Consider the following 72,089-nt stretch of genomic DNA (forward strand, 5'->3'; position numbering starts at 1 on the left):
TGTTGGAGATACAGTCCTGCCACCTGATGCCAAGGATTCTCCGGAGGCAGCGAAGATGGAATGAATTGAGACGTCGCTCTTGGCTGACGTACGTTGTCCAGGCCTCGCTGCCGTAGAGCAAATTACTGAGGACACAGGCTTGATACACTCGGACTTTTGTGTTCCGTGTCAGTGCGCCATTTTCCCACATTCTCTTGGCCAGTCTGGACATAGCAGAGCAAGCCTTTCCCATGCGCTTGTTGAATTCTGCATCGAGAGACAGGTTACTGGTGATAGTTGAGCCTAGGTAGGTGAACTCTTGAACCACTTCCAGAGTGTGGTTGCCGATATTGATGGATGGACCATTTCTGACGTCCTGTCCCATGATGTTCGTTTTCTTGAGGCTGATGGTTAGGCCAAATTCATTGCAGGCAGCCGCAATCCTGTCTATGAGTCTCTGCAGACACTCTTCAGTGTGAGATGTCAATGCAACATCGTCAGCAAAGAGGAGATCCCTGATGAGGACTTTCTGTCCTTTGGTCTTCGCTCTTAGACGGGCAAGGTTGAACAACCTGCCGTCTGATCTTGTGTGGAGGAAAATTCCTTCTTCTGAAGACTTGAACGCATGTGAGAGCAGCAGGGAGAAGAAGATCCCAAACAGTGTAGGTGCGAGAACACAGCCCTGTTTCACACCACTCAGGATCGGAAAGGGGTCTGATGAGGCACTGCTATGCTGAATTGTGCCTTTCATATTGTCATGGAATGAGGTGATGATACTTAGTAGCTTTGGTGGGCATCCAATCTTTTCTAGTAGTCTGAAGCGACCACGTCTGCTGACGAGGTCAAAGGCTTTGGTGAGATCAATTGAAAGCAACGTAGAGGGGCATCTGTTGTTCACGGCATTTCTCCAGTAGCTGGCGAAGGGAGAACAGCATGTCAATGGTGGATCTCTTTGCTCGAAAGCCACACTGTGCCTCAGGGTAGACACACTCAGCCAGCTTCTGGAGCCTGTTTAAAACGACTCGAGTGAAGACTTTCCCCACTATGCTGAGCAGGGAGATTCCACGGTAGTTGTTGCAGTCACCGCGGTCACCCTTGTTCTTATAGAGGGTGATGATATTGGCATCGCGCATGTCCTGTGGTACTGCTCCCTCGTCCTAGCACAGGCAAAGCAGTGCTGAAAGTACAGCAGGCTTGGCACTCTTGATGATTTCAGGGGTAATGCCGTCCTTCCCAGGGGCTTTTCCGCTGGCTAGAGAATCAATGGCATCACTGAGTTCCGATTTTGTTGGATGTACGTCCAGTTCATCCATGACTAGCAGAGACTGGGCTGCATTGAGGGCGGTCTCAGTGACAACATTTTCCCTGGAGTACAGTTCTAGGTAGTGCTGCACCCAGTGGTCCATTTGCTTGCATTGGTCAGTGATTGTGTCCCCTGATTTAGATTTGACGGGGGACGATCTTCTTGATGGTTGGCCCAAAAGCTCTCTTAATGCCATCATACATTCCTCTGATATTTCCGGTGTCAGAGACCAGCTGAATATGACTGCATCGGTGTTGCCAGTAGTCATTTGCACAGCGCCTGGCTGTTCTTTGTGCAGTGCTTCTGGCAGCTTTAAGTGCTACGGATGTTAACTCGCTGGGGGCTTTCTTGTAGTTCAACAGTGCGATGCGCTTAGCGGCTATGACAGGTTCCAGCTCTTCAATGTGAGATTGAAACCAGTTTGCATAAATACAGGTCTTTTTTTGCAGTCTTGCTCCCCCCACCCTGCCCTGCATTGTCAGACAGGCCAAGATAAAGAAGGGCAATAGTAGTATTGTGGAAAGTATGAGTGATGGTTATTGCCTTGATATGTGCCCCAGTCTCAGCAGCACCACTCAAAGTGGGGATAGGATGCCATAAAGTTTTGAGCCAGAGGAAATAGCAGGACAAGACAAAGTCAGTGCTGTCAGTAATGGTACACTAATGGAACCACAAGACTAGGAAATACTATAAAATATTTAGTGTAAATGTGAGGCTTTTTCTAGAAAGTAGTTTTGGAAGCATTTTAGAGGTTACTGTAACTGCCATGCTAAAATATTAACAGATGTGTTTTCATGTCTTATCTTTGACCATATAACCCTTTCAAATAAAAGCATTTAAATTATGGTCCAGGGACCAGCCAGACATCCCTGGTGAGTGTCTTTTTTATTTGGGTGGACCCATTTTTTTCAATTGACCTGTTCCATTCACAAAGTGAGGTGGCAGTAATGGACTTTTCATTGAGCTTAAAAATATCATAGCATTATGCATATCATTAATTGACACATGTACCTATCTTTACAATTATGGAATCATAGCACGATTTCGCACAGAAGGAAGATGCTCGGCCTGTCATGTCTGTGCTAACTGTCTGCAAAAGCAACTCATCTAGTCCCACTCCCCTGCCTTTTCCCTATAGCCCTGCAAATGTTTTTGCTTTCGATAATTATCCAATTCTCTTTTGAAGGCCAGATTTCAATCTGCCTCCACCGCACTCTCAGGCAGTGCATTCCAGATCCTAAACACTCACTGAACCTGCCTCCACCACACTCTCAGACAGTGCATTCCAGATCCTAAACACTCACTGAACCTGCCTCCACCACACTCTCAGGCAGTGCATTCCAGATCCTAAACACTCACTGAACCTGCCTCCACCACACTCTCAGACAGTGCATTCCAGATCCGAAACACTCACTGAACCTGCCTCCACCACACTCTCAGACAGTGCATTCCAGATCCTAAACACTCACTGAACCTGGCTCCACCACACTCTCAGGCAGTGCATTCCAGATCCGAAACACTCACTGAACCTGCCTCCACCACACTCTCAGACAGTGCATTCCAGATCCTAAACACTCACTGAACCTGCCTCCACCACACTCTCAGGCAGTGCATTCCAGATCCGAAACACTCACTGAACCTGCCTCCACCATACTCTCAGGCAGTGCATTCCAGATCCTAAACACTCACTGAACCTGCCTCCACCACACTCTCAGACAGTGCATTCCAGATCCGAAACACTCACTGAACCTGCCTCCACCATACTCTCAGGCAGTGCATTCCAGATCCTAAACACTCACTGAACCTGCCTCCACCACACTCTCAGACAGTGCATTCCAGATCCTAAACACTCACTGAACCTGCCTCCACCACACTCTCAGACAGTGCATTCCAGATCCTAAACACTCATTGAACCTGCCTCCTCCACACTCTCAGACAGTGCATTCCAGATCCTAAACACTCATTGAACCTGCCTCCACCACACTCTCAGGCAGTGCATTCCAGATCCTAAACACTCACTGAACCTGCCTCCACCACACTCTCGGGCAGTGTATTCCAGATCCTAAACACTCATTGAACCTGCCTCCTCCACACTCTCAGACAGTGCATTCCAGATCCTAAACACTCACTGAACCTGCCTCCACCACACTCTCAGACAGTGCATTCCAGATCCTAAACACTCACTGAACCTGCCTCCACCATACTCTCAGACAGTGCATTCCAGATCCTAAACACTCACTGAACCTGCCTCCACCACACTCTCAGGCAGTGCATTCCAGATCCGAAACACTCACTGAACCTGCCTCCACCACACTCTCAGACAGTGCATTCCAGATCCTAAACACTCACTGAACCTGCCTCCACCACACTCTCAGGCAGTGCATTCCAGATCCGAAACACTCACTGAACCTGCCTCCACCATACTCTCAGGCAGTGCATTCCAGATCCTAAACACTCACTGAACCTGCCTCCACCACACTCTCAGACAGTGCATTCCAGATCCGAAACACTCAATGAACCTGCCTCCACCATACTCTCAGGCAGTGCATTCCAGATCCTAAACACTCACTGAACCTGCCTCCACCACACTCTCAGACAGTGCATTCCAGATCCTAAACACTCACTGAACCTGCCTCCACCACACTCTCAGACAGTGCATTCCAGATCCTAAACACTCATTGAACCTGCCTCCTCCACACTCTCAGGCAGTGCATTCCAGATCCTAAACACTCACTGAACCTGCCTCCACCACACTCTCAGACAGTGCATTCCAGATCCTAACCACTCGCTGCATCAAAGTTTTCCCTCATGTCTTCACTTGTTCTTTCGCCAATCACCTTAAATCGGTATCCTCTGGTTCTTGAACCTTCTATCAGTGGGAACAGTTTCTATCGACTCTGTCCAGATCCCTTATGATTTTGAACACCTCCACTTATACCATGAACAATTGTAAAATAGAAATGCCCTGACAATTGCAAAAGTATGAAAAAATATAGTAACATTCTGGGCTCTGGCCTAAAAATACCACTATATACCATCCACTGCTACTCTCTGCTTCCTGTCACTCAGCCAACTTTGTATCCATGCTGCCACTGTCCTGTTTATTCCAGGGCTTCAACTTTGCTGACAAACCTGTTGTGTGGTACTTTATCAAATGTCTTTTGAAAGCTCATCGGTACCACATCAACCACATGACCCTTATCAACCCTCTCTGTTACCTTATTAAAAGACTCAATCAAATTGCCCTTAATAAATCGTTGCTGTCTCCCCTTAATTAATCTACATTTGTCCAAGTGACTATTAATTTTGTGCCGGAAGGTCATTTCTAAAAGCTTTCCCACCATCAAGATTAAACTAACTGGCATGGAGTTGCTGGGTTTATCCTTACATCCTTTTTTGAACAAGGGTGTAACACTTCCAATTCTCTGGTTCTCTGGCACCACCTTTGTATCTAAGGACGATTATGGCCAATGCCTGCGCAATTTCCCCCTTTACTTCCCTCAGTATCCTCAGAAGCATTTGATCCGGTCCTGATGACTTTTCAACTTTAAGGACAGCCAGTCTTTCTAATACCTCCTCTTAATCAATGTTTAGCCCATCCAGTGTCTCAACTGCCTCCTCTTTCATGATGAATTTGGCAGAATCTTCTTCCTTTGTAAAGACAGATGCGAAGTACTCAATTAGTACCTCAGCCATGCCCTCTGCCTCCATGTGTAAATTCACTTTTTGGTCCCTAATTGGCCCCATTCTTCCTTTTACCACTCTTTTACCTGATGTATGTTTATTGAAGACTTCTGGATTTCCTTTTATGTTAATGCCATAATCACTGACCAACGCAAACAGATGGACCGCTGGGTTGAGCACTACCTAGAACTGTACTCCAGGGAGAATGCTGTCACTGAGACTGCCCTCAATGCAGCCCAGCCTCTACCAGTCATGGATGAGCTGGACATACAGCCAACCAAATCGGAACTCAGTGATGCCATTGATTCTCTAGCCAGCGGAAAAACCCCTGGGAAGGACAGCATTACCCCTGAAATAATCAAGAGTGCCAAGCCTGCTATACTCTCAGCACTACATGAACTGCTATGCCTGTGCTGGGACGAGGGAGCAGTACCCCAGGACATGAGCGATGCCAACATCATCACCCTCTATAAAAACAAAGGTGACCGCGGTGACTGCAACAACTACCGTGGAATCTCCCTGCTCAGCATAGTGGGGAAAGTCTTTGCTCGAGTCGCTCTGAACAGGCTCCAGAAGCTGGCCGAGCGCGTCTACCCTGAGGCACAGTGTGGCTTTCGTGCAGAGAGATCGACCATTGACATGCTGTTCTCCCTTCGTCAGATACAGGAGAAATGCCGTGAACAACAGATGTCCCTCTACATTGCTTTCATTGATCTCACCAAAGCCTTTGACCTCGTCAGCAGACGTGGTCTCTTCAGACTACTAGAAAAGATCGGATGTCCACCAAAGCTACTAAGTATCATCACCTCATTCCATGACAATATGAAAGGCACAATTCAACATGGTGGCTCCTCATCAGAGCCCTTTCCTATCCTGAGTGGTGTGAAACAGGGCTGTGTTCTCGCACCCACACTTTTTGGGATTTTCTTCTCCCTGCTGCTTTCACATGCGTTCAAGTCCTCTGAAGAAGGAAGTTTCCTCCACACAAGATCAGGGGGCAGGTTGTTCAACCTTGCCCGTCTAAGAGCGAAGTCCAAAGTACGGAAAGTCCTCATCAGAGAACTCCTCTTTGCTGACGATGCTGCTTTAACATCTCACACTGAAGAGTGCCTGCAGAGTCTCATCGACAGGTTTGCGGCTGCCTGCAATGAATTTGGCCTAACCATCAGCCACAAGAAAACGAACATCATGGGGAAGGACGTCAGAAATGCTCCATCCATCAATATTGGCGACCACGCTCTGGAAGTGGTTCAAGAGTTCACCTACCTAGGCTCAACTATCACCAGTAACCTGTCTCTAGATGCAGAAATCAACAAGCGCATGGGTAAGGCTTCCACTGCTATGTCCAGACTGGCCAAGAGAGTGTGGGAAAATGGCGCACTGACACGGAACACAAAAGTCCGAATGTATCAGGCCTGTGTCCTCAGTACCTTGCTCTATGGCAGCGAGGCCTGGACAACGTATGCCAGCCAAGAGCGACGTCTCAATTCATTCCATCTTCGCTGCCTCCGGAGAATACTTGGCATCAGGTGGCAGGACTATATCTCCAACACAGAAGTCCTTGAAGCGGCCAACACCCCCAGCTTATACACACTACTGAGTCAGCGGCGCTTGAGATGGCTTGGCCATGTGAGCCGCATGGAAGATGGCAGGATCCCCAAAGACACATTGTACAGCGAGCTCGCCACTGGTATCAGACCCACCGGCCGTCCATGTCTCTGCTATAAAGACGTCTGCAAACGCGACATGAAATCGTGTGACATTGATCACAAGTCGTGGGAGTCAGTTGCTAGCATTCGCCAGAGCTGGCGGGCAGCCATAAAGACAGGGCTAAATTGTGGCGAGTCGAAGAGACTTAGTAGTTGGCAGGAAAAAAGACAGAGGCGCAAGGGGAGAGCCAACTGTGCAACAGCCCCGACAAACAAATTTCTCTGCAGCACCTGTGGAAGAGCCTGTCACTCCAGAATTGGCCTTTATAGCCACTCCAGGCGCTGCTTCACAAACCACTGACCACCTCCAGGCGCGTATCCATTGTCTCTCGAGATAAGGAGGCCCAAAGAAGAAAGAAGTCCCTTCTTATACTCTCTCTTTGTTACTTATTTCTTCTTTCACTTCTGCTCTGAACTTTCTATATTCAGCCTGGTTCTCCCTTGCATTATCAATCTGACATCTGTCATACGCACCCGTTTTCCTTTTTCTCTATGTTTTTTTCGACATCCAGGGGGCTTCAGCTTTGTTTGCTGTACCTTTCTCCCTAGTTGGAATGTACTTAAACTGTACCTGAACTAGTTCCTCTTTAAAGGCAGTCCATTGTTCAATTTGAGTTATGCCTGCCAATCTTTGTTTCTAATTTACTTGGGCCTGATCCATTCTCACCCCATTGAAATTGGCGCTCCCCCAATTAATCTGGGTCTGTATCCATTGGAGTTTAGAAGAATGAGAGGTGATCTTATTGAAACGTATGAGATCCTGAGGGGACTTGACTGGGTGGATATGGAAAGGATGTTTCCCCTTGGGCAGCTCATTTTTTCAGCTGGCGCAGACATGATGGGCTGAATGGCCTCCTTCTGTGCCGTGATTTTTCTATGGTTCTATAGTTGTGGGAGAGACTAGAACTAGGAGACACAGTTTAAAAATAAGGGGTCGTCAATTTAAGACAGAGATGAGGAGAAGTTTTGTCTCTTGGAGGCTTGAGTCTTTGCAACTCTCTTCCCCAGAGAGCGGTCGAGGCAGGGTCATTGAATATTTTTAAGGCAGAGGTAAATAACTTCTTGACTAACAAGGGAGTGAAACAAGGAAAGTGGAGTTGAGGCCACAATCAGATCAGTCGTGATCTTATTAAATGGTGGAGCAGGCACAAATGGGCCGAATAGCCTACTCCTACTCCTAATTTGTATGTTTGTATTCTGGTTTGCTCCTTGTCCTTTTCCATCGTTAACCCCCTAAATGTTCCCTTACTGACACTTGTCCCACCTCATTGCCCAGAACCAGATCCAGAAATGCCTCCTTCCTGTAATCTGTACCGGCCATTTGGTGGAGCTATTCAATTAATCCCACTCCCCGGTTCTTTCCCCATAGCCCTGAAAATGTTTTCTATTCAAGTATTTATCCAGTTCCATTTTGAAAGTTACTCTTGCCAGTATGGACTCAATGGGCCGGATGGCCTCCTTCTGTGCCACATTGAATCTGCTTCCACGCCCTTTCAGGCAGTGCATTCCAGATCACAACAACTCGCTGCATAAAAAAAGTTTCCTCATGTTGTCTCTGATAGTGCTAGTCAGAGTAGAAATGAAAGAATAGTCAGGATGAATGCGTGGCTTGAGAGATGGTGCAGGAGGGAGGGGTTCAGATTTTTGGGACACTGGGACCGGTTCTGGGGGAGGTGGGACTATTACAAATTGGATGGTCTATACCTGGGCCGGACTGGAACCAATGTCCTTGGGGGTGCTTTTGCTAATGCTGTTGGGGAGGGTTTAAACTAATGTGGCAGGGGGATGGGAACCAAATGAGGAGGTCAGTGGACAGTAAGGAGGTAGTAACTAAAGCCTGTAAGGAACCAGATAATGAAGTCAGCGTGACTAAGGGAAAGAGTCGGCAGCAGCAGATCATGAACGCAAAGGGACTGGTGGTCTGAGGTGCATTTGTTTTAATGCAAGAAGTGTAGTAGGTAAGGCAGATGAACTTAGGGCTTGGATTAGTACATGGGAGTATGATGTTATTGCTATTACTGAGACTTGGTTGAGGGAAGGGCATGATTGGCAACTAAATATCCCAGGATATCGATGCTTCCGGCGGGATAGAGAGGGAGGTAAAAGGGGTGGAGGAGTTGCATTACTGGTCAAAGAGGATATCACAGCTGTGCTGAAGGAGGGCACTATGGAGGACTCGAGCTGTGAGGCAATACGGGCAGAACTCAGAAATAGGAAGGGTGCGGTAACAATGTTGGGGCTGTACTACAGGCCTCCCAACAGCGAGCGTGAGATAGAGGTACAAATGTGTAAACAGATTATGGAAAGATGTAGGAGCAACAGGGTGGTGGTGATAGGAGATTTTAATTTTCCCAACATTGACTGGGATTCACTTAGTGTTGGAGGTCCAGATGGAGCTAAATTTGTAAGGAGCATCCAGGAGGGTTTTCTAGAGCAGTATGTAAATAGTCCAACTCGGGAAGGGGCCATACTGGACCTGGTGTTGGGAATGAGCCCGGCCAGGTGGTTGAAGTTTCAGTCGGGGACTACTTTGGGAATAGTGATCACAATTCCGTAAGTTTTAGAATACTCATGGACAAAGACGAGAGTGGTCCTAAAGGAAGAGTGCTAAATTGGGGGAAGGCCAACTATACCAAAATTCGGCAGGAGCTGGGGAATGTAGATTGGGAGCAGCTGTTTGAAGGTAAATCCACATTTGATATGTGGGAGGCTTTTAAAGAGAGGTTGATTAGCGTGCAGGAGAGACATGTTCCTGTGAAAATGAGGGATAGAAATGGCAAGATTAGGGAACCATGGATGACAGGTGAAATTGTGAGACTAACTAAGAGGAAAAAGGAAGCATACATAAGGTCTAGGCGGCTGAAGAAAGACGAAGCTTTGGAAGAATATCGGGAATGTAGGACCAATCTGAAACGAGGAATCAAGAGGGCTGAAAGGGGTCATGAAATATCTTTAGCAAACAGGGTTAAGGAAAATCCCAAAGCCTTTTATTCATATATAAGGAGCAAGAGGGTAACTAGAGAAAGGATTGGCCCACTCAAGGACAAAGGAGGAAAGTTATGCGTGGAGTCCGAGAAAATGGGTGAGATTCTAAACGAGTACTTTGCATCAGTATTCACCGAGGAGAGAGACATGACGGATGTTGCGGTTAAGGATAGATGTTTGATTACTCTAGGTCAAGTCGGCATAAGGAGGGAGGAAGTGTTGGGTATTCTAAAAGGCATTAAGGTGGACAAGTCCCCAGGTCTGGATGGGATCTATCCCAGGTTACTGAGGGAAGCGAGAGAGGAAATAGCTGGGGCCTTAACAGATATCTTTGCAGCATCATTAAACACAGGTGAGGTCCCAGAGGACTGGAGAATTGCTAATGTTGTACCCTTGTTTAAGAAGGGTAGCAGGGATAATCCAGGTAATTATAGACCGGTGAGCCTGACATCAGTGGTCGGGAAGCTGCTGGAGAAGAGACTGAGGGATAGGATCTATTCCCATTTGGAAGAAAATGGGCTTATCAGTGATAGGCAACATGGTTTTGTGCAGGGAAGGTCATGTCTTACCAATTTAATAGAATTCTTTGAGGAAGTGACGAAGTTGATTGATGAGGGAAGGGCTGTAGATATCATATACATGGACTTCAGTAAGGCGTTTGATAAGGTTCCCCATGGTAGGCTGATGGAGAAAGTGAAGTCGCATGGGGTCCAGGGTGTACTAGCTAGATGGATAAAGAACTGGCTGGGCAACAGGAGGCAGAGAGTAGCAGTGGAAGGGAGTTTCTCAAAATGGAGACGTGTGACCAGTGGTGTTCCACAGGGATCCGTGCTGGGACCACTGTTGTTTGTGATATACATAAATGATTTGGAGGAAAATATAGGTGGTCTGATTAGCAAGTTTGCAGACGACACTAAGATTGGTGGAGTAGCAGATAGTGAAGGGGACTGTCAGAGAATACAGCAGAATATAGAGAGATTGGAGAGTTGGGCAGAGAAATGGCAGATGGAGTTCAATCAGGGCAAATGCGAGGTGATGTATTTTGGAAGATCCAATTCAAGAGTGAACTATTCAGTAAATGGAAAAGTCCTGGGGAAAATTGATGTACAGAGAGATTTGGGTGTTCAGGTCTATTGTTCCCTGAAGGTGGCAACGCAGGTCAATAGAGTGGTCAAGAAGGCATACGGCATGCTTTCCTTCATCGGACGGGGTATTGAGTACAAGAGTTGGCAGGTCATGTTACAGTTGCATAAGACTTTGGTTCGGCCACATTTGGAATACTGCGTGCAGTTCTGGTCGCCACATTACCAAAAGGATGTAGATGCTTTGGAGAGGGTGCAGAGGAGGTTCACCAGGATGTTGCCTGGTATGGAGGGCGCTAGCTATGAAGAGAGGTTGAGTAGATTAGGATTATTTTCATTAGAAAGACGGAGGTTGAGGGGGGACCTGATTGAGGTGTACAAAATTCTGAGAGGTATAGACAGGGTTGATAGCAAGAAGCTTTTTCCCAGAGTGGGGGATTCAATTACTAGGGGTCACAAGTTCAAAGTGAGAGGGGAAAAGTTTAGGGGGGATATGCGTGGAAAGTTCTTTACGCAGAGGGTGGTGGGTGCCTGGAAAGCGTTGCCAGCGGAGGTGGTAGATGCGAACACGATAGCGTCTTTTAAGATGTATCTAGACAGATACATGAATGGGCAGGAAGCAAAGAGATACAGACCCTTAGAAAATAGGCGACAGGTTTAGATTTAGGATCTGGATCGGCACAGGCTTGGAGGGCCGAAGGGCCTGTTCCTGTGCTGTAATTTTCTTTGTTCTTTGTTCTTTGATTCTTGACCCTATCACCTTAAATCAGTGTCTTCTGATGACTGACCTTTCTGCCACTGGGAACAGTTTCTCTTAATTTACTCTATCAAAACCATTCGGGACCTTGAACTCCTCAATCAAATCTCCTCATAACCTTCTCTGCTCTAAGGAGAACAACCACAGCTTCCACAATCTCGCCACATAAATAAAGTTCCTCATCCTTGGTACCATTCTAACTCTCTTCTGCACTCTTTTGTAGGCTTTGAAATCCTTTCTAATGTGTGATGCCCAGAATTGAACACAGTACTCCAGCCAGTGATTTCTAAAGTTTAACTTCCTTGTTTCTGTAGTCTTTGCCTCTGTTGAAAAAGCCAAGAATTCAATATTGCTTTTTATCCCCTATCAACCTGTCCTGCCACCTTCAAAGATTTCTGTACATACAACTGCAGATCTCTCTGTTCCTGCACCTCCTTTAAAATTGTGCCATTGAGTTTATATTGCCTCTCTTCATTTTTCTTACCAAAATGTGCCAATTCACACTTCTCTGCATTAAATTTCATCTGCCATATATCTGCCCATTTCACTAGTCTATATCATCCTGAATTCTGTTACAATTCTCCTCACTGTTCAATACATTTCCATATTTTGGGTCATCTGCAGAGTTTGAAATGATGCTCTGCATACCCAATTCCAGGTCATGAATATCAAAAAAGGTGCTTGGGACTCCTTTCTGTGCCCTCGTGCCGAACTTGCATTATAGTGCAAGACTAGATTGAGGACATACACCGTACATGTTAACATATATCTTGTCCATCTCATCACTGCTAACTTGCTCCAAATAGTGCTGGTTTTCTTATTAGAACACCCTGCAGAGATCATATTGTTAAATCTGGCTGTCATTGCCAATCTAAGTGCTCTGGTGTTCTTTGGCGAGCTGCGAGAATTCTGTCAGTTTCACTGCTGTGTCTGAGCTATGATTTCAGGCCGCTCCAAATCGCTGCATTATAAGTTATTAACTGAGCAATAAAATAATTATTGACTTTTAAAATGGTAGATCACAACAGCATAAAATGATCTAACCAACTGACCTTCAATGTTTAACTGAATGGGAAGTTCTGGATTTGAATGAAACTAAAGATCACAAAGAAAGAAAGATTTGTGTTATTATAGCTCCTTTTATGACATTAGGACAACCCAAAGTACTTAACAGCCAAAAAAGTACTTTTGAAGTGCAGTCACTGTTGTAATGTGGGAAACATAGCAGCCAATTTGCACACAGCAAACTCCCTCAAGCAGCAATGTGATAATGAGCAGATAATCTATTTTAGGTGTCAGTTGAGGGATATATGTCAGCCAGGACACCAAGAACAACAAACCATGGCTTACAAGGGAAATTAGAGACAGCATTAGATCCAAGGAAGAGGCATATAAATCTGCCAGAAAAAACAACAGACCTGAGGATTGGGAGCAGTTTAGAATTCAGCAAAGGAGGACCAAGGGATTGATTAAGACGGGGAAAATAGAGTACGAGAGCAAGCTTGCGGGGAACATAAAAACTGACTGTAAAAGTTTCTATAGATATGTGAAGAGAAAAAGATTGGTGAAAACAAATGTAGGTCCCTTACAGTCAGAAACAGGGGAATTTATTATGGGGAATAAAGAAATGGCTGACCAACTAAATGCATACTTTGTTCTGTCTTCACAAAGGAGGACACAAATATCATACCAGAAATGTTGGGAAACATAGGGTTTAGTGAGAGAGAGGAACTGAAGGAAATCAGTATTAGTAGAGAAATGGTGTTGGGGAAATTGATGGGATTGAAGGCCGATAAATCCCCAGGGCCTGATGGTATGCATCCCAGAGTACTTAAGGAAGTGGCCCTAGAAATAGTGGATGCATTGATGGTCATCTCCCAAGATTCTATAGACTCTGGAACAGTTCCTACAACTTGGAGGGTAGCTAATGTAACCCCACTATTTAAAAAGGGAGGGAGAGAGAAAACAGGGAATTATAGACCAGTCAGCCTGATGTCGGTAGTAGGGAAAATTCTAGAGTCCATTATCAAAGATTTTATAGCAGAGCACTTGGAGAACAGTGGTAGAATCGGACAGAGTCAGCAGGGATTTACGAAAGGGAAATCATGCTTGACAAATCTACTAGAATTCTTCAAGGATGTAACTAGTAGAGTTGATGAGGGGGAGCCAGTGGATGTGGTTTATTTGGACTTCCAGAAGGCTTTCGACAGAGTCCCACATAAGACATTAGTGTGTAAAATTAAAGCGCATGGGATTGGGGGTAGTGTATTGCGATGGATAGAAAAATGGTTGGCAGACAGGAAACAAAGAGTAGGGATAAATGGGTCTTTTTCCGAATGGCAGGCAGTGACTAGTGGGGTACCGCACGGATCGGTGCTAGGACCCCAGCTATTCACAATATACATTCATGATTTCGATGAGGGAACTAAATGTAATATCTCCAAATTTGCAGATAACACAAAACTGGGTAGGAGGGTGAGTTGTGAGGAGGATGCAGAGAGGCTTCAGGGTGATTTGGACAAGTTGAGTGAGTGGGCAAATGCATGGCAGATGCAGTATAATGTGGATAAATGTGAGGTTATCCACTTTGGTAGCAAAAACAGGAAGGCAGATTATTATCTGAACGGCTATAAACTGAGAGAGGGGAATATGCAGCAAGACCTGGGTGTTCTCCTCCCAGTCGCTGAAGGTAAGCATGCAAGTGCAACAGGCGGTAAAAAAGGCAAATGGTATGTTGGCCTTCATAGCGAGAGGATTCGAGTACAGAAGCAGGGATGTCTTGCTGCAATTATACAGGGCCTTGGTGAGGCCACACCTGGAACATTGTGTGCAGTTTTGGTCTCCTTATCTGAGGAAGGATGTTCTTGCTATCGAGGGAGTGCAGCGAAGGTTTACCAGACTGATTCCTGGGATGGCGGGACTGACATATGAGGAAAGATTGAGTCAGTTAGGATTACATTCACTGGAGTTCAGAAGAGTGAGGGGGAATCTCATAGAAACCTATAAAATTCTAACAGGACTTGACAGGGTAGATGCAGGAAGGATGTTCCCGATGGTGGGGGAGTTCAGAACCAGGGGTCATAGTCTAAGGATACGGGGTAAACCTTTCAGGACTGAGATGAGGAGAAATATCTTCACCCAGATTGTGGTGAGCCTGTGGAATTTGCTACCACAGAAAGCAGTTGAGGCCAAAACATTGTATGTTTTCAAGAAGGAGTTATATATAGCTGTTGGGTCTAAAGGGATCAAAGGGTATGGGGCGAAAGTGGGAACAGGTTACTGAGTTGATCAGCCATGATCATAATGAATGGTGCAGCAGGCTTGAAGGGCCGAATGGCCTACTCCTGCTCCTATTTTCTATGTTTCTCTGTTTCTAACTCCCCTACTCTTCTTTGAATAGTGTCTTAGGATGTTTTCCATCCACATAACTGGGCAGATGGGGCCTTAGTTTAATGTCTCACCTGAAAGATAGCATATCTGGCAGTGCAACACTCCCTCAGTGCTCCTCCTCTAACAGTGCAGTGCTCCCTCAGTATTCCTCCTTCGAGAGTACAATACTGCCCCATGACAGTACAGCACTCCCTCATTACTGACCCTCCGACAATGCAACAATCCCTTGCTGCTGACTCTCTGACAGTGCAGCACTCCCTCAGTATGGCCCCTCCAACAATGCAGTAGTCCCGCAGTACTGTCCCTCCGACAGTGCAGCACTCTCTCATTACTGACCCTCTGACAGTAAAGCACTCCCTCAGTAAGGCCTCTCCTACAGTGCAGCGCTCCCTCAGTGCTGACCCTCCGAAAATGCACCACTCCCTCAGTATGGCCCCTCCAACAGTGCAGTGTAGTGTTTGATTGATCTGGGTTTGATTGTATTAATTTGTCCACTTATCTGTGTTCACTGTGTTTGATTGTTCAAGCCTATTTGAAACTGAAACTAAAAGAGGTAGAGACTGTTCTGAGTGGGAGGGCAAACAAAGCAAGAGAATACACAATGTATGGGAGGATATTGAGAGGGGTAGAGGAAATGTGAGACCTTGGAGTGCATGTCCACAGGTCCCTGAAGTAGCTGGATAGATAAAGTGGTGAAGAAGGCATATGGAATGCTTTCCTTTATTAGCCGAGGTATAGAATACAAAAGCAGGGATGTAATGCTGGAACTGTATAAAATGCTGATTAGGCCGCAGCTGGAGTATTGTGTGCAGTTCTGGTCACCACATTACAGAAAGGACATAATTGCTCTGGAGAGAGTACAGAGGAGATTTACAAAAATGTTGCCAGGGCTTGAAAATTGCACCCATAAGGAAAGATTAGATAGGCTCGGGTTGTTTTCCTTAGAACAGAGGAGGCTGAGGAGTGACTTAATTGAGGTGTACAAAATTATGAGGGGTCTAGATAGAGTAGACAAGAAGGACCTGGTTCCCCTAGAGAAGAGGTCACTTACCACGGGGCACAAATTTAAGGTGATTGGTAGAAGGGTTAGAGGGGACATGAGGAAAGACGTTTTCACCCAGAGGGTGGTGGGTATCTGGAATTCAATGCCCGGATCAGTGGTGGAAGCAGAAACCCTCAACTCATTTAAAAGTTGCCTGGACCTGCACTTGAAGTGCTGCAAGGCTACAGACCAGGTGCTGGAAAGTGGGATTAGAATGGGTGGCTAGTTTTTGCAGCTGGAGCAGACATGGTGGGCTGAATGGCCTCTTACTGTGCTTTAATTTTTCTATGGTTCTACATTGTGCTTTGCACACTTGGGTTTGAATTCCATCTTCATCACCACATTTTTATGTTTTGGCTGGATATTATATCTATATCAGATTTATCTCAGAGCAATGCAGATATCACACTTGAATTAAATCACCGGTTTATTTACAGCACTTTAAAATATCTCAGCACTTACAAGATCTCAGCACAATGTCTTCTCGGAACAGTCTTCCTCTCTCTTAGTTTCAGTTTCAACTGGGCTTAAACAATCAAACACAGATGAATGTACAGACTAATACAATCAAATCCATATCAGTCAAACACTACATACAACACTCCCTTAGTACTGAACCTCTGACAGTGTAGCACCTCCTGAGTACTGTCCTGGAGTGTCAATCTAGATTATGAGCTCAGATTTCAGTTTGTGGACAGCAAATTTTACATCATGACTGATTGAAGCAATGGTGATTAAGCAAATGAGAATTATTAGAGTAGATATGTTATGTTCCTGTAAACATTGTGAGAAAACAAAAATGGGTCATTTAAATTCTGAAAACAATCTCTCAAAATTGAATGGTATCTGATCATATGGCGTAGCAATATTAATATTGAACATTCCAGGTATAAGAACTGGATTCTCAAAGATCCTAGATACAACTGTAATACGTTTCTAACAACTGATTTTAAACCTGATACTGGAGCAATACGTCACCTCACTGCCGGGACAGCGTGAAAACTGTTTTCACTGCAGGAAAATTGCAACTGCCATTGATGTTAAAGGATCGGAACGATGGTAATGAACTCCAGTTTTCGGTGAGGGTAGTGGCAGAGCTGTGGAAAGTCCCAGGAAACTATGGAATGGCTTAATTAATGGTGCAAGTAACTTACTCCATAATTTCTTGCTCTTGTGCTGTTCTCGGATCCCTATGGTGTAGTTTACAATGGCACACCTCCCCAGGAAAATCTGGGCCACATGTTAGAAGCAATAAATTTTACAAAGCAATTCTTGAGGCATAAATGCCACATAGCACATACACCTGAGGACCTGTTGTTTATAAACTAAACTCCCCGAGCTGAACTATTGTAGAGAACACGATGAGCTGAGCACAAGCTAATAAGCCTGGAAATGACTACATTATTGAGCATACAATTGCTTGAACCATTTGTTTGGCTATTCTCTGTTCATTATTTTAATTGCCAGTTTTTAAAAAAAACCTCAGTTAAATAGACAGAGGAATGTCCTGTTTGTAGGTTAACACTGCAGGTAGTCATTTCTGGAGACAAAACTTTGCTTCCAGCTTCTGCCAGCACAAACGGAGTTCCTTCCCACTGAACTGCTGCCAAAGTTAAAGAGAAAGAAGCGTCGAGATAATGCCTGGTGTTCAAATCAGTATAAGCCAGCAGGTTTTGAAGTGGATCTGCAAACTATTTCATAATTCATGAGTTCTGCAGGTCAGTCAATCATTACATATTTCCCACATTCCACTCGGAAATGCATGTTATTCTATTTTTAATTATTTGGTGTGAATGATTTCTATATTTCGTTAGATAATATTGCTTTTTAAAATGGATATGTGCGGAAAGTGGCATGTAATTGCATACAATATAAAAGCTGTATCGAGGTGGTTGTTGGGTGTTGTGTGATAGTGTGAGGTTATACCAGTACACAGCATGAGGTAGATTTTCACTTTGCAACAGGGTAATAGTGAAACAGCAACCGTTTTACATCTCTCAGTCGAAGGAGTTAAAAATGAAGAGTAAAAAGCTGCCGTGTTGCTATCATCCGCATGCACTGTCACACAAAGTCAAAAACTAACCCCCATGTGTGCTGATTGATGGATATGATGTGCTGCAGCTGGTAGTTTAGCTGTTGTTTTACCAGCTGGTGATATTCCCCTCACTATAGGCGCAGACACAATCTAAAACATTAATTGCAATGAAAATCACACTTTTTGTCCTGGCCAGATGATACAAGCACCAGCAAATGCTCAAGTTTCACTCTTATCTTTGATGGAACAAACAACAAGATAATAAAAGCAAATAACTGCAGATGCTGGAAATCTGAAATAAAAACAAGAAATGCTGGAAATACTCAGCAGGTCTGGCAGCATCTGTGGAGAGAGAAGCAGAACTAATGTTTCAGAACAGTGACCCTTCATCAAAACTGGCAAATATTAGAAATATAATAGGTTTTAAGCAAATAAAGCAGGGGTGGGGCAAGTGATAACAAAAGAGAAGGTGTTGATAGGACAAGATCACAGAGAATAACTGACCAGAAGGTCATGGAGCAAAGGCAAATGGTGTGCCGAAAGACAAAGCATTAGAGGGGGTTAATTGACAGAAAATTGGAAAGCCCTGGCCCCAGCACAAATATGAAAAAAAGGCAGTGGGTAGGCACAGTAGAAACAAACTAAACAAACTAAAATAAAATGAACAAATTAAAAAGGAAAAAGAAAAAATTACTAAAAAGAAAAAGAAAATGGGGGGCCCGTCATGCTCTGAAATTATTGAACTCAATGTTCAGTCCGGCAGGAGTGTGCCTAATCGGTAAATGAGGTGCCGTTCCTCGAGCTTGCGTTGATGTTCACTGGAACACTGCAGCAATCCCAGGACAGAGATGTGGGCATGAGAGCAGAGGGGTGTGTTGAAATGGCCAGAAACTGGAAGCTCGGGGTCCTGCTTGCGGACTGAGTGGAGGTGTTAGAGTCATAGTTATAGAGTTATGCAGCACAGAAACAGGCCCTTCGCCAGCCATCAAGCAACTAATTGTTCTAATCCCATTTTCCAGCACTTGGCCCGTAGCCTTGTATGCTATGGCGTTTCAAGTGCTCATCTAAATACTTCTTAAATGTTGTGAGGGTTCCTGCCTCTACCACCTCTTCAGGCAGTGTGTTTCATATTCCAACCACCCTCTGAGTGAAATTTTTTTTCCTCTAGTCTTCTCTAAACCTCTTGCTCCTTACCTTAAATCTATGCACACCTCCCCCCCACCCGCCCCGTTATTGACCCCTCTGCGAAGGGAAAACGTTTCTTCCTATCGAACCTATCAGTGCCCCTCATAATTTTGTATACCTCAATCATTTCTCCCCTCAGCATTCTCTGCTCTAAGGAAAACAACACTAGTCTTTTCAGTCTCTCTCAAATGCTCCAGTCCAGGCAACATCCTGGTGAATCTCCTCTGCACTCTCTCTAGTGCAATCACATCCTTCCTATAGTGTGGTGACCAGAACTGTACACAGTACTCCAGCTGTCGCCTAACTAGCGTTTTATACAGCTCCATCATAACCTCCCTGCTCTTATATTCTACGCCTCGGCTAATAAAGACAAGTATCCCATATGCCTTCCTAACCACCTGATCTACCTGTGCTGCTGCCTTCAGTAATCTATGGACAAGTACACCAAGTTTCCTCTGACCCTCAGTACTTCCTAGGGTCCTACCATCCATTGTATATTCCCTTGCTTTGTTAGTCCTCCCAAAATGCATCACCTCACACTTTTCTCAGGATTAAATTCCATTTGCCACAGCTCCGCCCATTTTACCAGCCCATCTATATTGTCCTGTAATCTAAGGCTTTCCTCCTCACTATTTACGACACCAGCAATTTTCGTGTCATCTATGAATTACTGATCATATTTCCTATATTCACATCTAAATCATTAATGTACACTACAAACAGCAAGGGTCCCAGCACTGATCCATGTGGTACACCACTGGTCACAGGCTTCCACTCGCAAAAACAACCCTCGACCATCACCCTCTGCCTCTTGCCACTAAGCCAATTTTGGATCCAAATTGCCAAATTACCCTGGATCCCATGGGCTTTTATCTTCTTAACCAATCTCCCAAGCGGGACCTTATCAAAAGCCTTACTGAAGTCCATGTGGACTGCATCAACTGCTTTACCCTCATCTACACATCTAGTCACCTCCTCGAAAAATTCAATCAAGTTAGTTAGACACGATCTCCCCTGACAAAGCCATGCTGACTATCCCAGATTAATCCCTGCCTCTCCAAGTGGAGGTTAATCCTGTCCCTCAGTAGTTTCCAATAGTTTCCCAACCACTGATGTTAGACTCACCGGCCTGTAATTACCTGGTTTATCCCTGCTACCCTTCTTGAATAATGGTACCATATTCGCTGTCCTCCAATTCTCTGGTATCTCTCCTGTGGCCAGAGAGGATTTGAAAATTTATGTCAGAGCCCCTGCTATCTCTTCCCTTGCCTCACATAACAGCCTGGGAGCATCTCATCTGGGCCTGGGGATTTATCCACTTTAGCCCATTAAAACAGCTAATACTTCCTCCCTTTCAATGCTAATATGTTCAAGTATATCACAATCCCCCTCCCTGATCTCTAGACCTATATCTTCCTTCTCCATAGTGAACACAGATGAAAAGTAATCATTTAAAATCTCACCCATGTCCTCCGGCTCCACACACAGATTGCCACTTTGGTCCCTAATGGGCCCTACTCTTTCCCTGGTTATCCTCTTGCCCTTAATATATTTATAAAATGCCCTAGGACTTTCCTTTATCTTGCCTGCCAGTGTTTTTTCATGTCTTCTCTTCGCTCTCCTAATTACTTTTTTAAGTACACTTTCTATACTCCTCTAGTGCCTCCACTATTTTCAGTGCTCTGAATCTGCCATAAGACTCCTTTTTTTTTGATCCAATCCTCTAAATCCCTTGACATCCAGGGTTCCCTGGACTTGTTGGTCCTACTCTTCACCTTAATGGGTACATGTTGGCTATGAACTCGCACTGTTTCCTCTTTGAATGACTCCCACTGGTCTGATGTCGACTTTCCTACAAGTAGCTGCTTCCAGTCCACTTTAGCCAGATCCTGTTTTATCATCTTAAAATCGGCCTTCCCCCAATTCAGTGCCTTTATTTCCGGTCCATCTTTGTCCTTTTCCATAACTACCTTAAATCTTACAGAGTTATGGTCACTTTCCCCAAAATGCTCCCCCACTGAGACTTCTACCACTTGTCCAGTTTCATTCCCTAGGATTAGGTCCAGTGCTGCCCCTTTCCTTGTAGGGCTTTCTACGTGCTGGCTCAAAAAGCTCTCCGATATGAATTTTAAGAATTCTGCCCCCTTTAAGCCTTTTGCACTAAGACTATCCCAGTTGATATTGGGGAAATTGAAATCCCCTACTATTATTACCCTATTATTTTTACACCTCTCTGAGATTTGCCTACAAAGCTGCTCCTCGCTCTCTCCCTGACTGTTTGGAGGTCTGTAGTACACTCCCAGCAAAGTGATTGCCCCCTTTTTGTTTTTAAATTCTACCCATATGGCCTCATTTGAGGAATCTTCTGAGATATCATCCCTCCTTATTGCAGTAATTGACTCCTTTATAAACAGTGCATTGCCACCTCCTCTTTTATCCCCTCCCCTTCACGCCTGAAGATTATATACCCTGGAATATTGAGCTGGCAGTCCTGCCCCTCCCTCAACCATGTCTCTGTGATAGCAATAATATCATAATGCCATGTGCTAATCAATGCGCTCAATTCATCTGCCTTACTAGTAAGACTCCTTGCATTAAAATAGATGCAATCCAGCCTTGCATTTTTCACTTGTGCCTTAACAGGTCTATATTTGCTCTGCCTTCCAGACCGACTCAGTTTCTCTTCTATATTTGACTGTGCATCACCCCACAAAGTGGTCACCCAATTCCCAATGTAGAGGAGACCACATTGTGAGCAGCGAATACAGTCTACTAAATTGAAAGAAGTACAAGCAAATTGCTGCTTCACATTTGAGGCCTTGGATCGTGAGGAGAGAGGAGGTAAATGGGCAGGTATTACACCTCCTGCAATTGCAGGTGAAGGTGCTGTGGAAAGGGGACGAGGTGGTGGGGGTAATGGAGGAGTGGACCAGGGTGTCACGGAGGGAATGATCCCTTCGGAATGCTGACAGGGGAAGGGAGGGGAAGATTCATTTGGTAGTGGCATCACACTGGACGTGGTGGAAATGGCGGAGGATGATCCTTTGGATGTGGAGACTGTTGGGGTGGAAAGTGAGGACGAGGGGAACCCTGTAGCGGTTCTGGGAGAGAGGGGAAGACGTGAGGGTAGAGGTACGGGAAATGGGCTGGACACAGTTGAGGGCCCTGTCAACATCAATTTAGGGGATTCCTTGGTTGAGGAAAAAGGAGGATGTATCCGAAGCGCTGCCGTGGAAGGTTGCATCATCAGAGCAGATGCATCGGAGACGGAGAAACTGAGAGAATGGAATGGAGTCCTTACATGAGGCAGGATGTGAAGAAGTGTAGTCGAGGTAGCTGTGGGAGATGGTGGGCTTATAATGAATATTAGTAGACAGCCTATCCCCAGAGATGGAGACAGAGAAGTTGAGGAAGGGAAGGGAAGTCTCGGAGATGGGCCATGTAAAGGTGAGAGAAGGGTGGAAATTAGAAGCAAAGTTGATAAAGTTTTGCAGTTCCGGGCGGGAGCAGGAAACGGCACCGATACAGTCATCAATGTACCGGAAAAAGAGTTGGGGGAGGGGGCCTGAGTAGGACTGGAACAAGGAATGTTTGACATATCCCACAAAAAGACAGGCATAACTAGGACCCATGCGAGTACCCATAGCAACACCTTTTACTTGAAGGAAGTGAGTAGAGTTGAAGGAGAAGTTGTTCAATGTGAGAACAAATTCAGCCAGGCGGAGGAGGGTGGTGGTGGATGGGGACTGGTTGGGCCTCTGTTCAAGGAAGAAGCGGAGAGTTCTCAAACTGTCCTGGCGGGAGAATGGAGGTGTAGAGAGATTGGACGTCCATAGTGAAGAGGAGACGGTTAGGGCCAGGAAAATGGAAATTGTCAAAATGACATAGGGCATCAGATGACTCAAAGATGTAGGTGGGAAGAGACTGGACCAGGGGAGAAAAGATAGAGTCAAGATAGGAAGAAATAAGTTCAGTGGGGCAGGCACAGGCTGAAACAATGGATCTGCCAGGACAGTCCTGTTTGTGGATGTTGGGAAGGAGGTAGAAGCCGGGGTTGCGGGACAATGAGGTTGGAAGCTGTAGAGGGAAGATCTCCAGAGGAGATGAGATCAGTGACAGTCCTCTGGACAGTAGCTTGATGTTCGGTGGTGGGGTCATGGTCCAGGGGGAAGTAGGAAGAAGTGTCTGAGAGTTGGCGCTGAGCCAACTGAGCCAAGATAGAGGTTTGTGCTCCAGACAACAACAGCACCTCCTTTGTCTGCAGGTTTGATGACAATGTCGGGGTTAGACCTGAGAGAACAGAGTGCAGCAAGTTCAGAGGGAGGCAGGTTAGAGTGAGTGAGGGGGGCAGAGAAATTGAGACAACAAGATAATGTTGTAGTGCAAAGGTCAAAAAAGTTGAATAAAAGCAAAATACTACAGATGTAGGAAATCTGAAATAAAAACGAAAAGTGCTGGCAATACTGAACAGGTCTGGCAGCATCTGTGGACAGAGTAGCAAAGTTAACATTTCAGTTCAGTGACCTTTCATCAGCACTTTTTTCATTAGAAAAAAATTAAAGATTGGTTCATGGATAAGACAATAGACCTACTTGATTCGAGCTAAATGCCATCATTAATTGTGAGCAACAAAGCAGTGACTGTTCCAAATCTGGGTTCTTCCTGATACTGCCAAATAATAGAGCATTTATCACTGTGAAAATCTGTATTTCAATACATTCATCAACTGCAGAAGTTGGCAACAATCAGACAATTCGTATCTTTTCATGCTGAAAGAAGAGGTTGTCACCTTCGAAACCTTGCCAAAGTTACAGTGGAGAAGCCCTGAGGTAATGCCTGGCATCAACTGTGGTGTTTTCACGAAGATACATAGCACTCACAAACTGAAGCCTCTGATTCGCACTAGTGAAGGAACATCTGTAAGATACTAATAATGGTGCAATGCTCTGTTGAATCCATATTTTACAGATTATTTTGAAACATGTTCTGGAAAGTGTTTGTGAAGTTCAGGCCAGGAATCAGCTGCATTTTTATTTTGCCAGTTAATTGCAGGGTAAATTCTTTGATCATGCATTTCCAGTGGGAAACTGTGTTCAAGATGTTCGGCACAATAATAGTTTCATATCTGAGTTCGAGGTTTATGGTCTGTAGAATCTAGGCTTCCATGCAGTAATATGCCATGCTGAAGTCTTTTCGTTGCTGCTCTTCTGTAGGGCAATGCAGAAGCTCTTTGTGCACGGCACGATTCCACAAATGGCAAATGAATGATCAGTTAAACTAATCCTAGTGGTTTTGATTGAGAGAGCAATACTGAGCAGAGCACCAGGAGAAACTCTCCTGATCTTCAAAAAGTGCCATGAAATCTTTAAATTGCACCTGAACAGGCAGGTGGGACCTCGGTTTAATATTTCACGGTGAAGATGGCATTTCCCATAATACTACACTCAAGTGTCATCTTAAATTTTATATTCAAGTACCTGGAATGGGGCTCGAATCCACAACCTTCTGACTTAAAGCTAAGAATTTAATACAGAGAAGTGTGAGGTGATATATTTTGGCAGAAGAAATAGGAGGCTGAATTTTATTCAGCCCCCTATCCGCGCAGCATGGCGGCGCCCTTTAAACTCAGCGGGGTGCCCACATTTAGCAGCCGCCGCAGAGCCCCCACGATATTATGCATGGGGGCTCAGTGGCATCACGGCGCCGAGCTGCCCTCCCCATATTACGCGGGGAGAGGCGGGACATTCGGCTCAGTGAGAGACCTTTTGACAGATGTGTAGCCCTATTTTAAGCGCCCCAACACCTGCTTCCTGACAGCTGTCAAAGAATACTTACCTGACTGCTGAAGAGTGGGGCTGCTGTCAATCTGGAAGCAAAGCAGAAATCCAGCAGGTCAGGCAACATCCATGGAGAGAGAAGCAGAGTTTACTTGTCCAAGTTCACAGACCTGAAAGTTAACTCTGCTTCTCTCTCCACAGATGCTGTCTGACCTGTTGAGTTACCCCAGCACTTTCCACTTTGCTGCCACATATACCCTGCTGTGTCCCAGTGTCCTGTGAAGTTGCGATCCTCTTCTTCCACTCAAGTGTAACAATCCTTCTTGTAGGCGTGCCGCACCTGGGTGAATAATCTTAATTTTGCACATTCCAGGACGTGAGATTTAAATATACCATAAAAGGTATTACAGAGAACACACTGACACAAATGGGATTGCACGGGTGTCACAGCAATGTAAATACGTCTTTTGTTAAATGTTCCTCACCAACATGTGTGTCCTTTTCTCTGTGTGGATGATGTGTGCCAGCATGTAGCACCAATGTCATATCCCTTTGCACCATTGGCCCTTCAGGAGAGCCAACGCATGCAATAATATCATTGCCATGACGATCTCCTGCTCAGTGGTGGCTTATGTAGTTCAGTGGCTGGCGTTGTATCTGTCCTTTGCAGCAGTGGTGGAATCTCTCACTGGTGTCGGGAGCCATGTCTGCAAGGGATAGCCCTTATCTCGAAGAAGCCACCCCTCCATCTGAGCCAGTTCAGTGAGCAGCGGTGGCATCCGGGACTGGCACAGGACACAGGTGTCATGGCAGCTGCCTGAGAAGCAGTCACACATTCACTGCAAGCATCTCTCATGATCACATACCAGCTCCACCTGGATTGAGAGGGCTCCTTTAAAGGTGATGTCTGCAGGTGGTAGCCTGGCGGGAGGCCTGATGGCCTCATGAGTGCAGTCTATGAACATTATAACCTATGGTTCTCTGGCAGTGGTGCCAGAGCCACTGACCCTCTGGGCCTGGCTGTGAGAGTCCGTCCTGAAGTGGACATCCTCACTGGCCCACCAGTGCAGGGCATTGGTGACCTCCCTGATGCAGCGGTGCACTGCTGACTGTGTGACCCCACAAAGGTGGGCCCCTGAAAAGCTGCATAGGTGTCAGGCTTGAGAACTGCTGCCACTATGAGGAACAAAGGCATGGGATGTCCACTGGAGCCCATGGGCTGCAGGTCATCCTTGAGTAGGGCACAGAGACGTGTCACCACTCTCTCTATATGCACAATCTCCTCAGACACTGGTGCTCTGACATCCGATGGCATGTCATGTTGGGCCTGTAGATGCACAGCAAACGTAATGGCGAGCTCCCCTAGGGGGCTGCTGCTCACGAGCGGGGGTGTCTACGTGGATCGCACCTGCCTGTTGATATTGCCTCTGGCGCATTTGGATCCTCACGAGCAGAGGATCACACAATATAGGATGAGCCAGACCTATTTCCATGTGATAAAGTATTCATGTATTCAAAGGTTCATAACAGGGCAGGGATTGGTGTTGACAGCCACACAGCTGCTTTCCTGCATCAACTATGTGGTGTGCCAATGCATTGCCCATCTTGGCCAACACTCAGAGTGGCACAACATGACCACATCAAGATCCTATCGGCTGAATCAATTGCCCCCACCATCCATATAACCTTAATGCACCTGCCCTTTCTGGCACCCTCCCCACACACGGGTGACTAGAGTGCCATTGCTCCCTCACAAACACAAGAGCATACATTCTTAATGGAGGGATGGTACATAGTACCTCCCTTCATGCCAGCAGAGCTTTCCCTCTAGTAATCCCAGACCCCCTCCCTTTAAGAATGCCGAGTCAGACCCCTGTGTATCCCCCCATCCCTCCTCCCTTTAAGAATGCAGAGTCAGACCCCTGTGTATCCCCCCCCTCCCTCCTCCCTTTAAGAATGCAGAGTGAGAACCCTGTGTATCCCCCCCCCCCCCCCCCCCCCGCTTCCCTACTCTCTTTAGGAATGCAGAGTGAGATCCCTGAAAAGAAACTTGCCTTCTGCCGGCTTTTCCAATTGTGAACGGGACAGCACGTGGCGGCTGCCCGTTCATCTAAAGATCAGGAAGTGTCAATGGCGAGGCGGTGGGCTGCATAATCAGCAAAGGTAAGTACCATTTATCATATGCTAATTGTGGTGCTGCTATGCTGCGAGGGGGGCCGCACCGAGGTCCCCCCACCGCTGGTAATTTGCAGTGGGCCCTTGCTGATGTCTCAGGTCGAGGCGGGCCTCTCTCCGCAGAACTTTACCGGCCCCGCGCCGGGACCCCCAGTTTCGAGGGGCAGGTAAAATTCAGCCCAGGGAGAGGCAGTGTATACTTAACGGTACAGATCTTAAGAGTGCAGGAACAAAGGGACCTGCAGGTTCATTTTTTTTTTATTCGTCATGGGATGTATACATCGCTGCCAACATTTATTGCTCATCTCTAATTGCCGTTGAGAAGGTGGTGGTGAGCCGCCTTCTTGAACCACTGCAGTCCTTGGGGTGTAGATACACCCACAGTGCTGTTCGGAAGGGAGTTTCAGGATTTTGACCCAGCGACGGTAAAAGGAACTGCTTTAAAGTTTCGAACTTTATTTATAATTTGTTCTTGGACCAGACAATAAGAATTCGGCCAAGGGGACACCTGATGTAATGATATCAGGATGATTTATTGAAGCTAAAAGGAATACTTAACAAATCCAAGGCAGTCAATATTCTAGTCCAGTTGACCTTTACTCTCCACTGGGTCTAGTGGCACAGACAGCCCGTGACTCCTCTTCTGTTGTCTCTCCTTTTGACATCTTCAAATCTGTGCACCAAACTTCTCCAGTTCTGTTCTTTTATTCTTTGTAGCCAGTGGCTCCTCCTGTGCACTGATTGGTTGGTTCGTACATAACACTGTTTCCATTGGATCTGCATTTCATTTGTCAGTACTTCCGTTTGTACATTAATCCTGATCACATGCGCAAAATAATGTGTACAAACAATGCATGATAACCTTGCGGTCCATTAGATCATACACTTACAGTGAGACTCATCCTGCTTTTCTGTTACATTTATATCACAACTTGTTACACAGTTTTTGATATCTGTTCTTTTCTTTCTCTTTATCTGTTTGTTATTAGTGTGTATCACAAAGTAATTCTGATTGACTCAAACTGGATAGGCAGCATTTTTTTCAGTAAGATACACAGCTAAAGTTTACTCACTTACATTAAAAAATATAAAAAGGCCAGTAAAAATGACAGAATCCACATTTCTTACACAGTGATATAGTTCCAAGTCAGGATGGTGTGTGGCTTGGAGGGGAACTTGCAGCAGGTGTTCCCATGCATCGGCTGTCCTTGTCCTTCTAGGTGGTAGAGATCATAGGTTTGGGAGATGCTGTCAAAGGAGCCTTGGTGAGTTGCTGCATATGCATCGATCTTTGAAGGTGGCAGGATATATTGAGAGTGTGTTTAGTATGTGTATGGGATCTTGGGCTTCATAAATAAAGGCACTGAGTAAAAAAGCAGGGAAGTTATGAATCTTTATAAAGCCCTGGTTAGGCCCCAACTGGAGTATTGTTTCCAGTTCTGGTCACCACACTTTAGGAAGGATGTGAGGGTCCTTGAGAGGGTGCAGAGGAGATTTACCAGAATGGTTCCAGGGATGGAGGATTTTAGCTGCAAGTTTAGGGTGGAAAAGCTGGGATGTTCTCCTTAGAACAACAGAGATTGAGGGGAGATTTAATAGAGGTGTACAAGATTATGACAGGCTTAGATAAGTTAGACAAGGAAAAACTGTTCACCTTAATGAATGGTATAAGGACTAGGGGAGACAGATTGAAGATTTTGGGCAAGAGATGCAGGGGGAATGTGAGGAAGAACATTTTTACACAGTGAGTGGTAATGTCCTGGAACTTGCTGCCCCACAATGATGGTGGAAGCGGAGACGATTAATGACTTCAAGAGGACTTTGGATGGCCACTTGAGGGAAATAGACTTTTAGGTGGTCGAGCGGGGGAGGGGCACTGACTGGAAGGCTCCGTGGAGAGTCGGTGTGGTCTCGATGGGCCGAATACCCAAAAATACCCCAAAAGTAAAGTCAGACAACCGTGGAATACAAAGGAAGTTAAGGATTGTATAAGATTAAAAGAAAAGGCCTATAAAGTTGGCAGAAATAGTAGTAAACCTGAGGATTGGGAGAATTTTAGAATACAGCAAAGGAGGATGAAGAAACTGATAAAGAAAGGAGGAATAGAATCTGAAAGTAAGCTAGCAAAAAAAATAAAAATGGACTGTAAAAGCTTCAACGTCTACTTAAAAAGGAAACATTTGGCTAAGACAAATGTGGGTCCATTGCAGGCAGAGTCAGGAGAATTTATAATGGGGAGTAGAGAAATGGCAGAGAAGCGAAATGATTACTTTGTGTCTGTCTTCACTGAGGAAGATACAAGAAATCTCCCAGAATTAGAGATCCAAGGGATTAGGGGGAATGAGGAATTGAAGGAAATTAGTATTAGTAAGAAGGTTGCATAGGAGAAATGAATGGGGCTGAAGGTTGATAAGTCCCCAGGACCTGATTTTCTACCTCCCAGAGTGTTGAAGGAGATAGCTTTAGATTAGATTAGATTAGAGATACAGCACTGAAACAGGCCCTTCGGCCCACCGAGTCTGTGCCGACCATCAACCACCCATTTATACTAATCCTACACTAATCCCATATTCCTACCAAACATCCCCACCTGTCCCTATATTTCCCTACCACCTACCTATACTAGTGACAATTTATAATGGCCAATTTACCTATCAACCTGCAAGTCTTTTGGCTTGTGGGAGGAAACCGGAGCACCCGGAGAAAACCCACGCAGACACAGGGAGAACTTGCAAACTCCACACAGGCAGTACCCAGAATCGAACCCGGGTCCCTGGAGCTGTGAGGCTGCAGTGCTAACCACTGCGCCACTGTGCCGCACTAGCTGTGGGGATAGTGGATGCATTGGTGATCATCTTTCAAAGTTCTATAGATTGTGGAGTGGTTCCTGCAGATTGGAAGGTCGCAAATGTCACCCCACTATTTAAGAAGGGAGGGAGAGAGAAAACAGGGAATTACAGACCTGTTAGCGTTACATCAGTCGTTGGGAAAATGCTAGAATCTATTCGAAAGAATGTGATAAATGGAAATGTGGATAATAATGATCTGCTTGGGCAGAGTCAACATGGATTTATGAATGGGAAATCATGTTTGATGAATTTACTAGAGTTTTTTGCGGATGTTACTAACAGAATTGATAAAGGGGAGTAGGTGGACATGGTATACTTGGATTTTCAGAAGGCTTTTGATAAAGATTGGTTAGCAAAATTAAAGCACATGGGATAGGAAGTAATATACTGGCATGGATTAAGGGTTGGTTAATGGGCAGAAAGCAAAGAGTAGGAATAAACAGGTCATTCTTGCATTGACAGGCTGTGACGAGTGGGGTACTGCAGGGATAAGTGCTTGGGCCCCAGCTGTTCACAATATATATCAATGATTTGGATGTGGGGACCAAATGTAGTATTTCCAAGTTCGCGGATGACACAAAGCTATGTGGGAATGTGTGTTGTGAGGAAGATGCAAACCGGCTTCAAGAGGATTTGGACAAACTTAGTAAGTGAGCAAGAACGTGGCAGATGGCATATAATGAATGTGGAAAAATGTGAGGTTATCCACTTTGATAGGAGGAATAGATGTGCAGAGTATTTCTTAAATGGTAAGTGATTAGAAAGTGTCGATGTACAAAGGGATCTGGGTGTCCTTGTCAATAAGTCACTGAAAGCTAACATGCAAGTGCAGCAAGCAATTAGGAAGGCTAATGGTATGTTAGCCTTTATTGCAAGAGGACTTGAGTACGGGAGTAGTGAAGTCTTGCTTTAATCCTATAGAACCTTAGTTAGACCGCACCTGGAGTACTGTGTTCAGTTTTGGTCCCCTTACCTTAGGAAGGATATTATTGCCATAGAGGGAGTACAACGAAGGTTCATCAAACTTGCTCCCAGGATGGAGGGACTGTCCTATGAAGAGAGATTGGGGAAACTGGGCCTATATTCTCTAGAGTTTCAAAGAATGAGAGGTGATCTCATTGAAACCTATAAAATACTTAAAGGGACAGGTTAGATGGCGCTAAGAAGTTTCCCCTGGTTGGGGACTCTAGAACCAGGGGACACAATTTCAAAATAATGGGGAATCCACTTAGGACAGAGATGAGGAGAAATTTCTTTACTCAGAGGGTTGTGAATCTTTGGAATTCTCTACCCCAGAGGGCTGTGGAAGCTCATTCATTGAGTATGTTTAAAGCATAGATTGACAGATAAATACAAATAGCGTCAGGGGATATGAGGATAGTGCGGGAAAAAGGCATTGAAGTGAATTATCAGCCATGATCATATTGAATGGCAGGGCAAGCTCGATGGGCTGAATGGCCTACTCCTGCTCCTATGTTCCTATGTACTGTCCTGTAAATAACAGAATGGGACCACTGACCAAGCGAGCGCTGGTGGCAAAGTGCAAAAAGTAGAGTGGCACTGGGACCGTTAACACCACACAGCCACAACCCATAATCCTTTGAGAGACTAATTATACCAAATTAGGGGAAAATCATTTTGAAAAGACTGAAGTTGTAATGGATGCTTAATTCTGTGCACATAAGTGCATGTGTGTGGATAGGGTGTGAGGACAGGCTGGGTAACTACAAACAAAAGTAGACCATCAAATGTAAAGGTTGTAGGTCTCGTCAGTTTTTGTCTAATTATACTGCTGTGAAGCACCTTGTGACATTTTACCATTATTACGGTCAAGTGAGGAGGGGACAAAGGGCTTCCCTCTCCTTGTTTGACCACAACAGGTTTAATTATTTCTTAAAGTGGATGAACTGGTCAATTCATTAGGTGTTTGGTTCTTGTTATGATCATAGCAAGTAAGTAATCGGAGAGGTTTTCTTGAGTTTTACAAAGAAAGAGGTTAACTTTGTTGTGCCTAAAGCAAACTAATGAAAATAATAAACTATGCACCATCTTTCACTCACACACATACACTAGAGGTTTACACACACACAAATAGGTTACAGAGTGGGGAAGGGCAGATTGGTTGAGTTAGAGTCCATTGAAAAAAGGGGTATACAATCTGTGGGGTTTGTGGATTTGGTTGGCTTCTGGCTGAATTCAGTGATCCTGAGGCTTTTAGTTCAATGGGTCTCTTGGAGACAGCGATTTGGATGATTTCCTCCAATGGGGTTTCTGATTGTAGCTGGCGTATGCAAAGGTGATCAGTCAACACGCAGGATTTGAAGCTTTGAAGCTGGAATGGAGAGAGAGAGAGACCTCCACTTGGGTCTGTGTGTGTCGAGTCCAGAAGCTTCTCTTTTTTTCTCTGCTGCAAAAAATGACAAGCTGAAAACCACAGATGGGGAGGGGCTTGTCACATGACAGTCAATCAGTGATTCCAGCATAGCAGTTTGCCGTATGTCTCTCTTGTTAAAAGGAATAGGTTCCTGTGTCTTGGTTCTTGCTGGGGAATGAGCAGACATTTTGTTTCCCTCCTCACAGGCCTTGCAATGTAGGTTACAGTGTTGCAAATTAGGTGGCCAATCTAAGCTGCCAGCAAAGTCATCTTTTTTTATCTGTTCTTTTTTAAATTACTTCAAAAAAAATATAAATTCAGATCTCCAATCAGTGGATTAAAGAAAATTATCATTCAACAAAGCAAGTTGATGTGACACCATGTTAAAGTTGTGATATAAATAGAAGTTGCTGTTGTACGTAGCCAGATTGCTTTGTTCCTTGATCAGGCTTCTGATCCTCTCCAAGGGCTGATCTCACTGTAGCCCCTCAGTCAGAAGCTTCAATCTAGTTCCCAATAGGCACTTGTACACAAACACAACAGACTTTCAGTTTAGCAACAAGTGGCAGTTGGACATTCACTCCAAGAGTGTAGACAATGGAAATATCTTATTGCTGAAGATGGCATGCCCTTCAAGGGATGAGGTACATTGCTAACAGAGTAAAGGGAACATATACTTCATATTAGATCTATGTGGACCAGGTGTTTATTGTTGCTACTTGGTGCAACACTACTCCCAGTGCATTTACCCTTCACCTTGATATGAATCTACACAAGAAAATGCAGAATATTTGCTTTCAAATCAGGCAGTAATACATTTGTTTTTTTCCTAATTTGCTCCAGAGTTGTTGTCCCTGACAGGTAGAGAGGAAATCTGCTCTCTAATTAATAACAACTTCCATTTTAATTGATTAAACATCCAATTACAGTTTACAAGCCCTTTAGCGACCAGCACTGCAGTCTCTCCACTGATGTTCACACTTGCTCTCATCCCCAACTTTTACCAGTCTTTGCTGAGTTTCTGGGAGGGGTGTCTCTTCCCCAACAGTTAAAAAGACCTTGTAAAAGGTAGACTGATGTCTGTTATCCTGAACAAGAATGCTTCTGTACTTAGGAAGAGAAAGAATAAAGGAAAGAGTGTGAAAACTGCATTCTGGGTGCAGATGATTTTACAGCATAATTAGCACAATGAATAATGCTGTGATATGCCCAAGAAAGTAGTTTCATTAGCCTTTTGCCACTCACAATATTTACATATGCTTATGTTAAAGGTTTCCACATGATCAATAACCTTCATTAATGACTAAATCACAAGCGGACAGACAATTTAAAGTCATAGTTAATCTGTTCTAGGTTATACTATTATATAATACTTTAAGATATAAATAGACAAAAGATCAGAATCAAAGATTCAACCATTTCAGAGGATCTTGTGAATGATTGATTCTGTTTACACGCTTATTTTTATATGCGTTTCTTCTGTGCTAAGTTTCCACTTGTGCCACACAGCCACATCACCTTTTTCCTTATCCATCAGTGTTGCTCTCTCTCTCTCTCTCTCTGTCTTTCTCTCTCTGCTTTTCTCTCTCTCTTTCTCTCTGTCTGTCTCTCTCTTTCTCTCTCTTTCTCTTTCTTTCTCTTTCCTTCTCTTTCCTTCTCTTTCCTTCTCTTTCCTTCTCTTTCTTTCTCTTTCTTTCTCTGTCTCTCTCTTACGCTTTCTTTCTCTATTTTCTTTCTCTCTCTGTCTTTCTCTTTTTCTCTCTCTCCACTCTTTCTCTTTTTCTCTCTCTCCACTCTTTCTCCTCTCTTTCTCTCTCTCCTCTCCTCTCTCTCTTTCCTTCTCTTTCACTCTTTCTGTCTCTCCTCTCTCTCTTCTCACTCTCTTTCTTCTCTCTTTTCTCTCTTTCTTTCTCTCACTTTTCTCTCTCTCTCTCCCTCCCCTCTCTTTTCTTTTTCTCTCTCTGTTTCTGGAAAAACAAACATTTGGTCATTATTACGTCTGATAGCTAATTGTAGACTGATTGTTAGAGATTGATTGCCATGGTCAAACTACTCCATTATCATTGTATCATGTGACTACTACCAGATGGGAAAAGGCAAACCAGGTTGTCCTTGGTCTCTTTCTAGCAATTCCTATGCTCCTTTCGCATAAATTGTTAGATTGTTTACAGTTTTCTACAATGGAGCTGAGTTTGACAATGATTAGGTATTTCTCTGGTATAACTTGAAGCAGTGTTCAACAACAAAAATATGGTTTATATAGTAGCTGCAAATGTCCTTGGTGATCGGGCAGCATAATTTTGGCTAAATCCTCTTTAATGTGGCTTATCTAGGATATCGGTCAGTTCTGGCAGCCAATCCAAAAACCCAGAGGAAATTCCCAGCAAATATCTTTCATAGAGTGAAATATCCTAAGATCATTGGCATTGTGGACGGGGACTGTCTCTGGATGTTGTCGATATAGACTTCCAGAGGAATTCAATAAGGTTACGTGCAAAGGATTCTTATAAAAAAACATCAAAGCACACAGAAACCTTGGGTTAAGTGATAAATGGTTTGGGCAGTGATGGGGGTGATATAAGGAGACAATATTGCAGAGATGTAAGTGAGTGGAGGTGACAGCAGGGATGAAGGCTGATGAACTTAAACACAGTCTGAGGCAGCCTGAGAAAGTAGTTAGGGGCGGAGGAGATATTCTGCTGTATCCTGAGGTCTTCTACTTATATTACTCAATGAGAACATCAATGCTTATTATGCCTGGATTTAAACGAGAGGGGGCAGGTCAGTTTATCATAGCTTTCAGAAAATAAATGGGTATTAGGAAAAAGAACCTTGCACATACACAGACCTCATGTACAGCAGTCAGATTCAGTGGCAGAATCACAGAATAATACAGTGCAGAAGAGGCCCTTCGGCCCATCGAGTCTGCACTGATGCATTAAAAGGCGGCACAGTGGCGCAGTGGTTAGCACCGCAGCCTCGCAGCTCCAAGGACCCGGGTTCGATTCCGGGTACTGCCTGTGTGGAGTTTGCAAGTTCTCCCTGTGTCTGCGTGGGTTTTCTCCGGGTGCTCCGGTTTCCTCCCACAAGCCAAAAGACTTGCAGGTTGATAGGTAAATTGGCCATTATAAATTGTCACTAGTATAGGTAGGTGGTAGGGAAATATAGGAACAGGTGGGGGTGTTTGGTAGTAATATGGGACTAGTGTAGGATTAGTATAAATGGGTGGTTGATGTTCGGCACAGACTCGGTGGGCCGAAGGGCCTGTTTCAGTGCTGTATCTCTAATCTAATCTAATCTAAAAGCACCTGACCTGTCTACCTAATCCCATTTGCCAGCACTTGGCCCATAGCCTTGAATGTTATGACGTGCCAAGTGCTCATCCAGGCAGTTTTGATGATTTGCTGGTTTACTGTATAATTCCTGTTCATCTTATAATCTTGTACTCCTCAGGGTTGATCTTTTCATTTCTAATTCAAACTTAAATATATTAAAACTGCCGTTACTTTTTGTTGCCATCAATACAGTTTAAAAAATAAAGTTGCTCTGGCAGAAATTCATAGCGTTTCTGGGAAACTCAAGTCACATTTTGCAGTCAAAGTTGAACTTATTTTAGTTCCATAATATTCAGTGTCCTCGAGACACTGATTCTTGGTCCTCACCCAACTGGCCATTCTTCACGTGAGAGCAAATACCGTGAATCCCTGTGGAATAATCACAGCCAAGTCCAGGCCTGTCATCGCTTAATTCCTTTTCATTAATTAATTCTTAGGAAGCAGGTGTCGCCTGCAAGACTGGCAATTATTGTCAGTTTCCCTGATATAACTGAATGAATGGCTTGCTGGATCACTTCCGAGAGTAGTTAACAGTCGACACCATTGGTGTGGGACTGGAGTCTCATGTTGGCCAGACTGAGTAATAATAACAGGATTCCTTCCCTAGAGCCAATTTTGCTTCCTGGTAATTGATAACAATCTTTTATTTCTTTTTTTTGTTTAAACTGAATTCAAATTGTTAGACTGCAATGCTGGGATTTGAACTTGTGGTCACTGGATTACTAGTTCAGGCCTCTGCATTGCTTTGACAAAAGCAGAATACTGTGGATACTGGAAATCTGAAATAAGAACAGAAAGTGCTGGACATACTTAGCTGTTCCAGCAGCATCTGTGGAGAGAGAAGCAGAGTTAACGTTTTAGATTGATGATCATTCGTCGGAACTAGATGAGTAAATGAGAAAAAGTGTGGAAAGGTATGCTGAAAGGGAAAAGTGAGGTAGATGGAATGGGAAGAGATTCATGGAGTTGAAACACCAGCACGGACTATTTAGGCTGAATGGCCTGTTTCTGTGCTGTATAATCTATGTAATGCACCAATTAATTTTGTTTTTCTTTATTGCAACAGCCTGTCAATAGTGTCATTGGTAAATTGGAAGCTAGTATAGGCCTGTGAGGATTGAGGTAATGATGAAAAATAGTATGGGATAGGATTCAGACAGTGAAACGTTGGACTAATTAGAAGTACAGACGGGTGCACCTTGGGAAGGTAGCAAGGCAGGCCTGACTTGTTGCAAGCTCTGGCATCATGTGTATCCCTTCCCACCATGTGCCATCATCTGTGGCACAGCTCTCAACCAGCTTGGCCTTATTCTTCAGAATTCCTATCCTAAGCCTATCTGGCCCCCATAGTAAATTGTCCCAAAGCAGTTCACGAGAGAGTTATCAGAGAAAATTGGGCACCGTTCACGTAGAGACATTGTTATAGTTTGGTCAGGGGTCGGTTTTAAGGAGTGTCTTAAAGGAGTGAGACTGGAGAGATGCAGACACTAAGGGAGGGAATTATAGAGCTTAGGGCCTATGGAGTTGAATGCATGGCCACCAATGGTGGGACGAAGGAAACTGGGGATGTGCAAGATGCCAGGGTAAGGTGAGTGCAGAAATCTCAGAGTTGTGGGCTGGAGGAGATTAGAGATAGATAGGGAGGGGTGAGGCCATGGAGGGATTTGAACACAAGGATGAGAATTTTAAAATCGAGATATTTCCGCACTAGGTACCAATGTAGGTCAGCGAGCACGGGATTATGGGTGAGTGGTATGGTGTGAATTGGGATACGGGCAGCACATTTTAGGATGACCAAGTTTTGGAAGGTGGGAAGCCAACCAGGAGAATATTGAAATAGTAAACACTGACTCAACCTATATACAGAGCAAACTAGAGACTGGGGCAAATATATTGAGATATTTGGCACATTGAAATACCCACAAATCAAGACACCAGCTATGTAATAATTATTTTATGTAGAGACTGCCACATGGTAGACTGATGTACAAGTTTCTCATTGGTTCAATGCTTGTTGTTGACAGTAGAAACAATCGGGGAGGAAAATATCAGGCCCTCTTTCTGACCGGTTGTTCTTCACAGAAGTAAAACTGAATAAATTAGATACAAGAAAATAATTAAATCTTAAGCCATCTGCAGATCAGACCTACCAACTTTTAACCTCACAGCCTTCCACCACCAACAGTGCCTTGTCTTCCAGTTGTGATTCGGGTCTTACCCACATTGTTTTCAACTCATCCCAACTGACTCCTGGGCCTCTGAAGCCATAGTTAATGATCAGATGTGCTGCCAGGACAGAGTGGCTACAACTGGACAGGCTGTTTGAAAATAAATACCCAACAGTGAATGATCATTTGAACAAATATATATGCTAGTACAGGAGGTGGCTAGACTCAAGGAGTTGAACAGGACCATTTAATGAGATAATGGCTGGCCTGCTTCTTAACTCTATCCACCTGCCTGGGCTCCATATACAATAGACGCACACAGAGACACACACATATATATATGTGTGTGCATATATAGTGTATGTATTATATATTTTACCAGTTTTTGTGAAGAGAGCCCACACTTCTGTGACCCTTGCATTAAGAAGTCATATACGGCATATAAGGAGATCTCCGCGGAGCAATCCAGTCAGTCCCATTCCCCCACTTGAACCCCATATCCCTGCAAGTTTATTTCCTTCAAATGCCCATCCAATTTCCAAATGTTTCTGAATTTCCGTTCTGAATGACCTGGCTCTGATTTTAAGGTTATTTTTCCTTGTCCTAGATTTCCAGTGGAAAAGATTTCTAACTATGCCTTCCAGCTGGGGAGTTGCTTTTTCCACCTTTGCTGTCCCAAAATTTTATATTTCCTGCATCCATCCTCTTCTTGCTGGTGACCATAGGAAGGTGGGAATGGGATAGGCCGTTCAGCCCCTAGAGCCTGTCCCACCATAACTCATCTGTAGCCATTTCTCGCTCACAAAAATAATTTGGGACAAAATCAATACTCACATGGACAAATGCAAGTTAATTAAGGAAAGCCAGCCTGGATTTCTTAAGAGAAAATCATGTTTAACTAACTCGCTGGAGTTTTTTGAGGAGGGTTGATGAGGGCAATGCTGTTGATGTGGTGTACATGGACTTTCAAAAGGCATTTGATACAGTGCCACACAACAGACTTGTGAGCAAACTTGTAGCTCATGGAATAAAAGGGATGGTAGCAACATGGATACGAAATTGGCTGAGTGACAGGCAACATAGAGTAGTGGTTAATGGATGTTTTTCAGGCTAGAGGAAGGTTTCCAGTGGCGTTCCCCAGAGATCAGTGATGGGACCCTTGCTTTTCCTGATATATATTAATGACCTAGACATGATGTGCAGGGTACAATTTCAAAGTTTACAGATCATACAAAACTTGGAAGCATTGTGAACTGTGAGGAGGATAGTTAGAACTTCAAAATGACATAGACAAGTTGGTGAGATGGGCAGACAGGTGGCAGATGAAGTTCAATGCAGAGAAATGTGAAGTGATTCATTTTGGTAGGAAGAACATGGAGAGACAATATAAAATAAAGGGTACAATTCTAAAGGGGGTGCAGGAGCAGAGGGACCTGGGTATATATGTGCATAAGTCATTGAAGGTGGCAGGACAGGTTGAGAGAGTGGTTAATAAAGCATACAGTATCCTGGGCTTAATTGATAGGGGCAAAGAGTACAAGAGCAAGGAATTTATGTTGAACTTGTATAAGACACTAGTTAGGCCTCAGCCGGAGTATTGCGTCCAGTTCTGGGCACCGCACTTTAGGAAAGACGTGAAGGCATTGGAGAGAGTGCAGAAAAGATTCACGAGAATGGTTCCAGGGATGAGGAATTTCAGTTATGAAGATAGATTGGAAAAGTTAGGACTGTTTTCCTTGAAGAAGAGAAGGCTGAGAGGTGATTTGATAGAGGTATTCAAAATCATGAGGGGTCTGGACAGAGTAGATAGAGAGAACGGGGCGGCACAGTGGTTAGCACCGCAGCCTCACAGCTCCAGCGACCTGTGTTCAATTCTGGGTACTGCCTGTGCGGAGTTTGCAAGTTCTCCTTGTGACCGCGTGGGTTTTCACCGTGTGCTCCGGTTTCCTCCCACAGCCAAAGACTTGTAGTTTGATAGGTAAATTGGCCATTGTAAATTGCCCCTAGTATAGGTAGGGGAATATAGGAAAGGTGGGGATGTGGTAGGAATATTGGATTACTGTACTTCTTTTCTTCTTCTTTGGGCCTCCTTATCTCGAGAGACAATGGATACGCGCCTGGAGGTGGTCAGTGGTTTGTGAAGCAGCGCCTGGAGTGGCTATAAAGGCCAATTCTGGAGTGACAGGCTCTTCCACAGGTGCTGCAGAGAAATTTGTTTGTTGGGGCTGTTGCACAGTTGGCTCTCCCCTTGCGCCTCTGTCTTTTTTCCTGCCAACTACTAAGTCTCTTCGACTCGCCACAATTTAGCCCTGTCTTTATGGCTGCCCGCCAGCTCTGGCGAATGCTGGCAACTGACTCCCACGACTTGTGATCAATGTCACACGATTTCATGTCACGTTTGCAGACGTCTTTATAACGGAGACATGGACGGCCGGTGGGTCTGATACCAGTGGCGAGCTCGCTGTACAATGTGTCTTTGGGGATCCTGCCATCTTCCATGCGGCTCACATGGCCAAGCCATCTCAAGCGCCGCTGACTCAGTAGTGTGTATAAGCTGGGGGTGTTGGCCGCTTCAAGGACTTCTGTGTTGGAGATATAGTCCTGCCACCTGATGCCAAGTATTCTCCGAAGGCAGCGAAGATGGAATGAATTGAGACGTCGCTCTTGGCTGGCATACGTTGTCCAGGCCTCGCTGCCGTAGAGCAAGGTACTGAGGACACAGGCCTGATACACTCGGACTTTTGTGTTCCGTGTCAGTGCGCCATTTTCCCACACTCTCTTGGCCAGTCTGGACATAGCAGTGGAAGCCTTACCCATGCGCTTGTTGATTTCTGCATCTAGAGACAGGTTACTGGTGATAGTTGAGCCTAGGTAGGTGAACTCTTGAACCACTTCCAGAGCGTGGTCGCCAATATTGATGGATGGAGCATTTCTGACATCCTGCCCCATGATGTTCGTTTTCTTGAGGCTGATGGTTAGGCCAAATTCATTGCAGGCAGACGCAAACCTGTCGATGAGACTCTGCAGGCATTCTTCAGTGTGAGATGTTAAAGCAGCATCGTCAGCAAAGAGGAGTTCTCTGATGAGGACTTTCCGTACTTTGGACTTCGCTCTTAGACGGGCAAGGTTGAACAACCTGCCCCCTGATCTTGTGTGGAGGAAAATTCCTTCTTCAGAGGATTTGAACGCATGTGAAAGCAGCAGGGAGAAGAAAATCCCAAAAAGTGTGGGTGCGAGAACACAGCCCTGTTTCACACCACTCAGGATAGGAAAGGGCTCTGATGAGGAGCCACCATGTTGAATTGTGCCTTTCATATTGTCATGGAATGAGGTGATGATACTTAGTAGCATCTGTAGGATTACTGTAGGATTAGTATAAATGGGTGGTTGATGGTCGGCACAGACTCGGTGGGCCGAAGGGCCTGTTTCAGTGCTGTATCTCATAAAAAAAAAACTGTTCCCACTCATGAAAGGATTGAGAACGAGAAGGCACAGATTTAAAGTATTTGGTCAGAAAAGCAAAACTGACATGAGGAAAAACCTTTTCACGCAGCGAGTGGTTAAGATCTGGAATGTGTTGCCTGAGAATGTGGTGGAGGCAGGTTCAACTGAAGCATTCAAAAGGGAATACAACAGTTATATGAAAAGGAAGAATGTGCAGGGTTATGGGGAGAAGGCAGGTTAATGGAACTGAGGGAATTGCTCTTTCAGAGAGCCAGTGCAGACACGATGGGCCAAATGGCCTCCTTCTGCACTGTAACAATTCTGTGATTCAGTGATTCAGTCATCCCCATAGTTGTAGCTTTGCCTGATCAAACCAGTAAGCTGCTTGCATCTCTCCATTATCGATGCTCGGTCTCTTGGGGAGAACTGATTGCAATCCTCTGCTTCCCTCAGCTGAAGCTGGCTTGGAACTCAGGGACTTGAATTTGGCTCTTTGGATCTGAGAGTTGAACAAGTTATGCACATTTTTCTGCATAGCAATAACGGATGGTAAGAAGTTTTAAAGAGAAATGCAACTTTGATACATGGCTGGAGATTTTATGCGGCTCATCAGATGGTAGGCTGGTAATCAGAACTGTGCATTGTCAAAGGATACTTAATCATCTCCTACTACAATAAGCACTCAGCTCACTGGGATAATGTTATCAGCAGCAATTGGCCCTTTTTCTTTTTTATTGCATTGAAAATGATAAACAATGGGTTTCAGTTTTATTTTCGTGCAACACTGGGTTTTTCTGTCAGTCGTTTTTCCCCTGAGACTGTGCCCAGATAGTAATTTGTTGTCACATGGAATCCAATTGCAGTAATATAATCCATTCAGTGTACTGTGCAAGGATTAGTCACTTAGTATCGTAGCTTTTTGATAGCAAGTAATGGCAAACTACAATGATTTATTGCAGGAGCAATGGTGTAAGCTGTACGTCAATAGGACTATTATCTGGCACACAGATCTGAAAGCTTGACATTTTGTTTTATCCTTTTAACCCTTTAAGGATACAATTTTTTTCCAGCTTTCAAATTGCATGCCAAATCTTCATATAAAAATGGGATGACTGACTGACATATCCCCCAGTAGCTTCTACTGGTGCTTAAGTTGGCCACACACAGGAACCTGTGCATCTCCCCATTAAATGAAACAAATGCAGCAAATCCAAACTCACTGCAAGAATTAGCAACTTCCCCAGAGGTCAGTAACCCTCTGTAAAAGACAAGGCTGAAGCACATGCGACCATCTTCAGCCAGAAGTGTCCAGTGGATGATCCATCTCAGTTTCCTCCTGAGGTCCCCAGCATCACAGAGGCCAGTCTTCAGCCAATTCGATTCATTCCACGTGATAGCAAGAAATGGCTGAAGGCACTGGATAATGCCAAGGCTGTGGGTCCTGAAAACATTCCGGCAAAAGTACAGAAGACTTGTGCTCCAGAACTTGCCACACCCTAAGCCAAGCTGTTCCAGTACAACTGCAACTGGCATCTACCTGACAATTTGATAGTTTGAAAAATTGCCCAGATATGTCCTATTCACAAAAAGTAGGACAAATCCAATCCAACCAATTACCGGCCTACAGTCTACTCTCAATCATCAGCAAAGAGATGGAAGGTGTCATCAACAGTGCTATTGAACGCCCCTTAAGCAGCATCAACCTGCTCTCTGATGCTCAGTTTGGGTTCCACCAGGGCCATTCAGCTGCTGACCTCATTACAAACATGGTCCAAACATGAACAAAAGAGCGGAACTCCAGAGGTGAGGTGAGAGTGACTGCCCTTGACATCAAGGCAACATTTGACCAAGTATGGCATCAAAGGAGCCCGAGCAAAACTGGAGTCAATGGGAATCAGGGGGAAAACTCTTTGCTGGTTGGAGTCATACCTCGCGCAAAGGAAGGTGGTTGTTGGAGGTCAATCATCTCAGTCCCAGGATATCGTTGCAGGGGTTCCTCAGGGTAGTGTCAGCTGCTTCATCAATGACCATCATAAGGTTAGAAGTGGGGATGTTTGTTAATTTTACGATGTCCAGTACCATTCGCAACTCTTCAGATACTGAAGCAGTCTATATCTGTATGCAGCAAGACCTGTAAACATTCATGCTTAGGCTGATAAGTGGCAAGTAACATTTGTGCCACACAAGTGCCAGGCAATGTCCATCTCCAACAAGAGTGAATCTAATCATCTCCCCTTGACAGCATTGCCATCACTGAATCCCCACTGTCAACATACTGGGAGTCACCATTGAGCTGAAACTGAACTGGACCAGCCACATAAATACCGTGGCTACAAGAACAGGTCAGAGGCTGGGAATTCTGCTGCAAGTAACTTTCCTGACTTCCCAAAGCCTGTCCACCATTTACAAGGCACAAGTCAGGAGTGTGACGAAATACTCTTCACTTGCCTGTATGGGTGCAGCTCCAACAATACTCAAGAAGTTCGACACCATCCAGGACAAAGCAGCCCACTTGATCGCACACCACTTACCACCTTCAACATTTACTCCCTCCAGCACCAATGCACAGTGGCAGCAGTGTGTACCATCTACAAGATGCACTGCAGCAACTCACCAAGGCTCCTTCAACAGCACCTTCCAAACCCACGACCTCTACCACCTAGAAGGACAAAAGCAGCAGATGTGTGGGAACACCACCACCTGCAAGTTCCCCACCAAACCACGCACCATCCTGACTTGGAGCTATATCGCCGTTCCTTCACTGTCACTGGGTCAAAATCCTGTAACTCCCTTCTTATCAGCACTGTGGGTGTGCCTAAACCCCAAGGACTGCAGCGGTTCAAGAAAACAGCTCACCACCACCTTCTCAAGGGCAATTAGGGATGGGCAATGAATGCTGGCCTAGCCAGTGACGTCCACATCCCATGAAACTATTTTTTTTTAAAAATCAGCTGGATCAAGATTAAGCATGAATCTCTTGCAAAAGATGCAGATTCTGGTGGCCTTATCATAGAATTGAGCTGTTCACCATGTGTAACAGAATGTAAGATAATTTCTTATTTTGCAATGTTCATTGAGTAAGCATTTGATGATGGTGTGTGACTTATTTTCTCCCTCCCTTTGCTAGGCCATATCACAATCTTTTATTTTATTTGTAGCCATGGTATTTATATGGCTACTTCAGTTTAGTTTCTGGTTAATGGTAGCCCCCAGGATGTTGATGGTGGGAGAATTCAGCGATCATAATTCCATTGAGTCAGTTATTGCCTGGCACTTGTGTGGTGCGAATGTTTCTTGGCCAATCTTGTTGAATCTTGGCCAACATTCTCCCACATCTTTGCCAATGCTTCGTTTTTCTGACTCCTGGAATGCCTGAGAGCATGTCTTATTGTCCAGGTTTTTGTCCTGTTGCAGTAGGGGTGTCTGATACATATTACAGGTGAAATCTGCAGTGGCAGATTCAACTCCTGTGTTTTAACTTCTTTGCATCCTATATTGGTGCTCCATTGCTTGTCGCTACAACTGTGGCAATACTTGTTCCATTTATTGTTTTAGAGGGGAGGACAAGTGATTTGGATCTCTGGTAGTGCTATTCAACAGCCTGAGATGAAGAACTCTGCTCACCATTTACTCAACAGCAGGTACACGATAGGGGATCGACTGTGAGGCAACAGTATGGGTACAAGCTGAAATTGTAAGAAAGTACCAGAGCAAGGGATCATATATCAGTCACAAGATATGAACAGTTCTAAAATACTGGTTTATTTTGTTTGTCGTTAAACTTATGCTGGGAGAATGAATGCTTTGAGAGATTATCTCAATCGTTTTTCAAAAGTTGACTGAGGGACAGTCTACAATCAATTATCTGCATCAATTACCAAAGCTCATTAATAAAATCCATCCAGTTTAAAAAGATAATTGTTTTATTTTATTTGTCTTGTGGAAGTATGGACTGAAGGTACAAATGTACAATCTGTTCAGATTGCACATCAAAAAAATACTACGATTTGCTTTTTTCCTGACTATATGATCCTAAACAGTGCTGCTCCATGTAGTGCTGAATAAGAACTGTGTACTGAAGTGGCCCAATAGCTTTACTACTACCCCACAAAAAATGCATGCATGGCCTGGAATTCCAGTTCAGACCAAGGCACAAATGGAGCAGATCACCAATTACTCCGAGTTCTGTCCTGTTTCTTAGCTTCAGTCATTTTCTGATGGTGGAGGATGGGACAGGCAGATTTTCCATAGGTCCTTACTATTCCAAGAGAACACATTAGAGGGAGTTTGGAGGCTGCTCTGGGCATTCCACCCTGAAAAGGCCCAGGCACAACTTATGGCGGCTGAGAGATGACCTTTGAAACAGCTCCAAACCTTACCAAGATTTAAAGTAACTAATACCAGGGCACTTTTTTAAATTCATTCATGGATGTGGGCATCAAGGCCAGTCAAGGCCAGTATTTATTGCCCATCCCTAATTGCCCTTGGAGGTGGTGAGCTGCCTTATTGAATGCAGCTGAGAGACTTGCTAGGCCATTTCAGAGGGCATTTAAGAGTGAACCACATTACTTTGAGTCTGGAGTCACATTAGGCCAGACCTGGTAAGGATGGTAGATTTCCTTCCCAAAACAACATTAGTGAACCAGATGGGTTTTCATGACAGTTTCATGATCATTATTGAGACTAGACTTTTATTCCAGAATTATTTAAGTTCCCCAACTGCCATGGTCGATTTGAACTCATGCCACCGGATAATTAATTCAGGCCTACTGGATTGCTAGTCCAGTAATCTCGCCACAATGCTACCGTACCCCCTCAATTGCCTTATAATTTGAGGCAAAATTGCTCCTTTTTGGTGCTGAAGACTGCTGGAGTTTATTTTTATTTTTGCTGCAGAAGGGTCTGGGTGCTCCTCAGGTAGGGAGGCCATGACCTGTTTCACCCACGAGTGCCAACTAGTGTTGTTCTAGAATCTTTGGGAATTAAAGATGAATCTCCTGGATATTGCTGTAACTAGAAGAAAAATCATAGGTACATAAAAAATTGTTTTCTTCATTTTCTTTCAGAACTTTAAGAACTATTAGCAATAAAAATAGTAGAGATGGGGAAGAATGATGTTTGACTGGATGGAGCTGTTGTAGGCATGAAGTCATAATGAAATCCCCAGGAATTTGTACAAGCAGAGTTGGCAACCCTGGTGCTGACTCGGGTTAGTGCTACTAAGGTGCCCTGGTATGCACAGATAACCAGCACCTCGATTCTGTCTCTACAATTGAGGACAGGACCTGTGAACAACCATTTTGCAGTATTTTCTACTCTGCCACTTTTTTACTGGCCCCCAAAGAATTTTCTGCTCACTTTGTCCTTCTTTAGTATGATGGAGATAATTTGAGACTAGCAGTGCTGCTTTATAGAGCCATGTCTTTTGTTTCTTTGCATCCTGGTTTACTAACATTTTCAGCAACATCTAAATTTCAAAAGCACTCCAAGGGTTGGCCTTTTGGCAACTGCGACCCTACAGATTAAGGAATGGCAAAAGGACCACTCGTAGATAGAAATCCTGCAATGACCCTGCTTGATTGTAAGAAGGTTGTAGGACTGGAGGCAGTTACAGAGATAGCAGTGAGACCCCAAAAGCATTTAAACACAAGCATACAAATTTTAAACTTGGGGTCTGAGAGCCAAGGTAGGTCAGTGGGGTATGAGGGATAATGAGTGGGACAGGATACAGGCAGCAGAGTTTTGGATGAGCTAAAGTTTGAGGATGGGTGGCTGGCCAGGAGGAATTTGGAGTAATTGAGCTTGGAGGTGAAAAAAAGCACGGATGAGGGTTTCATTGGTAGATGGGCAGAGGTGAATGATGTTACTGAGGTCAATGCAGGCAGTCTCCTTGCTCATGCAGAAATCCAGCACAAAAACAATGGGCTGAGTGGCCTCCATTTGTGTTGTAACCATTCTATGATTCTGTTCTATAATGGAGAGAATACGGGTTTGGAGGATCAACGTGGAGTTGAATAAGACATCAAGGTTGAAGCAGTCTGGTTCAGTTTGGAATATTAACTGGAGAGGGTGATGGAGTCAGTTGTGAGAGTATGGAATTTGTGGTGGGATGGAAGACAGTGGCTTCCGTCTTCCCTAATGTTTAACTGGAGGAAATTGAGGGTCTTTCAAGACTGGATTTATTTTTTTATTCGTTCGTGGGATGTGGGTGTCACTGGCCATGCCAGCATTTATTGCCCATCCCTAACTGCCCTTGAACTGAATGGCTTGTGAGGCCATTTCAGAGAGTGTTTAAGAGTCCACCACATTGCCATGAGTCTGAAGTCACATGTAGGCCAGACAGGTGAGGATGGCAGGTTTCCTTACCTAAAGGAAACTAGTGAACCAGATGGGTTTTACAACAACCGACAATGGTTTTATGGTTACCATTAGACTAGCTTTGTTAATTCCAGATTTATTAACTGAATTCAAATTTCACCAGCTACCATAGTGGGATTTGAACCCTTGTCCCCAGAGCATTAGCCTGGGCCTCTGGATCACTAGCCCAGTGACATTACCAGTACACCACCACCTCCCCCTATATGATGTCAGATGTCAGAAAGGCAGACCAACATCACAAGCCGTGAATGGATCAAGAGAAGTGGTGGAAGGGTAGGATTGGGTGTCATCACCCATATGTGTGGAAACTACCTTCAAGGATGATTTGCAACCCCTGGCTACTCATTCCTCCCCTTAAAAGCAGGAAACTGACAAGGTCCGGCAATTGTGGGGAAACCATGGGTGCCCAAGGCCTCCCTGATGGAATATTGAGGAGGTCTCTAAATGGGCTAGCAGTATATGCACCTGTTTCTGGCAGCAGGCCACTTTAAAATGCCAACTGGTGTCATCCTCTAGTTTTAGGAGCCTGATTGTAATTTTCAGCTTAATGGAGGGCTGAGTGTGTACATTACACACCCCTTAACCACATGATCCATCGACACTGGGACTGATCTTTGCCCTCCACCCAGGGTACGAAATTCAGAATGGGAGAATGGAATTCTGTTCTGTGAAATGGCCCTTGAAGGCAGAGAAAAAAAAAACTGATCAGCAAAAATAGGGTCATGGACAAAACAATCAAAGATTGAGGAGGGAAACTGGGAAGAAAGAAACAAGAAAGATAGAGGAACATCTGGAGTCCTCACAGGATTTTCAGAACCAGAAGTTGTAAAAACTAGGGGAGGAGATTGGTCTGTGCCAGTTCAGACTGAACCAGAAGCCAATTTTACTCTGCACAGAATTTTCTTTTCCAATGATTTAAATGAATTTTTAAAATATCAAGTGCGGTGTAAGAAGGGCTGTTGATTCACTACACATCTGTTTTGCTCAACCGGCAGAGACCAGTTAATGACCTAGATTTCATTGATTTCCATTTAGGTTTGAATTCTACATGTGCTATGTCACATCTGGTTTACTAGGACTGCAGGTCAGTTCTCAAATGGCCAATTCATGTCAATTCAGTGATACACTGATATACAACAGCCACTCCTATTTTCCTAGTTTTGCTGTTTTTTTACTTCTGTTCACTACTTTTTTGTTGCCACAAACTGCTCACTGACTAAAAGTTAGTGATTTTCCTAGGCCCCAGCCTGTTCCGCTGTCTAACCATGTCAATATGAGATGCACTGCACAGCACAGCTGCTGGGTTAAGATTGTCAGTCTTTTTTAACCTTTTCCTGTGCAGTAATGATCATCTACTCTTGATCCCTCACCTGGCTTCTTTCAAAATCAAGGAATGAGCATGTGAGTCATTAATTCCAGTTTAATTCTCTAAGACTACATTTGTACTGCACCCAAATTACACTGCACAGTTAGAATTGATAAAAAGCTCACACTGCTTCATATTGTTACACACTGTGTAGAATATTTTTTATTTGTTCTTGGGATGTGGACATCACTGGCAATGCCATTGTTTGTTGCCCCTCCCTAATTGCCTTGAGAAGATGGAGGTGAGCTGCCCTCTTGAACTGCTGCAGTCCATCTGATGTAGGTACACCAACAGTGCTGTTAGAAGGGAGTTCCAACGACAGTGAAGGAATGATGATATAGTTCCAAGTCAGGATGGTATGTGGCTTGGAGAGGAACTTGCAGGTGGTGGCGGTCCTATGCATCGAATGTGCTTGTCCTTCTAGGTGGTAGAGGTGGTGGGTTTGGAAGGTGCTGTTGAAGGAACCTTGATGAGTTGCTGCAGTGCATCTTGTATATGGTACATGCTGCTGCCACTGTGCGTCGGTGATGGATGGGGTGCAATCAATCTGGTTGCTTTGTCCTGGATGGTGTTGAACTTCTTGAGTGTTGTTGGAGCTGCACTCATCCAGGCAAGTGGAGAGTATTCCATCACATTCCTGACTTTTGCCTTGTAGTTGGTGGATAGACTTTGAGGAGGCTGGAGATGAGTTACTCGCCGCAGAATTCCCAGCCTCTGGCTTGCTGTATTTATTTGGCAATTTTTCTAGCAGTTCTTGATGCTACACTTGGGCAAATGTTGCCTTGATGTCAAGGGCAGCCACTCTCACCTCACCTCTTAAGTTCAGCTCTTCTTTGTCCATGTTTCGACCAAGGCTGTAATAAGGTCAGGAGTCTTGGCAGAATCCAAACTGATCAATGGTTAGGTGCTCCCTGATAGCACTGTCAATGACACCTTCCATCACTTTGCTGACGATCGAGGGTAGACTGATGGGGCAGTAATTGGCCGGGTTGGACTTGTTCTGTTTTTGTGGATAGGACATACCTGGGCAATTTTCACATTGTGGGTAGACAACTTAAGGGCCTCAATTGGCCTGTGGGCAGGAAGATCATTGCTGGCCTATCCCAACCCTAGGAGGATCGCTGGGTGATGGGGAGGTGACAGACCCTCCGCCCAGCCCACCCCCCCCCCATCACCCGTCGTGATATTCCGTACCCGCCTTGCCTCCGATCCCGCCTCGGGGGGCGTTGGGGGCCCGTAAAATTCAGCCCTAACTGTGCTTCTTCATTCCAGCCCTTGATCACTGAGGCTTCAAAGGACCCCTTAAAGAATTGTACTCAACTGGACCTGTCACATACAATGCAATGGTTACTCCAGTTGGTCCTAGGATGGGTATTTTGCCGCACAGGAGCCCTTGGAGCAGGCTTTCAGCTACCCCTTCAAGAAAACCCTGATGCAGATCCACATGGCCTGCATCCGGGGTCACCAGCTAGACATGATGGCCATGTGTTTGTAAGAGTCCCCATCCGTGTAGCGGAGCCTGGTCCCCAATCGTGTCGGCCATCCCTGCCATTGGACAAAGACCTTGCTTTACTTGGACTGTGTTGTAGTCGGTGTGCAATGGCCACCCCAAGTTATGAAAACCCACGCACAGGCATCTTCCACCCCTCAAAATGAACTTCGGGACCTGGAATATCAGGACTCTTATGGATAACTCCAGCAGCAATAGACCTGAATGTCACACCCCTATCACAGCCTGAGAACTCAAAACTGGGAGGTAAATCACCAACGCAAACAATTGCATGACACAATGCTAATTCCCCACTATACCTTTTCTTGAATGACTTGTCATGGCTCACACATAGTTTGGGAAGGAATTACCTTTGCACTCTTTCGCCCTTATTTCCAACTATTCTCCCTCAGTGATCCTACTGGGAACTCCAGTACGAATCTCAAGCAAGACTTTGATTGAAATTCTGGTGCCTCCCATTTGACAATCCTGCTCTCTAGTGCCCATCATTGCTCGCAGCGTTCCATTAATAGAAACATAGAAAATAGGAGCAGGAGTAGACCATTCGGCCTTTCGGGCCTGCTCCGCCATTCAAAAAAGATCATGGCTGATCGTCTAATTCTGTACCCTGTTTCTGCTTTCTCCCCATATCCCTTGATCCTTTTGGCATTAATAAATATATCTATCTCCTTCTTGAATATATTTAATGACTTGGCCTCCACTGCCTTCTGCGGTAGACAATTCCACAGGTTCACCACCCTCTGTGTGACCAAATTTCTCCTCATCTCGGTTCTAAATGGCATTCCCCATATCCTGAGACTGTGACCCCTAGTTCTGGACTCCCCAGCCATCGGGAACATCCTGCCTGCGTCTAGCCTGTCTCGTCCTGTTAGAATTTTAGAGGTTTCTTTGAGATCCCCTCTCATTCTTCTAAACTCTAGTGAATATAGGTGTACTCGACCCAATCTCTCCTCATATATCAATCCTGCCATTCCAGGAATCAGCCTAGTAAATCTTCTTTGCACTCGCTCCACGACAACAATATCCTTCCTCAGATAAGGAGACCAAAACTGCACACAATACTGTCTCACCAAGGCCCTGCATAACTGCTGTAAGACATCCTTGCTCCTGTACTCAAATCCTCTTGCAATGAAGGCCAACATACCATTCGCCTTCCTAACTGCTTGCTGCACCTGAATGCTTGCTTTCAACGACTGGTGTACAAGGACACCCAGGTCCCGTTGCATCTCCCCCTTTCCCAATCTATCACCATTCAGATAACACTCTGCCTTTCTGTTTTTACAACCAAAGTGGATATCCTCACATTTATCCATGTTATACTGCATCTGCCATGCATTTGCCCACCCACCCAACTTGCCCAAATTACATTGGAGCCTCTTTGCATCCTCCTTACAGCTCACAGTCCCCCCCCACCCCCAGCTTTGTGTTGTCTGCAAACTTGGAAATGTTACATTTAGTTCCCTCACGCAAGTCATTAATATATATTATGAATAGCTGGGGCCCAAGCACTGATCCCTGCGGAACCGCACTAGTCACTTCCTGCCACCCAGAAAAAGACCCGTTTATTCCTACTCTCTGTTTCCTGTCTGTCAACCAATTCTCAATCCATGCCAGTACATTACCCCCTATCCCATGTGCTTTAATTTTGCACACTAACCTCTTATCAAAAGCCTTCTGAAAATCCAAATACACCACATCCACTGGTTCTCCCTTATCTATTCTACTGGTTACATCCTCAAAAAAATCCAATAGATTTGTTAAGCATGATTTCATTTTCGTAAACCCATGCTGACTTTGCCCAATCCCGTTTATGCTTTCCAGGTGTTCTGCTATCACATCCTTTACAATAGACTCTAGCATTTTCCCCACTACTGATGTAAGGCTAACTGGTCTGTGATTCCCTGTTTTTTCTCTCCCTCCTTTTTGAAATAGTGGGGTTACATTTGCCACCCTCCAATCTGTAGGAACTGCTCCAGAATCTATAGAATTTTGGAAGATGACCACCAATGTATCCACTACTTCCAGGGTCACTTCCTTTAGTACTCTGGGATGTAGATTATCAGACCCTGGGGATTTGTCAGCCTTTAACCCCATTAATTTCCCTAACACTATTTTTTTTACTGATACTGATTTCCTTCAGTTCCTCCCTCTCATCAGACCTTTGGTTCCCTAACATTTCTGGGAGGTTATTTGTGTCCTCCTTTGTGAAGACAGAACCAATGTATGTGTTTAATTGTTCTGCCATTTCTTTGTTCCCCATTATAATTTCCCCCGTTTCTGACTGTAAGGGACCTACATTTATCTTCACTAATCTTGTTCTCTTCACATATTTATAGAAACTTTTACAGTCAGTTTTTATGTTCATCGCAAGTTTACTCTCATACTCTATTTTCCCCCCACTTAATCAACCTCTTTGTCCACCTTTGCTGAATTCTAAACTGCTCCCAATCCTCAGACTTGCTGCTTTTTCTGGCAATTTTATATGCCTCCTCTTTGGATCTTATACTATCCCTAATTTCTTTTGTAAGCCAGGCATTATTTTTGCACCAGACAGGAATGAATAATTGTTGTAATTCATGCACACGTTCTTTATATATTATCCATTGCTTAACCACCATCAACCCTTTTAGTAAAGTTCCCCACTCTACCATAGCCAACTCGCGGCTCATACCTTCGTAGTTTCCTTTATTTGATTCAGGACCCTAGTTTCGGATTCAACTACTTCACTCTTCATCTTAATGAAGAATTCTACATGTTATGGTCGCTCATCCCCAAGGGACCCCGCACAACAAGATTGTTAATTAATCCTTTCTCATTGCACAATACCCAGTCTAAGATAGCCTGTTCTCTGGTTGGTTCCTCAATGTATTGGTCTAAAAAACCATCACGTACACACTCCAGAAAATCCTCCTCCACCGTATTATTGCTAATTTGGTTTGACCAATCTATATGTAGATTAAAGGCACCCATGATTACAGTTGTACCCTTATTGCATGTGTCTCTAATTTCCTGTTTAATACCATCCCTTACATCTCCACTACTGTTTGGGGGCCTAGAGACAGCCCCACCAACGTTTTCTGCCCCTTGGTGTTTCTTTGCTCCACCCATACAGATTCCACATCATGATTTTCCGAGCCACTATCTTTCCTCACTATTGCATTGATTTCTTCCTTTACTAACAATGCTCCCCTGTCCTTCCTAAATATTGAATACCCCTGGATGTTCAGTTCCCATCCCTGTTCACCCTGCAGCCATGTCTCCGTAATCGCAACTATATCATAAACGTTTATATCTATTTGCGCTGTTAATTCATCTACCTTATTGCAAATGCTCCGCGCATTAAGACACAATGCCTTTAGACTTGTCTTTTTAACATTGTTAGTCATCTTAGCTTTATTTTGCACGATGGCCCCTTTTGCTTCTCGCCCTTGTTTTCTCTGCCTTCCACTTTTGCTTCTTATCTTTCTGTCTTTCATTTCTATCCTTGTTTCCCCCTCCTCTGTCTCCCTGCTCAGATTCCCATCCCCCTGCCATTCTCCCGACAGCACTCGCAAACACCTCCCCAAGGAAATTGCTCCTAGTCCTGCCCAGATGTAACCTGTCCAGCTTATACTGGTCTCACCTTCCTTAGAACCAGTCCCAATGTCCCAGGAATCTGAATCCCTGACCCCTACACCATTTCTCCAACCACACATTCATCTGATATATCCTGCTATTTCTGCTCTCACTAGCACGTTGCACTGGTAGTAATCCTGAGATTACTACCCTTGAGGTCCTACTTTTTAATTTTTGTCCTAACTCCCTATATTCAGCTTGTAGGACCTCATCCCTTTTTTTTACCTATGTCGTTGGTACTGATATATACCACGACAACTGGCTGCTCGCCCTCCTCCCTCAGAATGCCTTGCAGCTGATCAGAGACATCCTTGATCCTGGCACCAGGAAGGCAACATACCATCCTGGAGTCTCTTTTGCAGCTGCAGAAATGCCTGCCTGTTCCCGTTACGATTGAATCCCCTATTACTATAGCCCTGCCACTCTTCCTTCCCTCCTGTGCAGCAGAGCCACCCATGGTGCCATGAACTTGGCTCTTGCTGCTTTCCTCGAGCCATCTCCCCGAACAATATCCAAAGCGGTATATCTGTTAGAGAGGGGGATGGCCATAGGGGACTCCTGCACTACTTGCCTTCCTCGATTGTGCCTGGTGATCACCCATTCCCTTTCTGCCTTTGCAGCATTTGCCTGCGGTGTGACCAACTTGCTAAACTTGCTATCCATGACAATCTCAGCCATTCAGATGATTTTAGCAACATTTTTCCATCTGAGTTACTGAAATACTGCCTTACCCAGAATACAGTGTTGTTGAGTCCCGAACCTAACACATTGAGTATATTTTTAACTTTAGTAATGTATGATTAGATTAAAATCTGATTCGATTGGAGGATCATAAAGAGCTACTTAAAGAGTAACTTTTGCACTTCAATTCTGACATTTATCTTTGTTCATTGAATTCTGGTCCCTGATGTTTCAATTTTCTGATTTCTCAAGTATCTGTTCATTTAATATAGAACCTAATAAGGTTCTCCTATTGGTTCGAGCAGAATTGAACAAAGGAAATCTGCAATCGCTCAAATATGTCAACCTGTATTTTCTTCAATAATGTAAAAGCACTTACATCAAGCTTCTAACATAAAGGCGATGGGAGATAAATGGGTGAATTTGTAATTAATAAGCACAGATGGGATTCCACATAACTGAGAGATAGATTTTATTGAAGGAATTAACCAATAATGCAGCATCTATTGACAAAATTTGCAACCAGTTTCCCTTAATCTTAGTTAGGTAAGAGTTGTTGTTGTGTTTCAACATATATAGTGAGAAGGTGAGTAGGTGGGGGTTGAGGAATTGTGGTGCGAAAGTGGGTAGGTGGGAGTGAGGGATATGAGGAGAAGGCTGGGTTGAGGGATGGGGAGAAGGTTGTTAGGTGGGATATGGGGAGAAGGCTTGTTTGAGGGATCTGTGGACAAGGTGGGGAGATGGGGTTGAGGGATCTGGGGACAAGGTGGGGAGATGGGGTTGAGGAATCTGTGGACAAGGTGGGGAGATGGGGTTGAGGAATCTGGGGACAAGGTGGGGAGATGGGGTTGAGGGATCTGGGGACAAGGTGGGGAGATGGGGTTGAGGAATCTGTGGACAAGGTGGGGAGATGGGGTTGAGGAATCTGGGGACAAGGTGGGAAGATGGGGTTGAGGAATCTGGGGACAAGGTGGGAAGATGGAGTTGAGGAATCTGGGGACAAGGTGGGAAGATGGAGTTGAGGGATCTGGGGACAAGGTGGGAAGATGGAGTTGAGGGATCTGGGGACAAGGTGGGAAGATGGGGTTGAGGAATCTGTGGACAAGGTGGGGAGATGGGGTTGAGGAATCTGGGGACAAGGTGGGGAGATGGGGTCGAGGAATCTGGGGACAAGGTGGGGAGATGGGGTTGAGGGATCTGGGGACAAGGTGGGAAGATGGGGTTGAGGAATCTGTGGACAAGGTGGGAAGATGGGGTTGAGGAATCTGTGGACAAGGTGGGGAGATGGGGTTGAGGGATCTGGGGACAAGGTGGGAAGATGGGGTTGAGGAATCTGTGGACAAGGTGGGGAGATGGGGTTGAGGAATCTGGGGACAAGGTGGGGAGATGGGATTGAGGAATCTGGGGACAAGGTGGGAAGATGGGGTTGAGGAATCTGGGGACAAGGTGGGAAGATGAGGTTGAGGGATCTGGGGACAAGGCGGGGTGGTGTGTGGAGAAATAATCAATAAAAAGACGGATTATTTGACTTGACTTATTTTTCTTTTCCTAAAATTCTTCTTTATCCTTTTTCCATATCATACTATGGAACAGGATGCCTTTGAATGCCATGGTGCAGAGATTGTAATTCGTGATAATTGCACTTTTTCAGTTGTTACACGCATTATTTGCACTGTGTTCATTAAAAAAAATCATAAATTGATAAAATATCAAACTGTTGCTACAGCAAATACAAATGTTAATAAATTACTGCAAGTACTTTATAAATCCAAAAAATAGTAATTGTAAGTGCCTCTATGGAATGAAATGATTGCAGATATTATGCAGTCATTTCCTCCAGAATAGCAACCTTCTGAAGCAAGATCACTTCTTTAGATTGGTGTGTCTGCCCTGTCTCAGTGGCTACTCTCTTACCTGAAGGTTGTGAGTTCACGACTTGAGCCTGGCATAATCTAGACTTACTTTTCAGTGCATTTCACTACAAAGCGGGAAGATGAGCAGAAATGTTTTTACATAGTGAATTGTTGTGATCTGGAATGCACTGCCTGAAAGGGCAGATTAAAGAATAACTTCAAAAGGGAATTGGATAAATGCTTCAAAAGAATTCAGTGCTACAGTGACAAAGCAGGGAAGTGGAACAAATTGGATATCTCTTTCAGAGAGCTGGCACAGACACGATGGACCAAATGGTCACCCGCCATCTGTGATGTAGGATTTTATGATTCTATGGGAATCAAAGGAAACAATCCATAATGCATAAAGTTTAGTACTGATTGACAAATATTCTCGTACTGTTATTGTAATAAAGTGATCTTTTGTCTTTCACTGGGTAAAGCTTTTTCAAGCAATCTAATAGAAATAATGAATTTGGAGGTTTTGTTATATTGAGCTTTAAAAAATTTGTTCTCAGGATGTGGGCTCCACTAGCAAGGCCGACATTTAACCCTGGTTTCCCTGAGGATGTGGTCGTGGGCCTTCTTGAATTGCTGCAGATTGATACAATGGAGTGGCTTACTGAGCCACTTCAGAGGTCCTTTAAGAGTCAACCACATTGGTATGGGACTAGAGTCACATATAGACCAGACCAGATGAGGACAGACAGTATCCTTTAGGGATCTAGGATCTTACTGCTCCATGGTCACTACTACTGAATACCAGTTTTTTAATTTAAATTGAATTCAAATCTCAAAACTGCCATGGAATTTGAACTCACATCCTCTGAATTAATGGTCTAGTAACATAATCGCCATAGTACGTTGCCCAATTTTCACATGGCCCCTGACTGTACCTACCTATTTTTTGACTCTTTCCATTATGCCAACTTACCGATGTTCTCCATATAACCTAAAACCCCACTTGTCCATCTTGTCACTGTAACCCTAAAGTCCACCTATCTCTCAGTGTCTATTGCTGGCTTTGGTAGAATACCATGTTCTAACACTCTGTGTAGAAGAATTTCTACCAAACTCTCTTCATTCTTTTGGTGGTGGTTTTAAATTAACCTCTTTAGTTATCAATGCATCAACAAGCGAAATTACTTCTTTCTATTTGTTATCAAAAACTTCATAATTTTGACCACCTCCAGGCACTTACCCATTGTCTCTTGAGACAAGGAGGCCAAAGAGAAGAGATATCATAACTGCTCTTAAACTTCTCTGTTCTAATGTTTTAAAAAAGTCAGTTTCTTTAACCTATCTACATGACTAAAGCCCCTCATTCCTGGTAATGAAGGCCGGCTCGGGTCTGCAAATGAAACCCGACCCGAGCCCGACAGAACCATGATCTGACCCGAACCCCACCTGGCCAGAGTCCTTTCATTTTTTCCCGCGGCCAACCCGACCTGACCGGAATGTTCAGTTAACCTAGCTTCCGTTTTTCACTTTTTAAGCTTGTGCAGATAAGCAACAAAAACTGTAACTGGACTTGAAAGGTTGTTTAAAAAGTACATTTAAGATTGGAGCCACATACCGGAGGTGGTGATAGAGCGTGTCCGACCCGGCCTGACCCGACCTGAGCCCGAATGCCCGTCCCGGAAGAGTGACCCAATCCAACCCGAACCCAACAAATGTCGGGTCCCGTCGGGTCAGGTCAGGTAGCCATGCTCTACCTGATATCACCTTAGTAAATCTCTTTTGCACCATGCCCATTGACTTGGGCCTTCACATCCTCCCTGAAATAAGACTGGATTTGGACACAGTTTTTTATTCGTTCAGGCGATGTGGGTGTTGGTGGCTAGGCCAGCATTTATTGCCCATCTAATGCCCAGTATTCTAACTGAAACCCAATCAATGCTTCCCAAAGGTTTAGTGTTACAACTTTTCTTTTATACTCTATATTTAGAGAAATCTCAGCCTGGAAATTCCTCGCAACTATTCCCACTCCACAGTCGTTACTTCAGCAGAGACCCAACAGTGTTTCCACCACACCTCAGGTGATTTTAAGGTGCTGGAGTGGGAGCAAATTTGAGGAATTTTCTGATCCCGAGAATCCCACTTGAACAACATGTCTTTCCATTTTTACACCTTTGATATAAATGCAGGTAATAGAGACAGAATTAATGTGGACTGCTGTTAAATTATCAGGAAAGCCAAAAATAGTTATCTGGTGCTGAATTTTATAAGCCCTCTAGGCACAGGGAGGATGGTGGGAGGACCCATAAAATTGTGAGGGAAGACAGGGAGTAGAGTCACATCACCTTCCTCCCGCTGTGGAATTTAGTCCAGGGTGGGGAAGGTCGAGGCCAGCCTTCCACCCAGAGGCCAATTGTGGTCCTTAAGAGGCCAATTAATGGTCACCTAAGGGCCTCTTCCAGCCACTGCTGGCATTTTACCAGCAACATGCAGAGGCCACCCACTAAAACCAGCTGGTCTTCATATTTTTTAAAATTTGTTTTGTGGGATGTGGACATCACTGACTAGGTCAGCATTTATTGCCTGATGGGGGGGGCCCTCCTCTGTGGGCAATTTGTGGTCCACGGAGGGGCCCTGGTGGCAAAGGCTGTCCCTGTGCCAACACCCCCCCCACCACCCCCCAACCAGGACCTGCCTGGCTGACCCTGGTGAGCCTGCCCATAATTACCTGCACTCCAGGCCTCCAACACTGCTCCTGGTCCCAGGTCTTCTGCAGTTCCAGCAGTGGCATTGCTCCTGATGGCACTGCTGGGACTGCTGAGCTGCCAGCCCGCTGATTGATTGACTGACTGACTGACTGTCAGCTCTTGGAGGTGGGATCCCCGTCCTTAAAGGGATGGGGATCCTGGCACCAGGCAGTTAATTGCCCGAATGTCGTAAAATGCATCCGGGGATCCTCCAAGGCCGAGGCGGGGTTCCCCTTGTCTATTCGGCCTGGCATCGGGACCCCCACCAGCTGCATAAAATCCAGCCCATATCTACAGCACAGAAACAGGCCATTCTGGCCAACAAGTCTATGCTGGCATTCATACTCCACCCAAGCATCCTCCAATTCATCTCATCAACACATCAAAAATGATTTTAGGTTCAAGTTGCAGGAGTGGGATTGAAACCCACAACCTTCAGCCTCAGGGGCGAGAGTGCTACCCACTGACTCCCGCTAACATATTGTCTAGCTGCTGCAGCACCATGAAAGACATATGTTACACAGTAAGGCTATGTGAAAATGGACTGTGCAGCACTCGGAGAGTATCTTTTTGGTCAAAGGTTCAAAATGCCAACAGCCTTTGTGGTAACTAGCCCTCTGTGAGCTCGTCGGACAGTGAGATGCGGTTTTGAAATGCCAGCTGGTCTACCTGATTTCCAGTAGTATTTTTAAATATAGTTTTGGTTTTGTCGTGACAGTACCAGCTGCCTGTTCCATCTGCTGTTGGGCACTACGACAGCAGCTCTGGGAGCAACCTTTACTTCCAAAAGTTGACTGGAACCTAAGTGAAATCTGCATGAAAAATGGTATTGAATTAGCAGCCCAATCACTGTGTGCAATCTGTGTGCTAGAGTGTTGGATCAAAGGTTCCTTTTCATTTACCAGGCCATGAAATTAGGCTCTGTTCAGACGACAACCTGATGGATAAACTGTTCATGGCAGCGGAGAACCCTTGCACTGCGGCAGTTTGATTTTCACTTTATACGTGCTTCAGCTTGATCAGAGATAATGTAAACAAAACTTTGGTGTTTCTGGACTCTGCCCTGAATACACCAAACACTCACCTGACTGTGAATGATATTGTCTGGCTGAGCACGTACTCTGTGAATCCTCTTTCGCTACTTGACTCTTTCAGTGACATTTTCAAATCTGTTTTATCAAAAATGCAATAATTTTTATTTGTGTTAATTTATGTCCAGGCAGTTGCAGTTTAATAGATGCCATCTTTTGTCTGCCTGTGAAATTAAATAGGGATGAGACAGGTCGGGTGTTTATTTTAACAGTGCCTCTGTTTATTATTCTCTCCATCTCCACTTAGCTTTATCAATCACTTCCTTTCTCTCTTTGTCTTTTACTCCTAAATCTGGCTTTGCTTTGCTCTTCTTTTCCTATCCTTCTGACTGTTTCTGTTCCTTCAAAGAATGTTTTTCTCTTCAAAATTCTCTCTCTCATGGCTCCTGCCTTGAGAAGGAAAGGAGATGACCTGTTCATGGACCTTCATCAGAGGCCGGTTCACAAGAGTAGCATAGAATCATAGAAATTACAATGCAGAAGGAGGCCAATCGCCCATTTGTGCCTGTTCTGGTGCTAGTTCTTCAACTGGAGCTACGTACTCTAATCCCTTTATCTGCATCCTTTTATATTCTTCCTTTGAAAATATCTATCCATTTCCATTTTAAAGGATCAGGAGACACTGTCTGATATATTTACCCTCTCACCCTGAGCCCCCAACTCCCAACCTTCACTTCTCTGTATGGTACTGTCCTACTCCAATTCATTTCCTCATCCACACAGGCCAGAACTTTGCACTTGAGCAATCAGAGAGGTAACTCACTTTGCATCATTGCATAAATGACATGTGTTACTGAATCGGCCTGATTACTTCCTCAATGAAAATGAAAGCTTATAATATGTTGGCACTCTCTGTGTAGGTACAGGCATATTCTCAATATTTAATTTCCACAACAAGATTGTTATCTTTGTGGAGAGTTATAATAGGTGGTATCCTAGCAACACACTGACACTTGGACAATGAGAAACCAGAGTGAAATACAATTGCATTGTATCACTCACAATATATCTATTGAATTGCTTCAGACTGTCCGACCACAAAACGTACATCTGTAAGCAGTTGTAGAAAAGGACTTTTTTTCAGCTGGGCTAATTAGGTCTGGCTTGTGTCAACTTTCCACAATGTGCTTCAGTTTTTGAAAAGAAGATTCCAGTTGTAGCAACCAACCACTTGAGCAATATACTTGATTTGATAAAGCATCAGATTATGTACAAACCATGGACTGAAGATTCCAGGCAAGTTGACTTCTAACACCGTCTGCAATATCCAAAGAATCACAATAGCTCCACAAAGACATATAGGTTTTTAACAAAAAAAAACAGTTTTATTACATCAACCTCGCAAAGCCTCATAGCATTCATAGACAAAGCTAAATGGTAAGTGAGTATCTGAATTACTAACAATTTGTTAAACAGGATGTCAGAACCCCATAAACTACAAAATGGGGACACATAATTTTTTTACAGCTGTTATAAGAGGCTTTACTTTTGTACTAAAGTCGTAGAATTCTGTGTGTTTTAAAAAAACTGAAAAAAGGATTTTCAGTGGTCTTGCAAATAGCTGACATTTTTGGATGTTGACTTGGTATCCAACAATAGCAAACACAAGCTGTTTCAAGGAACCCCCAACCGGGGGTTTTGACCTCCTCAGAGCAACACTTTGAATGACAGGGGAGACACTAAAGGTCTGCTACCCGACCCGAACCCGACGGGACCCGAGGGGTTGGGTCGGGCCCCTCTTCCGGGTCCGGCTTTCGGGCTTGGGTTGGGTCAGGCCAGGTCCGGGTTGGGCCAGACACATGGTAGGTGCTCTGCTGGTAAGTATTAAAATTAAAAAATTTACCTTCGCTGGGAATCCGGGACGTCAAGCAGGGAAACTGAGTCTGTGCAGTGAGCGAGTGACGTCTCTATTACGTCATCATGCACACGTTGCAGCTTCCTGGAGGTTCCGAGTCGGAAGATAAATAAAACGATGGTTGGGTCGGGCTCAGGCTCGGGTCGGGTCGGGCACATGGCAAAGTTGGAGGGACTCGGGCCAGGTCGGGCTCGGGTCTGCTGTGGTTCGGTCGGGTTCGGGTCAGGCTCTTTTTCCCCGACCTGAGCAGGCCTTTAGGAGACACTGGGCTGAAATTTATTGAAGCCGGCGGGGCGCCCGCATTCGCCGGCTGCTGCAGAGCCCCCACGATATTATGCATGGGGGCTCAGTGGCATCACGGCGCCGAGCTGCCCTCCCCATATTACGTGGGGAGAGGCGGGACATTTGGCTCAGTGAGAGACCTTTTGACAGATGTGTAGCCCTATTTTAAGCGCCCCAGCACCTGCTTCCTGACAGCTGTCAAAGAATACTTACCTGACTGCTGAAGAGTGGGGCTGCTGTCAATCTGGCAGCAAAGCAGAAAGTCCTGCAGAAATCCAGCAGGTCAGGCAACATCCGTGGAGAGAGAAGCAGAGTTTACTTGTCCAAGTTCACAGACCTGAAAGTTAACTCTGCTTCTCTCTCCACAGATGCTTTCTGACCTGTTGAGTTACCCCAGCACTTTCCGCTTTGCTGCCACATATACCCTGCTGTGTCCCAGTGTCCTGTGAAATTGCGATCCCCTTCTTCCACTCAAGTGTAACAATCCTTCTTGTAGGCGTGCCGCACCTGGGTGAATAATCTTAATTTTGCACATTCCAGGACGTGAGACTTAAATGTACCATAAAAGGTATTACAGAGGTTGACAGAGAACACACTGACACAAGTGGGAATGCACGGGTGTCACAGCAATGTAAAAATGTCTTTCACTAAATGTTCCTCACCAACATGTGTGTCCTTTTCTCTGTGGGAATGATGTGTGCCAGCATGTAGTGCCAATGTCACATCCCTTTGCACTATTGACCGTTCAGGAGAGTCAACCTATGCAATAACAGCATTGCCATGCCACCATTACTCATGAACGTCTCCATGGTCTCAGTGACATCAGTCAGCTGCTGCCTCTAATGGTTTACACAGGGATGCTGTAGATGTGGACTGGTGCACAGCAGGTGAGCGAAGGTGATGTGTGGCTTGCAGTGCTCATGTCGGTTCCGATGGAGCATACAGCCTTTGGCTGATAAGCCACTGCCGTATGTCCCTAACTCACTGCTAACCCTGCGTGCAGAGCCTGGGTGCCATTTGCCCTCCCATGTGTCTTTCATGTTGTAGGTCTTCAGCGTCCTCATAATCTGAGGTGGAATCCTGTTGACATCTCTCCTCATCATGCCAGGCCTGGCCCCTATTGGGTGCATAGTTGTGCAGAGCAGCAAAGAAAGGAATGGCCTTTTAAGGAATGGCCTTTTCGGCCCGTAGTACAGGGCATTACCCTATCCATCCAGGAATTGGAAGCGCTCTTTCAGCATGCCGATCTCCTGCTCAATGGCGGCTCATGTAGCTCAGTGTCTGGCGTTGTATCTCTTCTCTTCAGCAGTGGTGAACAGGTTAACTAATACAGTGCTGGAGGTTTTAAACAAATTTGTCAGGAGGAAGGGCACCAGGATGAAACATTAGAGAGGAGAAACAAGATGTACAGAGGATTGGGAGAGGTAAACAGCACTGGAGTAAAGAATAGTTCAGAAATAGGAGGGATTAGATGGGGAAAATGTAAGGTAATCTAAGATGAGTTTGGAATACATGTTTGTAAACGCATGCAGTCTGGTAAATAAGATTTGTGAGCTATAGGCACACATCGCCACATAGGACTATGATATATAACAGAGACTTAACTCAAAGAAAAGAGGATTGGGACCTTAATATTTCTGGCTACAAGGTATTCAAGAATGGTAGGAAAGGAAAAAAAGGATGGTGGCAGTATTGATCAAAGGAATTATTATAGCATTGGAGATGCATGATGTAGTTAGGGTGACAAAGACAGTTCATTGGGTTAGAGTTAAAAAACATAGAGGAGCTACTAAGCTACTGGGCCACCAAGTGGTTGGAAGGAAATAGAGGAGCAAATTTGCAGACAAATTGCAGAAAGATGAAAGAAACAGAATAGTGATAATAAGAGACTTCAATTATCTGAATATAAACTGGGATGGTAACAGTGTAAAGAGCAAAATGGGGAGCAATTCTTAATGCCTACAAGTGAACTTTCTTGACCAGTGTTTCCAACCCAGTGAGGAAGGAAGCAGTGCTGGATCTAGTTCTGAGGTATGAAGTGGGGCAAGTGCATTATGTTTCAGTGGGAAAGCAATTGGGAAACGCAGATCATAATATCATCAGGTTTAGAACAGTTGTGTAAAAGTACAAGGTACAACCCAGCTTAAAAATACTTAACTGGAGGAAGACTAACTGGCCCAGGTGGATTAGAATCAAAATTGGCAGGCAAAACTGTCATTGAACAGTGGTAGGCCTTCAAACAATAGATGGTTTGGATACAGAGTAGACTCATTCCCATGAGGGGGAAGGGATGGCATCCAAAGCTAGAGCTCCCTGGATTTAATGATTAAAGATAAGAAGGTTATTATGAGATGGAAAAAGGAGGCTTATGACAATAATATTCATAACACATTAGAGAACTAAACTGAATGTAGGAAGTACAGAGGAAATCAAAAAAGGGAATAATGGGGGTAGGAAGAGTGTTTGAGAATAGATTAGTGGCTAACATAAAAGGAAATCCAAAAGTCTTTTCAAACATATAAGCTGTAAACTGGTGGACAAAGGAAGGCTGGGACTAATGTATCAGTGTTCACTAAGGAATGGGAATCTGACAAAATATCAGTGGACGTGGAGAGAGTAGAGGCAAGATAGGGTAAAAATTGAGAGAGAGGAGGTACTGGAAAGGCTGGCTATGCTTGGGGTAGATAAGTCACCTGGTCCGGATGGCTTGCATCCCAGGTTGCTAAAGGAAGTGGGGATGGAGATAGCGGAAGGGCTTGCCATAATCTTCCAATCTTCCCTGGATACGGGGGATGTGCCAGGGGATTGGAGAGCAGCAAATGTGACACCTTTATTCAAGAAAGGGTGTAAGGATAGTCCCAGCAACTACAGGCCAGTTAGTTTAACATCAGTGGTGAGTAAGGTTTTAGAAACAATAACCAGGGAAAATAATCAACAGACACTTAGAGAGGTTTGAGTTAATTAAGGATAGCCAGCATGAATTTGTCATGGGGAGATCATACTTGACTAATCTAATTGAATATTTTGATGAAATAACAGAAGGTTGATGAAGGGAATGCAGTGTATGCAGTTTATATAGATTTTAAGAAAGTGTTTGATAAGGTACTACATAAAAGGCTGGTTAACAAAATTTTAGGCTCTTGGAATAGGAGGGTCAGTGTCCAATTGGATAAAAAATTGGCTTGACAGAAACAGTGAGTTGTAGTAAATGATTGTTCGTCAGACTGGAGGATGGTAGACAGTAGTGCTCCCCATGGGTCAGTGCTGGGACCACTGTTTTTTTTTTGCAATATACAAATGACTTGGATCTTGGAATTTAGAGTATAATTTCAAATGGATCAAATGGGGGTGTGGGACTGACTGGATAGCTCTGTGGAGAGCTGGCATGGCCTCCTCTGTGCCGTAAATGACTGTGACTCTGACTCTCTGACAATTAGAGACCAAAAAGATCATCTTGTGGAGACAGAGGGCATGGTTCAGGTACTAAATGAGTACTTTGCATTTATCTCCACTGTAGAGTAAGATGCTGCCAATTTGGCAATAAAGGAAGAGGAAGTAGCGATACTGGATAGGATAAAAATAATAAGGAGGGATTTAAAAGGTTGGCAAGTGCTCTAAGTAGAAAAGTCAGCCAGTCTGGATGGGATGCATAATTGGATATTGAAAGAAAGACTTACATTTATGTAGCACATTTTGCAACCTCAGAACATCCCAAAGAGCTTTATAGCTAATGAAGTATTTTTGAAGTGTAGTCACTGTTTTAATGTAGGAAACAGTGGCCAATTTGCACTCTGCAATTGCCCACGAACAACAATGTGAGAGTGACCCAATCATTTGTTCTTTTGGTGATATTGGCTCTTCTTTGAAATAATGCCACCTGAGAAAGATGGGATCTCGGTTTAATATCTCATTCAAAAGACTGCATCTCCAACAGTGCAGAACTGGAGTGTTAACCGAGATCACATGCTCAACCTCTAACTTAAATGCAGCAGTGCTACTACTGAGCTAAAGCTAGCTGGTGAGGGATATTAGTGTGTAAACTGTGGAAGCTCTGGCCTACAATCTTCCAATCTTGCTTGGATATGGGGGTGGTGCCAGAGAACTGGTGGATTGCAAACATTTACACCCCTGTTCAAAAAGGGTGAGAGGCATAAACCTGGGAACTACAGGCCAGTCAGGTGATGAAACTTTGAGACAATAATCCAGGACAAAAGGTAGCTGTTAAAAATGGGTTTATTATCCTTCATAAAATGCTGGTTAGGCCTGAGATGGAATATTATGCTCAATTCTGGGCTCCACACATTGGGCCTGGGAGAGGTTGCAAAAGAGATTGAAGAGAATGGTAGCACTGGTAAGGGACATAAGAAATAGGAGCAGGAGTAGGCCATTCAGCCCCTCAACTCTGCCCCACCATGATTTTAACCCAGCGACAGTGAAGGAACGGCGATATAGTTCCAAGTCAGGATGGTGTGTGGCTTGGAGGGGAACTTGCAGGTGGTGGTGTTCCCAGGCATCTGCTACCCTTGTCCTTCTAGGTGGTTGAGGTCGCGGGTTTGGAAGGTGCTGCCTGAATAGCTTTGGTGCGTTGCTGCAGTGCATCTTGTAGATGGTACACACTGCTGCCACTGTGCGTCGATGGTGGAGGAGTGAACGTTTGTGGACGGGGTGCCAATCAAGTGGGCTGTTTTGTCCTAGATGGTGTCAAGCTTCTTGAGTGTTGTTGGAGCTGCACCCATTGAGGCAAGTGGAGAGTATTCTATCACACTCCTGACTTGTGCCTTGTAGATGGTGGACAGGCTTTGGGGAGTCAGGAGGTGAGTTTCTCGCCACAGGATTCCTAGCCTCTGACCTGCTCTTGTAGCCACGGTATTTATATGGCTACTCCAGTTCAGTTTCTGGTCAATGGTAACCCCCAGGATGTTGACAGTGGGGGATTCGGCGATCGTAATGCTGTTGAATGTCAAGGGGAGATGGTTAGATTCTCTCTTGTTGGAGATGGTCATTGCCTGACACTTGTGTGGTGCAAATGTTACTTGCCACTTATCAGCTCAAGCCTGGATACTGTCCAGGTCTTGCTGCATTTCTACACGGACTGCTTCAATATCTGAGGAGTTGCTTAGGGTGCTGAACACTGTGCAATCATCAGCGAACATCCCCACTTCTGACCTTATGATTGAAGGAAGGTCCTTGATGAAGTAGCTGAAGATGGTTGGGCCTAGGACACTACCCTATGGAACTCCTGCAGTGATGTCCTGGAGCTCAGATGATTGACTTCCAACAACCACAACCATCTTCCTTTGCACTAGGTATGACTCCAGCCAGCGGAGAGTTTTCCCCCTGATTCTCATTGACTCCAGTTTTGCTAGGGCTCCTTGATGCCATACTCAGTCAAATGTTGCCTTGATGTCGGGGCAGTCACTCTCACTTCACCTCTTGAGTTCAGCTCTTGTGTCCATGTTTGAACCAAGGCTGTAATGAGGTCAGGAGCTGATTGGCAAGATGGATAAAATGGTGGTTTTCTGTTCTGTACTCATAGCTTGCTACTTTTGAATGATAAGAGAATGTGACTTTTTAATCTAATGTACCTACTCAGAATGACATATCAATAATCTCAATGAAATAGAATTTATTTTCAGCAGACACCCAACATATTTACTGCGCTTGTGTTACAGAATATATTGCATCTGTTGTCTTCTCTCTGTAAATTCTGTATCATGTTCTGAGTGTTGTAAATTACTGAACAGCAGGTTTTTGAACATAATGGGCCATTAACTTTGGAGTTCTTGTTGATTGGATTGAAATAAAAGGTTTTGTGAATCAAAAATATCCATTTTGTTAAAAAAAACTACTCATTAATTTGAGTGTGAATATTTTATTTATTTGAATCATATCTTAGAATTACTGATGCTTATCACTTCATCTGGCATATGTATATCAGTGCTCTCCCTTTTAAGAGTGGCAGAATTGTTGATTGTCGCATTCATGTATTTGAGTGTGTTGTTAGTGGGAATCTGTGAGTACGTGGAGAGACTAGAGAAGTTGGGATTGCTCTCCTTACAGCAGAGAAGGTTAAGGGAAGATTTAATAGAGGTTTTAAAAATTATGAGGGGTTTTGACAGAGTAAATAGAGGGGAACTGTTTCCACTGGCAGTTGGGTTGGTAAGCAGAGAACACAGATTTAAGATAATTGGCAAAAGAATCAGAGATGAGATGAAGGAGAATTTTGTTTATGCAGTGATCTGGAACACGCTGCCTGAAAGGGCGGTGGAAGCAGATTCAATCATAACTTTCCAAAAGGAGTTGGATAAATACTTCAAGGGGAAAAATTTGCAGGACTATGGGATAAGAGTAGGGGATTGGGACGAGTGAATACTTCTTTTAAAGAGCTGGCACTGGCAGCCCTTTGGCCTCCTCCTGTGCTGAGAGATTTTATAAATAGAGGGCTGGCAACAAGAACCTGGTCTGGGTTTATTTGCAGTGACAGTTCTAATCTGCAGATGGAGATCGGTACATGCCATTTATGCCGTCTGAATCCATAACTCCCTCCCTCAGTGCCCCGACGTTGGCCCTTCCTTTGCAAACTTAACTTAAACAAATCTTTTTTTAATTAGTTTCTGGCATGTGGGCATCACTGGCCAGGCCAGCATTTATTACCCATCCCTATTTATCCTTGAGAAGGTGGTGGTGAGCTGCGTTCTTGAACCTCTGCAGTCCATGTGAGGTAGGTACATCCACAGTGCTGTTAGGAAGGGAGTTCCAGGATTTTGACCCAGCGATAGTGAAGGAACGGCGATATAGTTCCCAGTCAGATGGCTTGGAGGGGAACCTGCAGGTGGTGGTGTTCCCATGCATCTGCTGCCCTTGTCCTTCTAGGTGGTAGAGATCATAGGTTTGGAAGATGCTGTCGAAGGAGCCTTTGTGAGTTGCTGCAGTGCATCTTGTAGATGGTACACACTGCTGCCACTGTGCGTCGGTGGTGGTGGGAGTGAATGTTGAAGGTGGTGGATGGGGTGCCAATCAAGCGAGCTGCTTTGTCCTGGATGTTGTCAAGCTTTTGAATGTTGTTGGAGCTGCACATGTCCAGGCAAGTGGAGAATATTCCATCACACTCCTGGCTTGTGCCTTGTAGATGGCGGACAGGCTTTGGGGAGACAGGAGGTGCGAACATCCCCACTTCTGACCTTATGATTGAAGGAAGGTCATTGATGAAGCAGGTGAAGATGGTTGGGCCTAGGACACTACCCTGAGGAACTCCTACAGTGATGCCCTGGGACTGAGATAATTGACCTCAAATGACCACAACCATTTTCCTTTTTGCAAGGTATGACTCCAACCAGCGGAGAGTTTTCCCCCTGATTTCCATTGACTCCAGTTTTGCTCAGGCTCCTTGATGCCACACTCGATCAAATGCTGCCTTGATGCAAAAAGCAGTCACTCTCACCTCACCTCTTGAATTCAGCTCTTTTGCCCATGTTTGGACAAAGGCTGTAATGAGGGCAGGAGCTGAGTGGCCCTGGCGGAATCCAAACTAAGTGTCAGTGAGCAGGTTATTTCTGAGCAAGTGCCACTTAATAGCACTGTCGATGACCCCTTCCATCACTTTGCTGATGACCACTCATAGGGTGGTAATTGGCCGGGTTGGATTTGCCCTGCTTTTTGTGCACAGGACATACCTGGGCATGTAAAATGAATATATCTGAATTTTTTTTAATTCTCTGGTGGATTGCCTTTTATAAACACACTTTAATCTGTAAGAAAAAACCTGTGGAAAGAAAATAACTGAAGAAAACTATATTCCCATGTTCCACTGGTCTAGCTCACTAGTTTGTTCATATTTACTTTTCTCTTAAACTTTAGCACAAAGTTTGTCGGATCATTGTTAGCCTTTGTCCTGTGACCTCACACTTTTGTGGTAACGAATCTGTGAATTCTTGGGTATTTCACATTGGTAATAGCGTGTTTAATCGAACCAATACATGGTCTGTAAATGTATGATTGCTGACTTATTGCTAATAGTTGAGAAATTTTCTGCCAGAAAGTATTGGTGGAGAGAATTACTGGCTTGATGGATTGTTCATTTCATTATTTTTTAGTGCTCGTTGTAATCCAGAAAGGGGGAACATAAGCAGATAATTCCTGTTCTTCTGACAAAGATGACAATTATTGACAGCTCTTAACTGCAGTGAAAACAGAATTTCTAAATATGATTTAATGAATCAATGAGATGCGACATGCTTGACTCACTGCAGACTCTGTTTCCAAAGAGACTGATTGATTGAATTTGGTGGATCATTGTTAGCCTTTGTCCTTTGACCCCACACCTCTCTGGTAAAGAATCTCTGAACACTTGGGTCTTTCACATTGGCGATCAGCAATAAGCAGCAGGGTACTCAATGGATGGTTTTAACTTGGATCTGTCCAATTTTGATTCTGGTTTATATCTGACAGTTTGGGAATATCTGTACAAGGGATATTGCTGACCTGTATAGGGCCAATCATCTATTGCCAACAACAGCAGCTGCTTACAGAGTTATCATGGCCTGCTGCATCCAATAGTGTAGAGACAACCCCTTTTGAGTTGGTGCTAAACTCTGTCTTCAAAGTCAGGTCTGCTGCATATTGTAGAGATTTAATTTAATTATAGCATGCCATCAGTTCAAAGGCGTCTGATCTAATAAAGCCACTGACACTTAATATAGGACCAATACGCTTGAACCGATGCACAGAAAACACGTAGATGTTAACAACTCATCACTTGGAAATGATAGTGAATATCAAACTATTAAAGTGTCTGTATCTTGCAATCTTGCAATTCCACGTGAGCTAGTGTGATGGAGCAGAGCCAGAGTGTGGGCTAGAAAGCCCACATCCCATCCTAAATTATAGTTATGGGATCATTAGCATACGGACAGGGAAATGCATCAAACTGGTAAAGGTGCTTGAGCAACGCTTATGCTGATAAACTTAAAGATCCAAGTTGCTCTGTACCACCATGATCTGATAAGGGAGGCCGGGGAGAGACCCAGTCCTTTAGGTTGACGATGAGTTGCAGCATAAATTGTGGGGCTTTCTCTGGGGCTCCACTGGCATGGGTTACACTCAGGCCTTTAAAAGGCACAAAGGAAGAAATTGATTGTCACAGTGATGTGAGAAGAACACTTGACCATGCTCTCTCATCAGGTAATAGCTCTCTCTGAAACATGGTGCAGAATCCAGTACAATCAGGCTCCATTTCATTTTCCAGATCCTGTCCAAAAGTTCAGCCAGGATTCTGCCTTGGCCCTGTTGAGGGTTTTTGGACTTAATACTTATGCATTGAAATGCTCTTTTAATGGGGTTTTGTCCAGTCACACAGGCCAACAATCCACTTCCAAATCTACTTCAAATTTAAGAAATGCCCCTGTTTTCTTTTAACTGAACCCGGAAGTGGAATCAAATGAA

This window comes from Heterodontus francisci, chromosome 10, assembly GCF_036365525.1.
Source record: "Heterodontus francisci isolate sHetFra1 chromosome 10, sHetFra1.hap1, whole genome shotgun sequence".
NCBI classification, from domain to species: domain Eukaryota; kingdom Metazoa; phylum Chordata; class Chondrichthyes; order Heterodontiformes; family Heterodontidae; genus Heterodontus; species Heterodontus francisci.